The 66,342-nt window shown below is 38.5% G+C and overlaps 1 protein-coding gene across 4 annotated transcripts; it reads left to right on the forward strand.

Moving 5' to 3' along the window:
* The first annotated feature begins 20,990 nt into the window (after positions 1–20,990).
* On the forward strand, positions 20,991–55,933 carry TFPI (tissue factor pathway inhibitor). Of its 4 annotated transcripts, none has more exons than XM_067471024.1 (10): positions 20,991–21,393; positions 36,168–36,287; positions 43,668–43,868; positions 45,284–45,328; positions 46,479–46,655; positions 47,289–47,372; positions 48,545–48,619; positions 49,311–49,403; positions 54,365–54,556; positions 54,815–55,933. In XM_067471024.1, the coding sequence occupies exons 2-10, from the start codon at positions 36,173–36,175 to the stop codon at positions 54,916–54,918; spliced, it is 1,086 nt and encodes a 361-aa protein (XP_067327125.1). In that variant the 5' UTR covers positions 20,991–21,393; positions 36,168–36,172; the 3' UTR covers positions 54,919–55,933. The 4 variants fall into 4 exon arrangements, with proteins under 4 accessions (XP_067327125.1, XP_067327123.1, XP_060636295.2 ...); XM_067471022.1 differs by having other exon boundaries at positions 20,993–21,393; positions 48,536–48,619; XM_060780296.2 differs by having other exon boundaries at positions 20,995–21,393; positions 48,536–48,619; positions 54,365–54,547.
* The last annotated feature ends 10,409 nt before the right edge of the window (positions 55,934–66,342 follow it).

Raw genomic sequence — 66,342 nt, forward strand, 5'->3', positions numbered from 1 at the left:
TGCTAACTAGCTCGCTCCATTTTCTATCTCAGTGCTGTTGCTGCTTAGGATCACTTGCTTTTGGATCCAATTCCAATATTTCCCTTTGGCAATTTAATTATTTATTTTTAGTTTAATATCTTTTGGTTCTTCTCATTTTTACTATTTCATTAGGGAAGTGAGGGTGAGCATTCATTTGAGGGAAAAGGATGTTAAAAGGCATTCTTGTTTAAATTTTTGTTTAAACATCCCCCCACCAAATGAATGCCCTTGAGTGTCCATGGGGAGAATTCAATTCCTCACCAGCCCTATCTATTTTCTTGATTCTGTACTCTGTCCTGAACCTTCCTTCCCCCTATTTTTTTTACAAAAAAAGCCTTACATCTTATTAACCTATTTGACTAACGCATTTATTCCCCTCCCCTGCCTTACCTTCTGGCTTGTGTGTACTCCTGCCCCAGTTTGCCTGGTGTGTGTGTGTGCGCGCGCCCTCTGGCTTGTGTGTACTTCCTCCCTCTCCAAACATTTTTTTAAATTATAAATTAATTTTAAACCCCCGTGTAAGTTGTTTATTCACCTCTTTGAGTCTCTTTATTATTTTTCTTGTGACTTCTGTGTGTGTGCTTTTTTCTTTCACACAACAAACCCGAGCCTATTCCCCACCCTCAAATATAAACACGTGTGTGTGTTTAGCCATGGTGTGGGTGCTGCTGGGTCAAGTGGCCAGGCTTTCAGGGGAATGAAATCCAAAGGGAGAGGGAGAAGCACTGAATCTCAATCAGGTCCTATCACGAAATACTTTTTAGGGGGGATTTTTAAAAGTAGCCATCGGGATGAACTAATTAAAGTACTTAAGCTAGAAACTAAGTTACATTTTTTTCCTGAAAAGAGTGGTTTTATTAAATTTCTGTCTAACTTAATTGAATTAAGCTGGAATTTCTGCATTAATTGCCTAATCTTGAAATTCATTAATTAATTCTGATTTTACCTTATTACTATTAATTAAATGAGCGGCCAATAAATGTTATGTCTTCCAGCTGGTTGTTTAATTAATGCAAATGGCTTTAGGAATCTTTGTTGATTTTTGTTCAAGATTAAGGCAAAGCTTGTAGTGCAGTCTGTTAAGCCTTAAAAAATCAGAATCAATTTAGTAGTTGTTTTTCCCTTCTAATTTAAATGTATTCATTTTTTTAAAAAAAGAAATAGCTATTAAATACTCATTTTCAATTCACGTTCCTGTCTCTGACCTGCAGCCATTTCAATGATCTCTGCCATCCAGAGTTTCCAAAGTCTCCCATCACAACACAGTTTCTGCAATGCCATGGGAGCAGTAACATTTCATTAAGAAACTCTGATCAAATATTAACAAGTTTTGATACATACATTTCCTCTAGAGTTCCAAATAGAAATCTCTATTTACTCATTCCATGAACATCACAGTTTCCTAATGCTAACGAAATGAAATTCTGCCAGGTCATTTCTTCCCCACATCAAACTGTAATTGACTTCTGATTAACATTTTACCTGCCCTTTCAAGATCTCAAGAATGCAATCAGTCTTGTGAAATTTAATTGAGAAAATGGAGTTGTTATTGTTGTTTTTCCTTTATTTTCCTAGAACAATTTATGTGATAGGAAAGGAGGAATATGTTTTAGAAAAAAAGACAATCGTGTGGAGGATGATGACAATGATAATGTTGATGACCATGTTGTTGGTGGTGTGGATTTTTATGCTATCCCTTAGTTCTATCAGCAACCATCTTTGCAAGGTGACTTTGTAAAGTCAAGGCATTTCATATGAATGAAAATTCTTAGGCGTAATTACCTTTGTGTATATTAGCAAACTTGTCATTAAAAGGTAGGAAGAGTTTTGGCTGCAACTCAACTGTGTTCACCTTGACAGCAGTCTCTGCATCGTCTTCTTAGCAAAGAAGGACACAGTCCAGATAAAACAGACAAGAGCAGCTGATTCGATTGCAGACATGAAAAGCTTCCCTACCAAACTGAGATTTGAAAGATATGACTGCTTAGCCAAGAGAGGAGATGAATAAGAGATAACCTGACAGCACTATATGAAATAACTAATAATAGAAGGTTATTTGGGAGTGCTTATCCCTTTCCTCAGCATGAGAGAAATGAAGCAAAGTGAAAACAGGGAATAAAAGTGCTGTTTTAATGACTTTGAAGACAACTGAAATGGCAGTCTTCCACAGGCCAACAACAAAAACCTGTTTCTTTATTCTCTTGGGTGTTTTTTAATGGCAGATGTTGTCTTTCAAGAATTAGCAGTCTTAAAATCTGGGAAAAGGTGAAGACATCAGATAACTGTGATAGGGGCCAGAAAGAAGCCTGGCTCTATCATTCAGCAGCATGAAACATCAATCACCGCTAACATACTTGTTTTGCTGTGAAATGGTAGAAAATTGATGGTTACTTAATTTGTTTGTGTTGTGTTTTTATCTGACTACTCTAAATGAATTCAAGCCTCCAGGGCCAGATGAACTACATCCAAGAGTATTGAAGAAACTAGCAAAAGTCATTTCAGAACCACGGGCAATAATCTTTGAGAATTATTGAAGAACAGGAGAAGTCCCAGCAGACTGGAGGAGGGCAAATGTCCCTATCTCCAAGAAGGGGGAAAAGGTCCCCAACAATTACCATTAAGTCAGCCTGACTGCAATTCTGGAGCATTAAGGAGGCGGTCTGTAATCATTTAGAAAATAATGCTGTGATTACTAAAAGTCAACATGGATTTCTCAAAAACAAGTCATATCAGACTAATCTTATCTCTTTTTTTTTCAATAGAGTTAGATGCAAGGAATGCTGTGGATGTAGCATATCTTGATTTCAATAAGGCCTTTGAGAAAGTTCCCCATGACCTTCTTACAAGCAAATAGTCAAATGTGTGCTAAACAATGCTATTATTAGGTGGATCTGTAAATGGTTAAGTGACCGAACCCAAAGTGGTGCTCACCAATGGTTCATCTTCATCCTGGAAAGAAGTGACAGGTGGAGTGCCATAAAGAGGGTTCTGTCCTGGGCCCAGCACTATTCAACATATTCATTAATGACTTACCTAAAGGTTTTGAAGGTGTGCTTATCAAGTTTGCAGATGAAACCAAATTGGAAAGGATAGCTAATACTCCAGAAGGCAGAATCAGAATTCAAAATGATCTTAACAGATTAGAGAGCTGGGCCAAAACTAACCAAGAGCCAATGAGCGTAGTTAGAAAGGGCACCTATTAGTTTATTTTATTATGTATGCCCATATGTCATTGAATTGCTGCCTATACATGTAAGCTACCTTGTGTCACCTACAGGGTGAGAAGGGTAGGGTATAAATATGTTAATAAATAAATAGAACAATTCTAGGTTTCTTATGTGTTCTAACAATTGGAGATGCTAAATAACGGACACATCCTTTAAAGGGGGGGGGGAATCAATCATTGGAGAGGGGCATGGGGGTGCTGGGAGGGTGGGAAAAAAGGCCCATGCCCAGCCCTGCCAATCTGGCTTTGGTATATTCACACAACCCCTAGATTCAGGTCCCCAGGGATCTGGAAATTGCATTTTTCCATTCAGGATGCAAAAAGGCATTATTTCTCTCTTGCCACGAATAGGCTCACCATCATATAATTGCTTCTTCCCTGGATTAAACTTTGGTTTGTTGACTCTTATCCATGACTCTTATCTGTGCTCAGACATTTATTTACTGACTAAACTGATGCACCTCAAATTGATGAAAATAAAGAAAGAGCTATTTTTCTTCATTGTATCGATTTGGCCTGCAAATTGTCCTGTTTAGGATTTTTAAAGCTTGGTGAGTGTAAAAATTGAACATTTATCTTAATTGTGTTGCTATTATTCATCTACTATTATCCACCAGTGAAAAATCCAGACCGATTAATCTTTGTATGCAATCAAATAATGGCACATCCATTTTTATTTGCTCTGTCTATTGTTAAGGTAATATTTTTCAAACTTTGTTTGTGCATACGTTTTCTAAATATATTGAAAAAATAGGATACCCTGGCATGTTCACTGATCTTATTGCATCCGCCCACCAGAGGTGATGTGCTCATGATGTAATGGGCCATGCTAAATTGCCAGCAATTCTGATTGTAATACAATATCAAAATTACTAATAGACTATTGAATGAACTCATAATTATAGCAGTTTTGTGACATTATCTCCGTCTTTTGTACAATTAAATACATGTGAACGTGACAACAGAGGCTAGATTGTTAGCTTCTCTCCTACAGGCATATTCATGTCATTATTACTGTCATTCACAATGGTCCACAAGGGACAACTTCAAAGGTTCTAAATTGCATAGCTTGGAGACTCAGCATAATGGAGTGGTTTGAATGTTGAACTAAGGGTGCAGCTGCACCATAAAATGAATGCAATTTGACACCACTTTAACTGCCATGGCACACTGCACTTTTTGGCAGAGAAGGCTCCCAAGATTCCAAAACACTGAGCCATGTTAAATTAGTTAAATGACACCAAGTGGTGTCAAACTGAATTAATTCTACAGGGTAGTTGCACCCCAGAATTTGGAGAATCCAGAAGTCAAGTCCTCACTGAACCAAGAAAATTACTAGCTGATCTTGAAACAGCCATGTTCTTCTTCTTTCAGCCTAATCTCTCATAGGAGAGAGGAGTGTCATGAACTGATTGGATCAAATGTGCGAAATATAACAAAGAAAAAAGGAAAGGAAAGAAAGTTCCTTGTTACTGTGTACTTAATCCTTCAATACATGGAGGGTTGCAAGGATAGCTGGAGAAGTGGTGACTGACTTCCTCAGATGATGATGATGATGATGATGATGATGATGATTATTATTATTATTATTATTATTATTTACAGCTTTTATATTCCACCCTTCTCACCCCGCAGGGGACTCAGGGCGGATTACAGTGTACACATATATGGCAAACATTCAATGCCAATTTTAACATACAACATATACAGACATACACAGAGGCTATTTAACTTTTTCTGGCCGCCAGGAAAGCTCTCGCTTTAATCGTCCATCTGCGACACTGATGAAGCACTTCCACATTCCCGCATGCTTCCCCGCTGGAATGCTTTGCTGGAGTCTTCTTTATGGCCTCATAAATCAGTTAATTTAGCCTCCCCACCCTTTAAGGTGGTACCTTATTTTCCTACTTGACAGATGAAACTGTCTTTCGGGTTGCAAGGGTTGACAACAGGCTACACTCAATTGGTTGGAAACCCACTCCAACCCGGGCTGGCTTCGAACTCATGACCTTTTGGTCAGAGTGATCTTAATGCAGCTGACACTCAGCCAGCTGCGCCACAATCCCAGTGTTTCATCCTCTTTCAATTATAATCTTCAATGGGACCTCTTTATGCTGACCAAAACTATACATTCCTGAAACAATGGAATATATATCTCCTATTCATTAGAATTTCAGCTCAGGGGGCCTATTAGCAATTCTAAATCTGTCCCATGCCCTCTGCTCCTTGTGATGCTATCTCTTTGTCTCAACTTCAGAACCATCAAAGAAGCTGTGCTATATGAAAACAAAAACTGAATAACCTTCTGGTTCAATGAGCTCAGGAGTGTGCTTAATTTTGAGTGTAGCTTCTCATGCATGCATTTGATATTTCAGAAAGTATGCATGGGTAGCATAGCAGTCATAAAGAAACCAGATTGCCTGTTTCCCTTGTGCTTTCATTTTCCTGCAGCAGCCAGTGGGAGCAGTTAGAAAGTGCATCTATTAGGACAAATCTATGTCTCCTTGGTTGAATTAATAATTGGGGGGTGTTAAGTCACTTTTTTCAAAAGACAGAAATGTTTGCTCTATGATCCAGCAGGTGAAAATAAGTGACTGCTCAACTGAAAGTCATCCGACATATAGATCTGTTCCCTAGATTAAAAAAAAAGATATCTGATTTTAAAAAATAATAATCAAATATTGTACACAGATCAGATTCCAAAGCATTAAAATCATTGTTGATTTATATGTGTGGCAAATTATAACAAATTTGAAAAAATAATAGAAATTAATGGTTCAAAAATTAGCAGAATGAATTGCTATAATTTAAAATTAATGTGAAATATATTGATATTCATATAGAAATCCACTCAGGGTCGGCCCTGATGAAATGAGCCCCAGGGCGGTAGACTAAGGAGTGTAAGATTATGACTTCCTCTTCTTTCTTTTTCTTTTACAAAAGAAAGTGTGCCAGACAACTGCTTTTAGCTTCACATAATTTCCTTTATGACCTTAGTATCTTTACCATCAGTTAGTAACAATGCCACATATATTCCACACCATCCTCCCTAAATACGCTTATACCTTTAAAAAGGAAGTATGATCAAAGGCCCTCTGCCTTTAATATTAATAGGTTCAGATTGGTTGATATACTCCAGAGACATTACCATTGGTATCATTTTCATATGTGTAGACATCCTTTTCCTTACCTTTCTTTGATCACCTTCCCATATTTTATATATAAAATAACAATACTTCCCAAAGTTTCACTTACTTCCTCTGGGATTTGGTCCCACGAATCTGTAAGGCATTAACAGTAGGCTCACCTATTATGTGAGCTCATTGAGTGTGGTTTCAGTTATACACAGTGAGCTTTGAATACTATTGAATTATACAGGAGGACCTAGCAATTCCTCAGCGCTCTCTCTCTAGGCCTCTATCATTATTCTATAGTCAACTTTGGCTGGAGGTTCTCTCAGATGTTGAGAATAAGATCTCACTGGGGCCTGTCATGGATAGCTTGGTAAGCGTGGATATGGAGATGCTAGAGGAAGGCTCAGCAGTAGAGCTGGAGTCCAACAGCACCTAGCAGCTCCGTCAGCCAAGCTATGAAGTTAAACCCATGGAAGGAGTTACTACTTCTCAGTCTGCAGAACTAATGGAAGCGTGTTCCTCTGAGCAGGCTGAGGAAGAGTTAACTGTTCCAGCTTTTGTGGATATGCGAAGAGAGTTCTCAGCCCTGTAGGTCCTTGAGATTAGCTTAGATGAGAGTTAGCAACAGGTAAAACCTGTGAATTTAGGATTTAAGGAGCTCAGAGCTTGTGCCTTGTTGCTAGCTGCAATGTCAGTTCTAAAAGTTATGGCCTTGGACTCCTGCTACCTTGCACCTCTGAACACTGGACTAAACATTACTTAGACTTTGGCTTACCAATTCTGATTTCAACCTTGTACTCCGGACCCTCTGGTATTTGGCTTATGATCCTGGAACAGACATTTGGCTTCTCTATTGTGTCATCCTGTTAATAATATTTGCACCTATTTTGGACTATTGGCTTGGCAATGGACTGTTGATAAATGATATTCTATTATTTGGGATTGAGGCTCCTGTCAGGGTCCTAAGCAAGAATACTTCCCTAGGCATTGCTAGGTACTCCCACATGATATTCTCCTAAAAGCCCTGTTGATGATGTCAAAGCTGTACATTCAGCTATAGAAAGATAACTGGGTACTTGTATGTGACAACCTCCACCCTTCCATCCTTCACCTCCAGCAAATGTTGTACCATTTACAGTTTTTAGTCAAAGAGAGTTAAGAATTAGTTGTGCACCATTCCTCAAATAGTCAATCTAATTTAACCTTCCTATTCAAACTTCATATTCATTCTACTTCTTTAAGTGAAGGAGAAAGAGAAGTCATTGTGACCTATATCTAGTGCTGACTAACTGATGGAAAGACACAAGTTATTGCAAACATAGTGTGATGCTGCCTACCTGCAAGGGAATGACTGTGTATTCTGACCTCTAACTAATGTGGACTTCCTGAAGGATAGAAAAGAGCCCTTGTTACCTCTGATTGATTCTGTCAACCTGGAGGAAACATACAGCACATAATAAGTGCAGCTGATGGTGCTGAACTGAAGGAGAGAAGCTAGCCATTGCTCTATTGCAGTTATGTTGTCAATCTAAAGGATAAGGAAAAACCATTGTAACTTCTGCTGATGCTTCCTACCTAAAAGAGATAGGGAATTGCAACCTCTTGCTGATGCTGCCAACCTCAAGGTATGGCATTGTGCGGCCTACCTAAAGGATGCTAGCATAACAACAACAACAACAACAACAACAACAACAACAACAACAACTTTATTCTTATACCCCACCACCATCTCCCCAAAGAGTGCCAGGGAGGCTTACATATAGGACAAAATGCCCACAAGACATAAATGCAAAAGAATCCATTAAAGCAAAATCAATTAAAATAAGAGCATTGTAAAATATAACAATCCAGATAAAAGCACAATTAAATAAAACAGAAGAATATAAAACAGCAGCATTGAAACTCAATCAAAACAATGCTCAACAAAACCAATAACCAACAATACAATAGGCATGACCAGGCTATAAAAAGATTCAAGCATGTGATACTTACTTATTTAGCACGAGGACAATGGTCCTCCCAAGTCTGGTGTCTTGGCGGTGGGTTTGTAGGTTGCTGTGGAGCCCTATTCTTGATCTGCATGTTCTCCCGCAGTGAGGACATCAGTTTCCAGGTGGAAAGTGGTCCTGGTCAGGATTGGCTTGACACACCTTCCTCTTGGCACGTTTCTACCTTTTCCCCTCCATTCGTGCCTCTTTAAATTCTGCAGCACTACTGGTCACAGCGGACTTCCAGCTAGAGTGCTCAAGTGCCAGGGCTTCCCAGTTCTCTGTGTCTATGCCACAGTTTTTAAGGTTGGCTTTAAGCTCATCTTTAAATCTCTTTTCCTGCACCAACATTATCTTTCCCATTCTTGAGTTGGGAGTATAATAACTGCTTTGGGAGAGGGTGATCGGGCATTTGGATCACCAGACCAGTGGAGTTGATGGCGTAGGAGCATTGCTTCAATGTTGGTGATCTTTGCTTCTTCTAGCATGCTGACATTTGTCTGCCTGTCTTCCCAAAAGATTTGCAAGCAGTATATCATAGGATCAGAGTATTGGATGAAGTGCAGAGAACAAAATATTTTCAAGCAGCCTAAGGACTGGACATTTATAACTAGGGACTAAACATTCTCAAATGTTAGCTGAATATCCAGATTTTTAAATTCCTGCGAAAAGAGGACAGTGTGGGGCTTTGCCTCATCTCTCTTGGGAGGACGTTCCAAAGTCAGGGGGCCACCACTGAGAAGACACGCTCTCTTGTCCTCATCAGCTGTGTTTGTGACTGAGGTGGGAGCGAGAGGAGGGATTCCATTACTGATAGAAAAAGGCGTTGTCAATCCTATCTAGCATAACTACATACTAAGGAAACAAAGAGAGCAGAAAATTCCAGGGATGTGTTGGAAATCTGTGAAGAGGCAGGATGTCTGATTGTATCAGTCAAGGCACCTCATAGTGGGGGAAGGACAAATAATCAGAAGAAGAAAAGAGGGTAACTGGGTTTCCCTAAACTTCCTTGATCCCAATCTAATATTTTTTTTTCCAATCACGACTAAGAGGGGCTGTTGCTTGTGTAGAGTACTGTTGAATTCCAACAGCTGCATTGCTCACCCAATGGAGAGAAACTTGGCATTGTGTCTGCTGTTTGATCAGCCTTCTTTACAGAAAGAGAGATAGGACACTGTGACTTTAGACACATGCTGCTTACCGGAAGGAGAGAAACAACCCATCATAATCTCAATTTATGATGTCAGCCTGAAGCAGATAAACAGATGCTTCTTACTTATAATATAGTGACCTGTGACTGATGCTGCTGACCTGAAGGAGAAACACAAGCATAATGTGATATCTAACTGATGCTGCCTAATTGAGACTCTTTCCTCTCTCCCCATTTGAAAGCCAGTATGATGTAGTGGTTTCAATGCTGAAATAGGATTCTGGGAGAGCATGGTTTGAATCCCTGAACATCCATAGAAACCAAGTGGGTGATCTTGTCCCATTCTTTCAGTGTTAGATGAAAGCAATGAAAAAAGTCAACTAAATAATAATGATAATGATGATGATGATGATGATGATGATGATGATGATAATAATTTTATTTTTATACCTCTATCTCCCCGAAGAGACTCAGGGAGGCTTACATGGGGTCAAGCCCAACAGAACAGTTAAAAATAACACATTAAAATGCATATCAACAAAATAATAACAAAAGCAATATAACAATATTAAAAACAACAACATTAAACAGTGTACAAAATGAACATCAAAACCGACAATCAATAGCAAAGTTCACTGTCTCGTCATGGGAGGGCAATCTGGTGCCACAGCATTAAAGGATAGAGCTAATGAGTAAAGTGCAAATATCATATAGCAGTGATGAGAGTAAGAACAATTTACCATTAAGAATTTGGATATAACAATCGTGAAGTGCTTGAGGACAAGATTTTTGGGTGCTAACTGGGGCCAGTTGTCAGGGAAATTGCCTCTTTAAAAGCACAATGGAACATCCATGTATTTAAGTCCTTGCGGAAGGTGGACAAGAAGGCTGCTAGCTTGATCTCCTTGGGGAGGGAGTTCCAGAGCCAGGGGGCCACAACTGAGAAGGCCCTTTCTGTTGTCCCCACCAGACGAGCCTGAGAAAGAGGTGGAAGTGAGAGAAGAACCTCCCTAGAGTATGTTAAAGTGGGTTTGTAGGGGAAGATGGCAAGAAATAAATCTTGCCAGGAAAACACCATGATAAGGTTTCCATAAGTCAATTTATTTGAAGGCACAAAGCAAAAATAGCCCCTTCCCCTTTTTCTTTTTCTCCGTATTTCTCTTCAAATGTGTTTAGTACAGGCAAGGTCTTCTTTTAAAAAGGAACTGAAGCTTTGTCTTTTATTTTTCTGGGTGAAATTATGTGTGCTAAGAATCTTTTATAATGTAAAAGAAACTAAGGATCAAGGGTTGCAAGATTTCCGATTTGGATACAATGAAAGGACATGCTGTTCTTATATTGTGTGCATACAACATGTGATATGATCAAAATCGAGGAAATTGCTTCTGAGCAAATGCAGAATATACTTTTTTCCCTTACCCGGGTCATCTCACCCCCTCAGTATTAAAAGTTCAGAAGGCTGATGCCCTAGGATTATCTTGGTCTGACATTTGTGCTTCAAAAATGATGAACAGTGGAACAGCCAGAAGCTGGATAGATGTTGTGTTTGATGGTGCCTTTGTGAAACAGGTTTTTAAAATAAAAAAATACATTCTGCAAATTACTTTAAAGTGTTGAAAAATTCCACCTTTCACATTTTGCAAACCTTTTTGGTGCTCATGAGTATTTCTTTTTAAAATGACATAGGGATAAATATGATTCATGTTGCAGCAGCAGATAGAAATCACTATGGATTAGTGATAAATGGTTACTCCTATATCAGTTGGGTGATGAATTTAGTCCAAAATTTAAAGATACTATTCAAAGTGCTGAATCTACTTGAAGGATTTGAATAACTGTTTTAAAGTTTGAGCTAATTTATGATCCTGCTGACATGGGAGAAACCTACCTGTGCAGCTGAGACTTGACTGAGAATTACAACGACCACATACTGGTAACATTGCGGTGGAGAACACAGCATCTTCGGATGACTTTTCTCCAGTGTCCTGCTAGTTCAGAAAAAATGCAGCATTGAAGCAATGCATTTGCTTTCTCTTTTTCCAGTGCATCAACACTGACATCTAGTGACTTGTAAAAAAAACCTACCTGTTTGTGCACAGAGTTTGGAATATAGCTTCAGCTTTAGGATATGCCATTGTTTCAATGCACCTAATATGATGCACCATCCTTTCCAGAAAGCAAGAAAACACAACAGAAAAATATATTGTCGAAGGCTTTCATAGCCGAAATCACTGGGTTGTTGTAGGTTTTTTCGGGCTATATGGCCATGTTCTAGAGGCATTCTCTCCTGATGTTTCGCCTGCATCTATGGCAAGCATCCTCAGAGGTAGTGAAAAATAAATGCTTTTATTAAGTCATTTTGTATTCACACACATCTGTAAAGTTGCAATATAAAGTTTGGTTTATGTATTCATGCTTGGATATCAGCCAGTTTCCATATTGTTTCATTACTGCATAGTTGTTTTATGGCATATGTTAAGTATATTAAGCCATCAATGACTCTATTACTTTACAGAGTAATAAACAAAACAGTTGTCTGCCCAAAAAGTCATTTGTAGAAAGGGCACCAAGCTGATTGCTGTTTAATGTATTATCATTGTATTTTTCGCTGTCAGGATTCAGAAGCGATATGAGCTTTTCCACAGATATCCAAAGAAATTTTAAGGTTAGATGTTCTGTCTTGGAGTGGATGTGTTATAATTTGCAGCTCTGCCTCAGATAGCAGAATGTCCTCCCCACAGTTGGGATCCTTGATTCTATCTGTGGCCTTAAATGTATTATAGAGCAGAAGTGTGATGCTTCAGACACTGAATTGCTTCTGGGGAGATCCATTGTTGCTGTGTGACTTCAAGTAATTTTCTGCTTATGCCAACCATGAGGACAACCTATCTGGCCTGTTCTTGCCAGAGTTTGTTCAGAGAGGTCTTGTCTTTGCCTTTTTCTAAGGCTTCAAGAGTTACCTGCTCAAGGTTACCCAGTGGGTTTCCATGGCCAAGCAGGGATTTGAACCTTCATTTCCAGGTGGAATCTGTGGAACCTAATACAAAGTAAGGATAAAGCAATATCTAATATTCTAGAGGCTATTGGAAGTTATTTCCTTATTTTCTTATCTAAATCTACACAATTCTTTTCCTCCTCCTGGGCATCCTTATCTACTGGCCATATGTATAGTAGCAGCAGAGATAATTTCAAATACAATATATCTTCACCCAGGATGCTATATTTACTGAAACAGAGATAGTTTGCATAAAAGTAAAACACCATGAATATTTGATCTTTAAATGATCTGTTTAATTGCTTCCATACTGTGCCAGCACTTGGAACATTCTTTGAAGTAAAAGGAATGGTTTTAAGGAGCCATTAAGGAAATATAACTCTTTTAAAAAGCTATTCCATCAAATGAGGCTATTTAGATAAAGCCCTATGGAGAGTCAAGATAAATAAATATAATTGTCTTCCCTGTACATATTTTTAATCTGATACTTCTGTAACAAGATACACGGCCCATTCATTCCATTTTTAAGGATCTCTAAAATTTAAACTAGGGGCACCAGGAATTCATCCTGGATTAATAAGACCCCCTCCCCACACCCAAACGCCCACAGGTATCCAAAGTGGCCCAACACCCTGTATGACTGAATGTGCACTCCATTAATTGTCACAATATAATTTAGAAAAGAATTCACACAAGCATACACACACACTAATGTAAAAAGACCCATCCTCATTCAGGCCAACTATCTATCTCATTCAGCGTTCTATTTACAGAGTGGTTCTCAACCTGTGGGTCCCCAGATGTTTTGGCCTTCAATTCCCAGAAATCCTAACAGCTGATAAACTGGCTGAGATTTCTGGGAGTTGTAGGCCAAAACACCTGGGGACCCACAGGTTGAGAATCCCTGATTTACGGTGTGGCCACAAACACAGTGGACCTTACAAAGCAGTAAGATACACATACCTCCACACATCTTCAACAAATGTCACACACAACTAGGAAAATCAATGCCTGTAGTCTGATTGAGAATCCAAGACTTGATTTCTAGATTACTCAAATATTGCAATCCAAGAACAAAATAAAAAATAATCTCACTCTGTGTTTCCTTTGTTTCCTTTGTTTAGGGGTTTCAAGGGTTCAGAACCTGGAGAACAATTTTTAAATTATGCAGCCTTAGGTAGTATAGCCTTAGCTAGTATAGCCAGTTGTAATCTAAAATAGGAATCATATAACTTCCTTGTATGGCTTATTCTCAAGAGCATTTCTGTAAGACATTTTAAAAAGGTGTTTTAAAATGTTAGAATAATGGAAATAATTAGTCAAACTTGATATTCAGCATGCCACACACTCCCAACAGTTATATCTGAATTGAACTTCAGAAATTTCTGCATTACTACTTGGTCATCTGTAAAAATTTGGAAAAATGTGGAAATTTTTCAGGGAAAACAAAAATATTCAAATTAATCTGGCCAGTTTTTGTGTAGAACTTATTCACTCAATATGAATAATTAAATGTGTACTACTCTATGTGAATATAAAAACGGTTTTCTCCTTTCTGCCTCATGCCTTTTGGAAACCTGAAATTCTTTCGAGTTCTGGATTATCATACGTGCAGCAAACTGTGACTCTGGTATGTTTAGGAAAAAACCAAACTTGCATGCTGTGTTTGGACAGCACAGTAAACAAGACATGAACAGAAAGTTTGTTATTTGTTTAGTTACTCAATCTTCTAATAGGAAGAATTAGGCAACGCAATCCAGACTTATTCGTCATTTGCTTCCTTTTAACAAATGCTGTCTTTCTACTGCATTCAAACTCAGTCAATCAATGGAACCCACTAGCGTTTTTATTGAAAACCCAGTCAAAGAAACCTGGATCAGGATCTGTATAGATGACCTGGAGAGGTCTTCTGCTTGTTGCTAGAAAATCCAAGAAAATATAGCAGGACTATTCTTCCTAGGTCCTACCTCACCCTTTTTACACAATATACACAAGCACCACTATCTCTGCTTAGTTGCATGCCCCACAATAACCAGAGATGGGACACCAGTCAATTTCCCAATGTCACAGAAGACCCAAGTCCAGCAGCACTTAAATTCATCAAGCCACCCATCATTGGAACCCACCAGGGATCTTGATGCCCATTGTCAAATCAAATATCACTGTGGGACTCATATACTTAGGGATAAACCCATCAAATGCCCATTGTCCCAATGACCCAACCACATTCCTTCCCAACCCATCCACCCTCAGAATGGGCAGGCACACCAGATGGCAAACAGCTTCTAGTTTAACCAATAACAGTTTATTAAATTTCCTGAAAGACTTCTCTACCAATCAGCAGTTGAGGCAAACAAACCTCTAACTTTTCATCTAATCAGAAGCCAGAAATGGATGGTCCCTTTAACCAATAAGATTTCTCACTACTTCTAATGTGTGTGAATTGTCTATAAACTATCTGTCCTTGTGACTGTGAGACATGTCAGATCTGGGATCACCTTATCCCCTGTCATCCTTTTCAGCCATTAGCAAATAAAGATATCTGTTCCTACCTTCATCCTTGTATGTCTTCATTGGATCAATCAGAATTCAGAACTTGGAATGCTGGAGGTATCTGAGATTTCAGACAACAGTGTTATAGTGGCAGCATTTTAAATGTGTAAACAACATGGTTAAAAGTACTGCAAACTGTTATTTCCTTCAGTTACCTTGATTTAACAGTTAATCTGACTATACTGGTTATAATTCTTTGAATATGAGTATGTACTAACTAACTTTGACTGTGAAGCCCAAATGTTTTCATATCTTCTTTACAGGTCATGTAGCAGCAACTATTTCACCCACATGAAAGCACTTAGAGAGGTGGAAAAAATATCCATTCTTTTGTATGCTTCAGGCCCCAAACTATTTTACTTTCAAACTACTTCATTAAAGAACTTTAGGAACAGGTACCTATCCTATACACTCATGTATAAGTCTAGAAATTTGAGGGAAGAAAACAGTCCAAATACCTGAGTTAACTTATCAATGTGAAAGCTGTTCCTTAACTCTTATCAGAAAAGAAACTATCCACTTCTCCAAAAGTCAAGAGCTCAGTCCATTCTGTGAGAACATAAAAGGAACACCAACCTCCCTCTACTCTTTCAATTGCGGCACTGATTCCTGTCTTTTCAAATACTGCTGGGTGGCAGTGGCAAAGGGTGGCTGGCCTCTTGTGGCAGCATTGGTGCTTTCCCATCTCTATGAAATGACCTTCAACTTATTGATGGGTCATATCCAAATCCAAGTAGGCCTCCAAACCTACCCCCAACTCACAAGTGTTGAATATCCATGTAGTTTTGTATAGTTTTGTTCTTTAAATGAACTAAAAATGTGACGTTAAAAGCTGTCAGCAGAGGGCCACAAAAGCTAACAAATGGTTTTATTAAGAGACAGAAAACAACTCTAGAAGCAAACTGTACTTGACACAGACACAGAAAGTAAGCACTCTGCAACATCATATAAAATAATTCCTTATGCACACCTGCATGGAATGGCTGATTTGGCACAAAGAAGGATTACTTACAATCATAAATAAAAAAGCAGACCTTTGTAGTATCTAGGCATGCAAAACATATACATTCCTCCACGTAAATGACTGTGTGACCTTTATGATTGACCAATATGTGTGACTTTTGATATGCTAGGATTTTGTGTGGGTTTTTTCAAAATTAATCTTGAATTACTGTAGAGCCCAACTGCAAGCCTTTCATCCATGCTGAGCAGCTTGCCCTCGCCTATGGAGATCTAAAATGATTCCTTAGCCTCTGTCTTTTATTCTACACTTGAGGTCTCATGAAAGGAATTTCTTCTTTGTTTTTCTTTTATTTCTCTTCACAATGTCTTGCTCCATTTGACACCTTCCATCAAATATCTGTATATTATCAAAATAAATAAGTCATTCGATGCTGTGTTCCTGTGGAGAGTTTTATTTCATCTCCAAATGCCTGCTTGAAATCATATAAGCTATAAAATGTTTCAGGCTCCCAGGGTTTCTGCTTATTCAGATTCATATATATATATATATATATATATATATATATATATATATTCTTTTTTCTGTTTCAGTTTTATTTTGTATGAACATTATCTTTTTTTTTTATTCTGCAGGGCAGTTGCGGTGGAAAAAAAACAATTAACATATCCACAAATGTTCTAAAATAAAATAAGATATCTTGGAATCATAGGGAGAGACCTCTTGGGCCATCCAGTCCAACCCCTTGCCAAGAAGCAGGAAAATCTCATTTAAAGCACCCCCGACAGATGGCCATCCAGACTCTGTTTAAAAGCCTCTAAAGAAGGAGGTTTTTTGACTCTTACGGAATGGTACCATCATTTTATCCTTTCCTTCTGCCTCAGGATGTGAGATTGTGGAAGATCATGTTGCAGCTTAAAATTTAAACTCCTATTGGATATTATTTGACTTTCATCACAGTACTAATCTGTTTTAAAGAGTAATGGGGTTTGCTCACACGTACCTCTTGTTATATCTCCTCTATTTTTCCACTGTGTATTTTAGCACCTGAGAGTAATGCTTTTTATGCAAGGCCATCACTTATAATATGTTAAGTATGTGGAGGGAATAATTGTCTTCTCTTTGGCTCACTATGGCATTTATGGTTTAAATCTCATTGTTAACCTCAACTACTATCTGGGGTGAGAAAGGAGAGGTAGAAATGTTATAAATAACTAATAAATAAGTAAACTAGAGTGGATCCACAAAATTTATGGAATTGACGTAAGCGTTGATTTACCAACTTCCCATTCATTCAACAACTGGTGTTGTGAAGTGCGATCCAGTTGCTCTTGACCCATGGTGACCCCATGAATGAGAGTCCACAAAGCCCCCTTCCACACAGCTGAATAAAATCCCACATTTTCTGCTTTAAACTGAGAAATATGGCAGTGTACACTTAGGGCCCTCCCATACAGCCCTATATCCCGGAATATCAAGGCAGAAAATCCTACATTATCTGAGTGTGGACTCGGATAACCCAGTTAAAAGCAGATATTGTGGGATTTTCTGCCTTGATATTCTGGGATATAGAGCTGCGTGGAAGAGCCCCAAGTCACCCTTTCCTCAACCAACTTTGGTTTCCTTAATTGAGTCTATCCATCAAGAATGTGGCCTTCTTTTACTACTGCCTTCTAAGTGCAGCTTTCTTCTTTGTCCAGCTTTCACAACCATACATAAAATTTTGAAAACAATGTTATACCATTGCACTTCTGCAGCTTGTCTTATTCCTCCCTTACTGTTCTTCCAAGTCCTAGTCCTTTTCTGAATTCTTGACTGCAGTCTTGGATGCCTGCATTGTAGAATTAATGTAGTTTGACACCATTTGAACTGTCATGTCTCCATGCTATGAAATCATGGGAGCTATAGTTTTACTATTTACCTTTCTCTGCCAAAGAATGCTGGTGCCTCCCTAAACTACAATCCCATTGTTCTATAGCATTAAGCCATGACAGTTAAATTATTCATTTAAGCATTTTGGTTGTTTGCTTGCTTTTAAAATGCAATCTTTGATGAACCAATGCCCCAAAGAAAATGATCAACCAGGCATGTAGCTGGAGGGGGGGGGGGTTGAGGGGCTTCAGCCCCCCCCCCCCCCAAATTCTCATGGTGGTTCGCGAAAAGGCCTTACTGGTGCTTTATTTAAACTGTTATGTGTATTCATATCATGATCTGATCACCATACTCAATATATCCCATATGCATGGGGGTATTGGGGTAACGATACAAAAGGTTTGCTAGTCTAGACCCTCTTTCACTCAGACTCAGCCCCCCCCCCCCCCCGAATTGAAATCCTGTGATCAACAAACTCTCTTTGTATACTGTGGCCCCAAACTGGAATCCCTTCTCCTTGTGAATAATCCCCCACCCCTAGCCTCGGGTATTAAGAAATATATATGTGTGCCTTCAAGTTACTTGTTGATTTATGATGACACTATGAATATTTGGAAGGGGGTTGAAGCAAGGAATACTCAAAAGTAGTTTTACCAGTTCCTTCCTCTGAAAAAGTAGAGAAATATGTTTAAAATCAATATGCATTTAATGGAACATGTAGACTGGTCCTCACCCAGATATAAAATAGTGGAAGAAGAACTTATCTTCCTCTTGGTTCCTCCCCTACATATTAATCCAAAGAGTAAAAACCATAGAATGCATTTAGCAGCAAGACATCTATTAATCCAGTCAGAGCTTTTTAAAAGAAACGTCAGTATGAATATGGAATTTAGCGTGGAATTTCCTAACACATTTGTTTCAGAAAGAGCGTGAACAGAACAAACTATTGCACTGAATACAAGAGTAGGAGGGAGAGAGATAAGATGATAGAAGTACTTAATAGCTGTAAACAAAAGTCACATGCCTTTTCTTTTTGTAAAAAAATGTGAAAAATTGGAAATGATATGAGATTTTATATCTCTGTTTACCTTAAAGTAGAGGAATGAAGAATATTTGGCCTATTCCAGTGATCAGAGATAACACATTGTTGTTTCTCACTACTCTTTTAAAACAACGGGGGCATTTTGCGGGAAGCGGGTACTCACTGGTGGAGGAAAAAGGCTAATTCTCTTCTGCCATATGAGTAATACCTAGACAAGTGATCCCTTCCTTTTCTTTCACAATTAGTTTTTCACACAAGCCTTGACTGGATGAAAGTCATAGAGATCACAGTTGTCTCCTGGGGATAAAGGTTCACTGATGCTGTGATGTGATATACCTTTGCTCTGGTTCTCAGAAGATAAAGATCAATGTCTTACTATCAGCTCCTGCACCATAGTTAATGAAAGCAGGGAGTTTCCTTATCACGGTCCTATGATAGCCATGCTCCAGAAAGCTATTAGAAGGATATCTTTTGGATTAAGACTCATTTAGCACTTTTCCCATTGTTTAGGTCTAAATAAATTACACTACGTAACACAATTTTGTTCCTGGATTATGTGCAACAGCCTGGCCCTAGGCAGACATCCACCCTCACTACATTTAGGAAGGACTTGAAAACCTGGATATTTAAAAAGACTTTTGATAATGATTAGTCAATCTCTAGGATATGGATTGACCTCGATGGGGTAGTAAGCCCTTTTAGCTCATAGGAATGACTGTGTTTTTAATGTAAGGTTCATAATTTTATTGTTAATTTTGTTACTTGGTTGTGCTGTATTTTGTGTTTTATATCAATTGTATGTGTTATTAATAGTTTATTCCATTTTATGTATTTTATTGTATTATACTTATTGTATTATATATGTTGTAAGCTGTCCCGAGTCCCCTGGGGAGAGGAGGCAGGATATAAAGAAACATTATTATTATTACTATTATTTGAAACACAAAAAGATTAGTACACAGCAAAGAAGATCACTCTGCAGGCTGTTGTATTGGATCACACGTTGGACACTTCACACGTGTCTAGGACTGTGTGATGTATTGGCAAATAATGCGTGCATATCCCAGGAGGGTGACCTTTTGCAGCGGACAGGTGGTAATTTTGTCAGCGCCGATTGTGTTTAAGTGCAGGCCAAGGTCTTTAGGCACTGCACCCAATGTTACTATTATTATTACTAAAATAAATAAATAAATAAATAGGCGTAATATCATCCTCTTCAGGTACATGCATGCATGTAGGAGAGAGTGAGTGTTTCCTTCAGCTTGACTTTTATTGAGTTTACCAAGCTTTAATAATTCTTTGTATTTCAAACAAAATGAGATTGAGTGCAGAGTGAGACTGTTTGCAGCCATCCAGGTTTTGTGTTTAGCTATTAAAAGAAGAGGGTTACAACCATTCTCTGGTCAAGCATATTTGTGTTGCTGAATCAGACAGCATTTGAATTTATTTATTTTTTAAAAAAAGAATCAAGCACTCAAAACTTGAGCAGATGAAATTAGTCATTTTCACTTTTTCCTACATTCATATCTGCCTTATGTTGTTCTAAAGATTACCTTTTTGTTTCAAAGAGGCTCCTTATTTTTAACACCTTCATAGCAGAATGTTTTTCCTTATACTAGGAACAACAGTAACAATAGACTGCAAGTGTCAGTTCAAATGAAACAGAATTTAATTTCAGTTTAGTTTTGGAGACTATACTCATACTTGCATATCCCATATTTGGGGCAAAAAGAACATGAAGTTTAAACATTTTGCAAGTGGAAGAAACTGCCAGCTTTCACATTCCCAGTATATGCTCTGCATTGTGTCTGTTTCAAGAGACATCACCACATCCTCTTGAAAACAAAACAGGAACAGTGTTTTCCTATGGGCAGAAAATACAAGCTGTCCCCGATAAACCAGAGATGGTGGGAATTAACAGAATCTAACAGCACACAATTCAGGTCTGAACATGCTTCTATGAGGTGTTTACTTTAGTATGAGATAAAAGAGCTGTTTTACATTCACCCTTTGAGGCACCCAATGGGAGGGGGGTAGGCAACATCTGTGAATGTAGCTGAAACTGGTTGGGTGTCCTTTGTTCATCCTGCTTCCCATACATTAGAGAGATGTTGGAGAAAGTTGGTGGGGTAATTCTAAACACAGCCAGGGTCACTGTGCTCTCAACAGGAAGTGCCGCTTTGTAGCTGATCCTTTGGAATCCCAGAGTCACTCTGGAGCAAGACCGGGAGAACCTCCGAGCTGTGTGACCACATCGGGCTTTTGCAGCTGTATTAACTGCTTGGGCAGGATCAGATTACACCTCTCTCTCTCTCTCTCTCTCTGCCTCTTTCTTTCTGGCCCCAAGGTCCTAACTTCTGAAACTGGAAGAGGAAGAAGTAAACATAACACTCCTTCAGGAATTATCTCATTCCTTTTGGAAAGTAACTTAGCACTGCAAACTGGTTGGCGGTAAGTATCTGGCAACATTCTTTCCATGTTAAATTACTTATTTGGCTAGAAATGCTTCTTTTTTCCCTGGGTGGAGTACAGAGATTTGGTTGTTGTTTTTGTCACTGCTGTTGTTGTCTGCTCACTTCATGTTCGGCACAGAATTTAAGAGTATAACTCAATATTTCTAAACTTAAGTTGAACTCTGGCACTTCCTAGAAAATCAGTGTCAGGTTGTGTTTATAAGTACCTGAACATAAAGGAAGAAGTTGTGAAAAGACAAGCATAGAGTCCTCTAGAGGAAGAAGAAACTATTTTGTGGTTTATATGTAGCATTTTTATTGTAGGGCTCTGTATGCGCGGTGCAATCCTAAAATGTAATTTCTCTAAATTATATCAAAGTGGGGGCACTCCTGTGCAAAAGGAATTATTTCAAATCTGACGAAAGTTGTAACACTCTGTGATCAGCTCCTGAAAAGAAAAGACTGCTTTGATGTATGTATGAACACAATGTTAATTAGAGAAGGCTTGATTCAACTTCTACTCAACGTTATCACATGAAGCAGGCAAACTGGCATTGAAGCAGAACCATCACCAAAGGTATATATCACACAATGACAGGCACATTCCATTGTCACTCTCCCTACTCCCTATGATAAACCTGTCTTCTGCAATTGATGGGAAACCTGGTGCAATGGGACCGTTCCACTTCTATTCTAGTCTGCTGGCACTGAAGTGACATCAGAGGGCGGGATTCTCCTCTCTCACTCCCCTTCGCTATTTCAAATGCACTATTTTTTTGGAATTAAAGTTTTATTTTTATATGTTTTCTTAAGCATAACTGGGATCGCAAAAATCCTTATAAAACATATTAAAATTATGGAGTAGTGGAAGTATAAGAGGATAGTATTACTAGGCAGAAGTAGGAGTGGAGGACAATGGTTTGCAACAGGTGTACAAATGGAGAAATGTGAGATAACAAGGGTGCTCAAGCTGGTATGTTGTGGCTATCAGTGATCAGACTGTTGTTATTGAAAAGCAGTTTCATGCAATGTAGTCCAAAGTTTGGTAATTTGAGGAAAAGTGGTATGTTTTCCACTGTAAACCACACATAGGAATACATTCTGCTAGATGCAGTGATGATTACAGGAGCCCCAGGTGGTGCAGTGGGTTAAACCCTTGTGCCGACAGGACTGAAGACCAACAGGTCTAAGGTTCGAATTCGGGGAGAGCGCGAATGAGCTCTCTCTGTCAACTTCAGCTCCCCATGTGGGGACATGAGAGAAGCCTCCCACAAGGATGGTAAAACATCAAAACATCTGGGCATCCCCTGGGCAGTGTCCTTGCAGATGACCAATTCTCTCACACCAGAAACGACTTGCAGTTTCTCCATTCGCTCCTGACACACTCGCACACAAAGTGATGATTATGTGTGTTGGATCACATTTACATTTTTATTACCTTTATTTTTAAATGATGTTTTCAATCTATTGTTTTAATGAAATTATTTCAATTGCAATTTCAAATGCCATTGGTTGGTTCCAGGAGTTCCCATAGATCAGTGGTTCTCAACCTTCCTAATACTGTGACCCCTTATACAGCTCCTCATGTTGAGGTGACCCCCAACCATAAAATTATTTTCATTGCTACTTCATAAGAGTATTTTTGCTACTGTTATGTATTGTAATGTAAATATCTGATATGCACGATGTATTTTCATTTGCTGGACCAAATTTGGCACCAATACCCGATAAGCTCAAATTTGAATATTGGTGGGGTTGGGGAGGGGGGAGATTGATTTTGTAATTTGGGAGTTGCAGTTGCTGGGATTTATAGTCAACCTACAATCAAAGCCCATTCTGAACTCCACCAACAATGGAATTGGACCAAATTTGGCACACTGAACTCCCATGACCAAACTGGAAGGGTTTGGTGGGCACTGACCTAGAGTTTTGGAGTTGTAGATCACCTATATCCAGAGAGCAGAGTAGATGAATCCCCCCCCCTTCCTTTCCCCGGCTTCTGTCTTAAACCAGAGAAGCATTTTGCTTCTTTCACCTCCAGCAAATTCTTTGTTGTGATTTATCTATTTTACCAATGTTTCTGGGGTGATATAGCATCTATAAAACGTTTTATACAGACTATCCCTAATTGATTCCGATAATGTAAATTTGAATCCTTTGTTCTGTGTGCAATATTCATTGCAATGGTCAGAAGCAGATCCCTTTTGCATTCCCCACTGGTGCCAGAGATAACTCATGTGAACTGCTTCCCAATCAGCAGGGAAACAAATGTCCATTGATCACAGTGGCTACTTTCTAGTAAATGGAGATTGAGGAACTTTCATGGTCCTTAAATAGTCCCTCATCCAGAATTTCTCAAACTGTGCTCCTCCAGATTTTTGGACTTCAGCTCCCACAATTCCTAACAGCTGATAAGCTGGCTGGAATTTCTGGGAGATGAAGTCCAAAACATCTGGGGTATCACAGTTTGAGAAACACTGCACTAATCCATAGCTATCCAAATAGCTCACTCAGTTGTTATACTGGTTGAGAGTTATGGGAATTACAATCCAAAAAGTATCTTTTTCAAGCTTTGATATATATTATAGAGCCTGACATTTCTGTCATGACTCCAGTGTCTTCCTACCTTCTATTTATTTTATTTTATTTTATTTTATTTTATTTTATTTTATTTTATTTTATTTTATTTTATTTTATTTTATTTTATTTTATTTTATTTTATTTACAGTATTTATATTCCTCCCTTCTCACCCCACAGGGGACTCAGGGTGGATTACAATGTACATATACATGGCAAACATTCAATGCCATAGACACACAACATATATAGACAGACACGCAGAGGCTATTTAACTTCGCAGCTTTCATGAGGGTAGTCTGGCCACCAGGGGAACTGTCACTTCACCATCCATTTGTGACACTGATGGAGTACTTCCTCATTCTTTTGCTTGCTTACGGGAGATTTTATGGCATTGTAAATTAGTTAAATAAGTCTCCCCGCATAAGCAGTACCTAAATTTCCTACTTGACAGATGCAACTGTCTTTCAGGCTGCAAAGGTTGACAGCAAGCTACACAAAGGTCAGAAGCTCACTCTGACCCAGGCTGGCTTTGAACTCATGACCTTTCAGTCAGTAGTGATGTTAATGCAGCTGACTCTCAGCCAACTGCGCCACAGTCCCGGTGCTGTTGCTTTGTGCCTTCAAGTTCTTTCTTACCTAGAGAGACCCTAAAGCAAATCTATTACAGATTTTTCTTGGCAAGATTTCATTGAGAAGTTTACCATTGCCTTCCTCTGAAGCTGAGAGTGTGTTACTCGCCCAAGGTGGGTTTCATGGCCAAGCATGGATTCAAATCCTGGTCTCCTGAGTCATAGTCCAGTGCTCAATCCACTATACCATGCTGGTTCTTATGTACTATTATCACCTTACCTTAAAAATTGAACCATAGACCTGGCTCAGCAGGAGGTGTTCCCCATGGAAATGACTAACTGCTGTTGGCCTTGGCATAGCAAAAGTGCTTGGCATTAATAATATATGTAAACATGACTTACTAGAGCTGAGATAACAAAAAGGAAGTCAAGCATAGAAGGGAGCTGCGGAATATGATTCAGTGCTCCGGAAATGGGTCATTACCTCACAGTGAAGCAATATAAAGATAACAAGTGTCCCCTTAGTATCTTATGGCCAGAGGTTAATGGAGAGAGGTTCAGCTGTCATGAAGAAAAGCGGATGGGCTACCTGATGCCAATAACTGCACTTAAAAAAATGGCCCCAAGCTATAATGCAGACATCCCTAGTGATATGCAAATCTTTATGAAGGAGACACTTATAGAACCCAGCAAATCAATCCTTTCTTATGATAACTTCCTTTGATTCAGATAAAGGTCTTTGTGGCGGGGGGGGGGGGGGGTGTTCAACTCTTCCACCAGTGCAAACAGAAGACTGGGGGGGGGGGGTGTCTATATGGTTGAGTCTGGAATGAGGAGCATTAATCCACATCAGATCAGGAGCCCTGTGGTCATGAACAACTTTTAAAATGTCACCCATGTAATTGCTAATTGAAGGAATGGATACATGACAGTCTAATTTGACTCTTGCCTGTGGCTCGTTTTATTTCAGTGGCACAAGGGGAAGACATTGATACTTTCGATGGAGGGGACTTTGCTTGGGTTCATCTCCCTATTGTATTGTCCATGTTAGCTTCCTATTTATATACATGTGTGTGTGTATACACACACACACACACACCCTACACTTTTATTACCTTCAGGTCATTTCTGACTTATAGCAACTCTAGCACAGGGTTGTTCTTGATAGGATTTGTTCAAAGTGGATTGATCATTACCTTTCTTTTACACTGAGAGTATATATCTTGTATTGTCAAAGGCTTTCATGGCTGGAATCACTCAGTTCTTGTGGGTTTTTTCGGGCTAAATGCCTCTAGAACATGACCATATAGCCCGAAAAAACCCCACAAGAACTGAGTATATATCTTGCCCATCATCTCCAGTGAGCCTCCATGTCCCAGCAGAAATGTGAACCCAGTTCCTCAGAGTCAACTTCTCAAACCAATACACTTTGTTGTCTCTGAATTATTGCACTCAGATAATTCTCCTAATTTCATGAGATTAACCTTATTTCAGAAAGAAAGAAAGAAAGAAAGAAAGAAAGAAAGAAAGAAAGAAGCTCTAGAGATAAAAACTGGCACAAATATTTGTCTTCAGAAAATGGAAAGCCCCCTAAAGGATGTGGCTAATTTTTTAAAGACAATCTAAGTTCAGTCTAATGTTTAACCATTGTGAGGCAGTGATTAATTACTAACTAGAACTAGAGCGTTAAGATGAAAGACTTCTTTTCTTCTGATTTGTTTCCTTGCATTTGTTTCGCACTGCAAAATGATGTGGCACTGATGCTATTTCTGTGTGCCTGGGTTGTACTAGATGGATTCTCAGATTTTTAAAAAATGCCTTTTCCACATCACTTTAGACAAAATCTTTTCTTGTAAGCATGTTAATTCATTCAGCTATATAGGGCTATTTCCTACCATTAAGCAGAATGAGGCACTTGGTGTTAACAGGAAAATCATAGAATCATAGAATCAAAGAGTTGGAAGAGACCTTATGGGCCATCCAGTCCAACCCCCTGCCAAGAAGCAGGAATATTGCATTCAAATCACCCCTGACAGATGGCCATCCAGCCTCTGTTTAAAAGCTTCCAAAGAAGGAGCCTCCACCACACTCCGGGGCAGAGAGTTCCACTGCTGAACGGCTCTCACAGTCAGGAAGTTCTTCCTAATGTTCAGATGGAATCTCCTCTCTTGTAGTTTGAAGCTATTGTTCCGCGTCCTAGTCTCCAGGGAAGCAGAAAACAAGCTTGCTCCCTCCTCCCTGTGGCTTCCTCTCACATATTTATACATGGCTATCATATCCCCTCTCAGCCTTCTCTTCTTCAGGCTAAACATGCCCAGCTCCTTAAGCCGCTCCTCATAGGGCTTGTTCTCCAGACCCTTTATCATTTTAGTCGCTCTCCTCTGGACACATTCCAGCTTGACAATATCTCTCTTGAATCATGGAGAAAAGAGTTTGTTCCTTTGAGCAAGACCCTCTTTACTGCTGATATATTGAGGATGCTTTCCCATGACTCATGATGAAAGTTTCAGTTATTAGTTCAGTCAACAATTATACTAAGGATGTAAAGAATAATCTCAATTGTCTTTAAAAAAATGTTTCAGCTGATCACCTTGATTTGCATTCAATGGTTTGGAATTACAACAGCAAAACAACAGAGGGGAAACAACCAGGCACATAAAATCACTCTCAACAAAAGATTCCCCCCAGGCGCTTCCAAGCCATTGAATGCTAATCAAGGTGATCAGCTGAAACATTCTCAGCTAGCCCCAGAAGAGAAAAGTCCTTTGTCCCACCCTGGTCATTCCACAGATATATAAACCCATTTTTCCTACATCCAACAGAGCTCACTACCTCTGAGGATGCTTGCCATAGATGCAGGCGAAACGTCAGGAGAAAAATTGCCTCCAGAACATGGCCATACAGCCCGGAAAAACCTACAACAACCCATTAACTTAAGAATGTTTTGTGCCTTTTGATCTTTGTGTGTCTTTATGTTAGCTTTGTGTACTGCTTCAAAAAAGACAATCTGACAGTCTTCTCTTTGAAGGCACCTAGTCACTGAAGGAGTGCTCGTTTGAAATGTCACTTTTTAAATATGATTGCCCAGACAGCAGATCGCCTAGTCACCAGGCCTCTGTTCTTGCTGTTGTGAGATATATCCTTTGTTGAACTTATCACAACTGCTTTCATACTTTCATGCATCTGTGCATTACTTATTAAAACACTAGTCAAAATTATTTAGGGACATCTATAGATGGTATGTTCAACTGCATCCTGACTATGCAGTTTGCATGTTGCATGTTATGTGTTATGGTTCCGCATCTTCTACGTTGCATTGTGGTTGTGTGTTGTGCATTGAACAATGACATCTAGTTATTGAGATTGTCACACAACATTGCTATTTTCCATATGGGTTACATAACACTGAGATAACTTACTTTTGCACTCAGATAGTCACACTACGCTGAGGGGATGTTGGGTCACAGCCATTGGGTGCATACATGTCCTTTGGTGATCACTATTCGGTGACTTTTCTACATTACATGTACTTACTGTGCATTCGGTACTGACTATCTAATGCCCCAAATTAAGAAAAGTTGAGGAATGCTCCAAATGTGCCTGAAACACTGGGACAATCCCATGGCTGTGATACATTGTGGACTGTGAGACAGGGGAAGGGGGATATATCAGGCCCTTGTTTTCCTCATCACTACTCTCCGGTGGCTGCAGAACTCCATGAGAGATCCTGATAATTATGGGCACCCTGTGCTGACATCAGCAGAGGCACACACATGGCCTGAAAGAAGGAGGAGCCTAAATGCTGAAGTCACCATGGGATGCCCATAATTATCAGGATCTCTCACAGAGCTTGGTGACCATCTAAGAGAAGTGATGGCCATACAGAGGATATGATTATGGTCCACCAGGGTCATTGAAGTCTTGGCTCAGTTTGACCATCTGGACTTCAACCTGCCACTATCATTGCAGATATGAAATGGTATGTACAGCCAGACTATTCAGAACTGTCCCTGAATTAACCACACAGATTGATGAGGGTACAGACATCTTACTATTTCCTACAAATCAACAGATTCTAGCAACACAAACTGTACTATGAATTACAACACATCAGGATCTTGTTCATTTTATAGAAATTATAGAAGCAACAAGTGATCAAAATGTTTAATGTACTGAAACACAGAAAAAGAGAGAATGTGAGCATTTGTGTTTGTGTGAAAGAGAGAAAATGAGAAAGAGCAGGAACACAAACTATTATTTAAGGCAGAATCGAGTAAAGTGTGAACTAAGCATCATATACACTCCTCAGATCCTGGTGAATTGCCTAGATCAACAAACTTGGATTTTTTTCTCACACTCTTGGAGGTCTTTGGTAGCATAAGTATTAGTAACTGAGAAAATTGTAGAGTTCTTCTAAAACCAAGCCTGACCACTTCAAGTTCAGAGTTTTCTGAATTTAGTTTTTGTTTTGGTTAGTTTTGAAGTTTTGGGACACTTTCTGCAATTTGGGCTCTAAGCTCATCAAAAATCACCCATTTATATTTTGAGAGATTATAGCAAATGATAGCATAACGTTGCTTGGTATTGTGCCTGATGAAGTGACATTTCCCACTGTGCCTAGTGACCGCCTGGTGAATTCCCTCTGCACAACTATCTGATCTATAATTAGTTTCCAGTGACTTGGACAAAAATAGACTAAAAGTGGAGGCAGAGGGAAACCAATTGTTTAGCTGTCCTGTGAAAGACTGGTAAGCCTCAAAGAGTTTGTTTCCTGAGGGAAGAAACAAGACAATGTTCTTTCTGGAGTTAGAAGTGACTGAACTGGCAGGCACAATTCATTGCACAGGTCCCATATTGAATTCACGTTTGTTTGTCTTTCTTGCATTGTGTGGCTTTTCAGAAATTATTACTACTAAGGTCTCCCCCCTCAGAATTGTCAACATGAAAAGTTTTGAATTTACCCTTTATTTGTAGCAAAGTGGACACTGGTCATGCAATTATTTTTATTATCTTTTTAAAAAATGTCCTTTTATTATATCATTTTCTTTGTGCTGAAGCCACAGATGTGACTCATTTGAAGTGACAGCACAGGAAATGAAAGGGAAAAGGCAATAAAAACAACCACACAATGCAGTATCATACAGTGACATTTGTTAAGACTGCCACTTGTTGACTCATGATCAACATAAAGTCTTTTCTTTTGCTTTCCTTTCTATCCAGCAAGGGAAAAGAACATATACACATACACACACCCTAACGGAAAAAAAGTTTTAAAGTCTAGCTACTATGGAAATGAAACCTGGACAAAATAGCACAAACAAAAAAGACATTCCAAGATGATAAAAGAAGTCTCTTTATACAGGTTGCTAAGCATGCATTCAAATGTTTGTGTAATTCCCCTGAAAATTTCTGAACATACACATATTTCTAAGTAATACAGACATGGAATTAACAAAATATGAATATAGTAAGTGTTACTGGAAGTCATATTCCCAGACAGGCTGAAGTTATCTAAAACCACAGATATGACTGGATGCTATTACATTACCTCTGACCCCTGCACACCATAGAGTTGTCCTGGAGAACCATCAAATTAATAGAGGTATCTTCTCTAGGAATTTGCTGAGTCTTCTAGGGCAAATCTGTGGTACCTTCTGGGAGAAACATATCATAGGCTCACCTGGAAGGCCTAGCAATAGCAAACCCTTAGAAAGACCATTTTCCCTAGTGCCTGTAAGTAAAAGTGTGGCTATGGGACCCTGGTGTCTTGCTGTAATCTCTTTGATTGAACAAAGCTTTCTCAGTGTTTATCTGAGAGGGGATGATCAGATGGGAATCACATTAGCCATGTGCAAAAATTCAGCCTTCCCATGGCAAAGTTGAAACTGTCTTAGGAAGCAGAGGACATACAGACTTATCCCCAATGTACATATGTGCTCAGGTCATCTTTATATCTTTCCACATTTCACACAAAGGTCTGAAGGGTACATATAAGTGTTTTGGCTTAATCTGATCATAAGACAGTTCTGAAATCCCAATGAGACAAAGCACTCAATCACACGAATCTTGGAAAATTATTTGAGCTAAACCAGACACAAAACGAAAGTCAGATGCTATGACACTTCAGAAGTTGTTGAACTTTGATTACCTCAAGACACTGCGTAGATAGCTAGTGGCCAGCATCCTGTGAGACGTAGACCAGGGATATGTGTAATCTTGGCTTTTTAAACAGGCCTTTGACAATGGCAAAATATAAGAATTCTTAATAACCACCAAATGGATTATATGACTTATCTTTATTAGTGCAATGGTTTAAACCCTAAACGTTGCTCCAGTTGTTTTATACAGTAATTGCCTATTGATGTCTCAGTTTCATTGTGTTAATTTTGTGTTTGTTTTATATTTGATATGTTACCTATTTTGTTTTATGTTATCTACTATGTTTTTATAACTGTAAGCCACTCCAAGTCCCTTGTAGAGAGATGGGGAGAGTATAAATAAATAAATAAATAATAATAATAATAATAATAATTATTATTATTATTATTATCATTATCCCAAGAACTGTTTGGATAAACTGGTGCTGCCTCTAGCTAGCAAATCATGAATATGTATACATGCAACTGGATTGAGGCATTTAAGTGCACAGAAAATAATCTTAATATTTTTAGATTCAACTTTGCTGAATTGAGTTATTTTCTTCATGTTTTTGCAGCTATGTCACTCCATGTTTCAGTCTAAAGTTTCAGAATATTACATAAAATGAGAGAAAAGTTCAGAGCAATTAATCCCCAGTTCCCATACCTCTATGTTCTTCCCCTTTTCCCCAAGTGATGCAACAGTTTGGGAATCTGAGACTGGGAAAGGGAAAGAGAATGATAAAAAAATGGTTCTGTATTACTTTGTGTTCACTTATAACCTAGCCCCTCCCATGCACATCCCTTTCCCAAACAAGATGATGCATTTTCAGTTGAAAGAAGATATTGTGACATTTTTCTTGGAGAAAATTGTTTCCCCCTTTTTTAAAAAAACCAGTGCATTCATGCAATCCAAGTACTTGTCATTGCTATTGGATCTATAATTCAGATTAATCTTTGTAGCATGTAAATGCATTTTCATTAAGTGCCATTACTATCCTCCAATGTGATTGTACAGTCAGCTTCCAACAGGAATTCACCATAGAGTTGTTTTGAGTCACCCAAAAATTCTTAATGAGGTGTTCTCTCAAGTTAAAACAATAGCAATATCTTTGTTCATTTTTTTTTACTTTCATGAGGGTCCTATTCCCCTAACCCCAGCAAATGTTAATGCCTGACTATATAGTAAGTAAGTAAACTTTATTACGGTCAATGACCAGATCATAAGCCTGATTATATATGATGAAGAATTAGTCACTAAAATGAAAATTCTATAGAAGTAGCTAGCTAGATGTAATTCAGCTCCTAATCAGAATCATTGGGATATGTCTAATATTTTTTAAATCCATGTCAAAAGCATTGCATAAATAAGTAGAAAACTGATAAAAAAATAGAGAGAACACAAGGGGTTAAATGATTTTTGACCAAAAATGGACAACAGCGACCACACTGTCTGTAGCTTTAAACAATTTTTCCTCTGTGCATAAGGTAGGGCATTGTGGGCAAGCATACAGATGAGTTGTTTGTTCTGCTCCACAGTCTCACAAGATGGAATATGTCTTACCCTAACATATATATTTTGATGTCACTGCTGATTCAGTAAATTCTTGAAACCATATCTTGGATCTTGATAAAATGGAAGGTCATCTTACATAGTAATAATTCAGTATAATGGTGGTGTCAAGCTGTTTAGCAATGTGGTCTAGACATTGGAACAAATCATTTACTTTGTGACTCATCTTTCGTCAAGAGTTGCACAAATAAAAGGACTTTCAGTAAAACAGTGAGGAGATGAACATAAGCAAAACCCCTGACGTAGAGTGTTTTTCAATGGGTGCATTACACAGAGAGACTAATGATCACTTATCAACTCAAATTATTATTCTATTTCCAGAGGGTTGAAAGATGGCACGTACAAGACTCTGCATGTTACTTGAGGTGTGTACATGGGCAATGTCATTCCTAAACCCATAAATCATGATATTTTATTGTAAACATCTGAAGTAGTGATTCCCTGAAGGTAAAGATTTTGGCATATATTCAATATGCAATTCCATGTATGTTCATCATGTCTCTGCCTGGAATGAGAGGGTATGAGTGTTTCTCAAATTGTGCTCCTCCAGGTGTTTTGGACTTCAGCTCCCAGAAATCCCAGCCAGTATACCAGCTCTTAGGAATTGTGGGACTGAAGTCCAAAACATCTGAAGGAGCGCCGTTTGAGAAATTATGGTGTAAATGATGATGCCAAAAGACTGAAGAATCAGATGGGTGCTCAAGTCCTAGGAATAAATAAGAGCAAACAATTGGTTAGGAACCATCTGATGACTGAATGCTTTGCTGCCTCATCTTCCTATCTCCTTACCAGATATTGTTTGTTCCCTCCAGCCTATACATCTATCAAAAGTGCACTTCTGTGTAGGCAACCGTCTCAGACTGAAACATCAGCATCAGCCATTGACCATTACTTTGGTGGGTCTAGGGACCTCATCAGATAGGGAAATTCTAACATTCCAGGATGCTTCCACCCTGTCTTGGGGATGGAGCCCCAGGCTGGCCAATCAGACGAGGTCATGTGACTTTTGGCAGAGGCTCTGGGGTGGAAGCATCCTTTGATGCTTCTTGCCCAACACAGGAGCCTGCTTGTGTTGTGCTGGGTCCAGTTGTCCTTGCCAGGAGGGCAACACTTCCCAAGTGTGATGGGGAAAGCATTGCCACAAGGGAGCAGTGCACGAGGTGACAGATTTACCCACTCCCCCCCCCCTCTGTCCCGCAGTGAAACGAGGTGAAGCAGGATGCTTGGCCTAGCCTTTGTAATGAGGGCATAAAACATTTGGGACTTACAGAAAAAGGATCTAGCTCTGATTGCAGTAGAAATAACAAATGAACACATTTCTTAAGGTGTATGTACACTGTACAATTAAAGCAGTTTGAGTCCATTTTAACTGTTGCAGCTTAATGCCACAGAATCATGAGAGACTGGTGAGGCACCAACTGTTTGGTCGAAGAGGCTAAATACCTTACTAAACTACACCTGCCATGATTCCATAGCATTGAGCCATGGCAGATAAAGTGGTATCGAACTGCATTAATTCTACAGTGCAGACACATCTTTGGTTTTTTTTCTTGTGCCTAAAACTTTAGTTATGATTCCCATGAAGGATAGAAAGAATATGTTTGAATCCCAGATGAAAACAAGTGTTAGGAATCCTTGATGAGAAAAATCCCTACTGGACAAGAATATTGGCAGTTTATGACTTATTGTGTGCAAAAACAATAAGTCATAAATTGTCATTTGCATAGAGAACATTATTTTATGCACAGGGTTCTTTTTCCGCCCACAACAAAAGTTTCCTGTTTAGAAAATGTGATTTCTTTATAGAAAACATCTTTGTACACAAAATGCTGCTTTCTATGCTATTGCATCCATCCCCCTAAACACGCAAGAATATTGCCTAAACACGCAGTGAATATTACTCAAAAAACTTGTGCAGTTTTCCAGAATGTTTCAGGATAAAGCATCAGTGAAAATGTACTTATCCTCTCTGAGCAGCCTTGGATATCTCTTCTGCACCTGTTAGTTTTGTTTCTCCAGGTTCGAACAAATGAGCTGAGTTTAGACCAGTGATCCTCAAACTAAGGCCCGGGGGCTGAATACGGCCCTCCAAGGTCATTTACCCGGCCCTCACTCAGGGTCAACCTAAGTCTGAAATGACTTGAAAGCTCACAACCACAACAACAACAATCCTATCTCATTAACCAAAAGCAGGCCCACACTTCCCATTGAAATACTAATAAGTTTATATTTGTTAAAATTGTTCTTCATTTTAATTATTGTATTGTTTTTAAGTGGGTTTTTTTTTTTGCACTACAAATACGATATGTGCAGTGTGCATAGGAATTCATTTTTTTCAAATTATAATCCAGCCCTCCAACAGTTTGAGGGATTGTGGCCTGGCCCTCTGTTTAAAAAGTTTGAGGACCCCTGGTCTAGACTATTGGACCAAACAACTTTCCATTTCCCTAAGTGAACAGGGAACTCATGGAAACAACACTAGGTAGTCAGTGATTTTTGTAGGCAATTTTACAAGGCAGATGTGTTTGTTGATAACAACTCCCCTCATTTCTTGAAAATCTGGAACCTCAACAACAATACCTGGAAAGGAGGGAAATTTTACAAAATAAAAAAACCCAACAAAACTCTTTGTCCTATTTTTCATACTTCCTCTGAGAAAGATGAGGAAGTGACATTCTGAATGCTTTGCCTTGCCATCATTCCTGTCAAGAGCTCGCTATTCATAGATTTCAAGGCTTGAGCTGGAAATGGTGCAGGCAGCGGATACAAGAAACAAGCCTTAACTACTTCTAAAACTAATTTTAGAAACAAGGCAATAAACCCAGACAATCCACGTGGTGGGAATAGTTGAATACAGGTCAGTGCTGGAAATTGCAACACCAGATGTATCAAGATTATATGGCTGTCACTATTACATCATTGTATTTAAAGCAGGGGTAGGCAAAGTGCTGTCCCGATCATCAAGCAATTTCAAGGCTGTTTCTATAGCCCTTCACCCTTCCAGACACCTGGGACCTGTTTTGGTTAAAATTGTTAGCAGAGGCATCTGTAATTTTTTGACATTTTATGAGTTACAGTTTCTCAGACCCAGAATTGGACTTTTACCCAACTCTGGGTTATTTTGTTGGTTGGTTGGTTTGACTCCTGGGCCTACTACACTTCCTCAGTATTTTGTTGCACATTTTTACAACAATATCGACAATGTTGTGATATTTTAATTCTTATGGAGCCATACATTTGCTTGCCCCTGAGATTTTAAACCTTATTGAACCATCCTTGTTCAAGAGAAATGTTCTGAGCCAAGATTGTCTTAATGCTTTCATATTTGCTTTCCTGCAGGATAAAGACCTCTGTGTTATTGTTGTTTAATGCTCTTGCCACTTTTTGGCTTTTTTAAAACCACTATAATCAGCATGTCTGTCACTTTGCAATCTGCTGTCCATTTCTTGTATTCAGCTTGATCTATTTTGGATAATTATACAGTAGGGCACTCAAAACTCAAACAATAGAAAGAGATATAGTGTTGTGATTTATGAAAAAAAGAATAAAGTACCAGTTTATAATGTAGCGGGTGTGTGTGTACTTTTTTAAGTGAAGTAAACTTCAACTCAAATTTCCATAGTAGAAATACTGGTAGCGTTGTTCTGGAATATTACCATATGACCTTCAGACTGCAAAACATTCTCTCTATAATATTTATGTAAAATTACTGCTGCTGAAACAATCCAACAAGGAAGCAGATCCTGCCAGTACAGAAATATAGATCAACTATGTAACAAATTATAGAGCATTGCATTTTGGTGAGATCATTTAGACTAAATATAGAGCAAACGACTTGTTCAAGGCCATAAGACCAGACCACAAATGTGTTTTAAATGTCTCTGATACATATATTTTATTTTGTCTGCTTAGGAAAAATGGGAAGAATGAGAATAAGTATGTTTCTGGCCACCATTTTACATCTTCTGGTCAGCGTTGTTCCTTATACAATTGAAGTAACAGAAGATGGGGAAGAACATGAAGGTGATGGAGGTAAGGAGTCTGACTTTTCATTATCATAAATGATAATACATACCAGATCTGTAAAACACCACTTAAAGCAAAGAAAAACATTTGTGTGTTTCTTTTGCATTGGTCAATCTAGGTTTAGAGTTTTATATGTGTGTTCGTAGGTTATTCTATTCTGTTTCCATATTTAATTTATAAATCTTCACAAAATTATGCTTTCATATGTCATAAATGTGTAATTACTCACAGAATATATATGCATTGTCATTCAATTCAGCTGTCAACTTGTGGAAACACCATGAATTTCTCAGAGGTGTTAGTTGATGTCCAGACTTGTTCGGTTGACAGTGCCAGGTTGAGAAATCCAGGCCATTGCTCAAACCACTGCTCTGCACTTGAACTCGTCCAAGGAATGTAGGAGAAACAACTTTATTTACCAGAGTGGTGTTGGTGTTGTCAAGCATAGAGTGAATCAGAAAAAAAATTAATAAACATTAAAAGACATGATGAAAAGATATAAGTAACAAATGTATTGACTGGAAATATGGGCACATCTACACTGACACTATAATGTAGATTGAATCCAGTTTGGGAGAAATAAATTTCGCTGTGCGGGTGATTAGATTTACAGGACAGGAACTGATTAGAGACAGATGGGCTTTGAATTGTATTATAATACTCAGTGTGGAAGGGTCCTGACAGAAAGTTACATAGGAAGTCCTATGTTCTTAGAGGCTTCTCCCACCTTTCGACACCTCACCTTCTTATGGCTAATTCTTTCAACACTTTCAGATTGCAGACAGATTCCATTAATTTTATGTGGGATCTGCTCTTTCTTAATTTCATTTTGCTTACAGGGCTTGCTTGAGATTGCTTGCTTGCATCTGCAATGTCCTAAAGTTGGACTATGGACAAAGCAGACCCCTCCTTGAATTGCTTTTGAATGCGTGCTAAATACCTTGTAGCTTTTTCACACATTTAAAAATGATTCATAATGTATTATTTATGCTTTTTGGCAGCCAAAATGCATTTGCAAGCTAAAAAAACACATACATACACATTATGCTTCTGAAGTATGTTTCTTACAGCCTGGAAAACTCATAGCAACCCAACACACACATTATTTTGTTTAGAGTGGAAAGAACCTTAACATACTTGATACGTCCAACAACTTTTATCTCCTGGCCACATTTCTCAAAGTGAATGCGTCACAATTGAAGTCCCACTTTCTTGTAAGCATGAAAGTCCATGAAGTATTAGCATCACAGCCTGATGATTGAGCTTGTCTTGCAGGAAAAGCTTTTTGAACAATGTGTGGGCGGTGAAGTGACCGGGTGGCACGTTGTCAAATCAAACTGAGAAAGACGACAAAGAAGAAACCCCTTTTCTCTCAATGTGACAAGCTGTTTTTCCTTGATAATGTTCATCAACAAAAATGTATTTCAAAAGAACTCCATAGTTCTAGCAGTACAGTATCTGTAAAAAAAAGAAAGAAAGAAAGAAAAAGGAGACAACAGAAGAATGGTCCACAGAAAGGAATAATGACTTTGTTATTTCAAGCCAATATTTGACAGCTGGAGGTGCAATTAATTTTAAATCACACTGCTTTCATATTCTAGAAAGAGTTTGCTTTTTCTCAGGTAGATACATTTGAAACAACAATACATATATAGTTTGGCTTATTACACATTATCTGAAGAAAGATAAGGTCAGATGCAAGTATTTTTATCATGCCAATAGCCTAATTCCACACTTCTATGTTAAATGCATGCACCTTTTATACTATATTTTTTAAATGAGCCAAGTTTTGGTTTAGTGAATTGATTTTAAATTTTATATTAATTTCTGTGTTTTAATACATATATACATTTAATTTCATTTTATTATTAATCTTTTCTCCATGACATCATGTCTAACACACCTGGGCTTCAAGGCCTTCCCACAGACCTTCTCACGGAGTCACTAATTAATTTATCTTTCACTCCCTCCATCCAGAGACTTAATCTGGCATCGCTGGAAAACTCCCTATCAACCAAAGGTTGTTTCACATGGGAACTGCAATCTTCACTGTCTGTTGCTTGGGAATGAGCATTGGAATACCAAGCAGGGGCCTCTCCGACCTGCAATTCCCTTGGGTCACTAACAGACTCTGTACTTTGAAACCCATCAATTCCCTGAAAAAGTGTCAGAAAATTCCCCAGAAACTTGCTGAGCCACAACAGCATAATTGAACACAATCTGTTCTGTATACTGCTGACAATACGGGTACACAAAGATAGAATCCATAAATATGTATACATTTTTGTGTGGTAGAACACAACTTGTCTAAATGGAAACAGATGAACAAAATGAACTTGGTTGTGAAAAACCTGAGAAAACCTATTGTTTTATCTAGGTGTGTAAAGTCATGCTTGGAGTGAGTCATATATTTTAAGGAAGCAAATAAGAGTTGTCTAGGCTTGAGTTAAATAGTATAACACACCTGCCTCACTAAACTACCCATTCTTGGCTTTAAAAAATACACACATTCTAAGAAAGCTCAGGTGCCTTCCTGCAGGGTATGCATTTCAGCATTGTATGTATACTAAATAAAAGAAGGATATGTTCTATACATCCTACAGAGCCAAAACAAGAATATCCTGTATTTTTAAACACCTAATGCCTTCATAGTTTCCAAAAACAATTGTGGAAAGTGATGTGATGATATCAGAATCACATTGGGATGGGCACAGACTGCAGTCCTAGGCCATTTTCTAATCAATGGAACTAGCAGGAATACAGATTGGAGATAACTAGTTACATTTAACTAACTATGAATTAATCTATGGTATTTCTCCTACTTCCCCCAGCAAGGCTTAAGGTGTGCAACTGGCAGTTTCCACATGTGTTGCAGTGCAAATCCCACCATATCTAACCATTTATAGACTGCAGAATATTTAGTTTAACAAATCCAAAAAGTACCAAGATAGCTAAATCAATTTCAAATTTACAATAGCAATTGTTTTGAAGGAATTATCATAATCATCATCACCATCATCATCACCCAGAAGAACTGTGGAGCAGAACAAACAACACAGCATCTGTATTCTTGCCCAAAATGCCCTGCCTCATGAACAGAGGAGGAACTGTTTAAAGCTACAGACAATGCAGTCACTGTTGCCTGTTGTGGTCTAGAATTATCTAGCTGCTTGTGCTCCCTGTATTTAACAGTTTTACACTTATTTATGCAATGCTTTTGACACAAAATAAATAAAACTCTCACCATCATCTAATGGCAATGAATATTCTTTGTCTAAGAAAACAGTATGAAATTTTGTCATCATAAGCTCACAGAGACCTGAAGGAACACACGCACGCACAGTAGAGAACTATGTTAATTTCACTGGCAGACCAGGAAATGAAAAGTTAGAACAATCCCAGAAAGTATCGCTTGATTGAGTCTGAGTTGATGTTTTTATATGTGTATGAGTTTTATTTTATTTTATATTGTGTTCACTTTTATGTTTGTTTTTTGGCACTTTGTGCCGTCTGTAAGCCACCCGAGTCCTTTCAGGGGGATGGTGGCGGGATATGAGAATAAAGTTAGTATTGTTATCAGTTTACAGTTCCAGGTTAGTTAGGAATGGTTAGGTTAGGATGAGTAATGAAGTGATTTAACAATTTCTCTGCTGGATTGCTCTCTCTAAATTATCTGTTTGAGTGTTAATCATTGCTCTATTTCCACCAGTTACTTTGGCAGAAGAGGCAAATTCCCATCTGTATATACTCATATATAAGTCGACCTCATGTATAAGTTGAGGGAAGATTTTGTGGCCACAATTATGTATTTTGATATGATGAGTGGATCAATGCTGTTTCAGGGAGGCATCTTCACCTGACTGACATCACTGCTTTGTTGCTGCTCGGCATTAAAAAGGCCTTTTGCCTCTGTACTCATAGAAAATATTGTACTAAAGCCTTGTAATAAAGACTTTATTTAGTATAGTATGGTATTAACAATTATTGTGAAAATAGCTGTCTATTACAATGAGTAGAGCGGTGAAATTCTGTTTTAGAATCTCAGTAAAGTGTTATTCTGTACTGAGGGTCCTTAAAATTCCCTGCTCCTTTTTATTTCCTAGAGAATATCTGGACATATATTGTAATTAATGCTCACAATTCTATTTCTTTGGAAGCAGCTGCATACATGTATGCTGTGGGGTTTGGAAAATCTCTCATGGAACCTAAATTCAAAAAGCTTTGAAGATCTCAGGTTCTCCCATGCTTTCCCATATATTTATGTATTTATGCTTATGTAAAGCAGAATCCTGAGGTGAAGGGGAATTCTTGTTCTATAGCTTACTTCATGGATTACTTCTTCGTTTTAAGTCAATACACTAAGAGTGCCAAATTCAATCTCCTTCATCTTTGCTTCTTTGCATGGAGGATCCTGTTATATGGAGGGTCTCTATGCAAACAAAGACAATGGATAATCAGAATTCTTTGCCACACCTTTTTGCAAACAGAAACTACTTTTCTTCACACTTAGCACTTTGCTCTTGAGGAAAGGAATGACGGATTTGGTGTTGTTAGGTGCCTTCTTGTGCTCAATCCAAAAGAGTAAGGAATGTCTGAATAGGACTTAGTCATTTGACATGTCCTTTGTGGAGACGTGTTTTTAAAAAGGAAATTGGACCCAGAGCACAAAATAAGAAAATCCTGATTGAAGTTTGCACATTTGTGTGGGTATAAACAGATTTTGAAAACCAGCATGTGAATAGTTCATTCATAAGAGCTCAACCAACCCTTTTATCCCTAAATTGCTTTCCATTTGGGACCATATTTCTTATGCAAAACGCATCTGCTAAATCATTTGGTTAAGTATTTTTGGCTATAGCCACAGCCAATGTGAATGACCAAGGGGCAACAAAGATATAAAATAGTTGCCTTGAGAAAACTTAACATGGCTGGCTGCCATGACTCCCAACTTCTTGGTATCCATACAACTTTTCTCATGCCAGGATAGGACGACTTCAATCAGTTCAATGAATTCACTGCAAGTACAAGTCACCCAAGCTACTGTGTGAGACAAATCCATGCAGCTAGCTGCGGTAAACCACTCAAGGCTGACTCACAATAAGACTTACTGGCCCACGTCCTTTAGCACTACTTGGAATACTGGGAAGACCAGGAGCAGAGTGTGGGAAGAATGTTCTATTATAAAAATTAAACCAACCATTTAATAAACTATCAAATCACACACAGAGATACACAAGATTACGGTCTAGATTGAAAGCAGAACTGAATGTGGGGTTACTGCCAGTAGTTGTTTCTGTGATTTTATATTTATAGAATTTCCTACGAGGGAAAATTACAAGGGTTTTCTTGCCATTTTCTATTATTTTTCATGGAGAGGGAGACTGATTTTTTTTTTTCATTTTTAAAAAAATCCAAAATGCTAAAAAAAATCCCAAATTGTCCATCTGGGTGACTAAGACAGTGATACTTTTGCTTTCTGATGGTTCAATGTGTTTCATCTAACATTTTTTTAAAAAGTGTGTAAAATCATCTCTCGCTATGTTTATCAGCTATATAGGAAACCCACGACTTGTGTGTTTAGACTTGTATTCTGTTATCTCATTAGGTGCATATACACAAAGATACCTCTGTGGCAAAATCAGGGGAAAAAACCCTGAAATTCAAAATTCTCCTGGTTCTGAGCATTTAGGATGAGGGATAGTCAAACTGTATAAATCAATGGGTATTGCATAAAAACGAAGTAGGAATGTTTATAATTCTATGACAACCCACTCATGTCTGTGGTCCAGTCAAGGGGAAATGCTACCCAACCCAGCTGGAGGAGGACTTGGCCAGGAAACAGATTTCCTGCCACCCAACCATCTGGATGCCCCCTTATCAGCCTGCCCCTCTTCTTCTCTCCATGGCAGTCATGCTCCCCTTTTGCACTGCCATCTGAGTTGTAATGCCTCCTGAGAAGGTGCCAGGACTCCCAAGGCCATAATAAATGCCCAGGCCCATCCAGGTGCCCCCGCCCCACCTATAGTTTTTAGAATTGACACATTCTGAATTCCACATTAAGAGTTTGAGGTGATACACCATCCTTTTTCCTAACATCTAGAAAATAATAATTTAAACTTGGTATAATAGAAGCACAGTGCCACCTTTGGGCCAAATGGAGAATATTTCTTTATGTGCACAATGGTGTGTGTGTGTATATATATATATATATATATATATATAATTTACTATACTTGTATACCGCCTTTCTCAGCCTTATCGACGACTCAAGGCGGTTTACAACAAGTCAGTACACATAATAACAAAATACAAATTAAACATTAAAACAGTATAAAACCACAATAAAAGCAATAAAAAACCAACATCACTATCATCAGCATCTCCTAATTAAAAACGTTGTCCACATTCCATTTCCTATGTCAGTTGCTCAACATTTGTAAATGCTTGCTCATATAACCATGACTTAACTTGTCTCCGAAATGTTAAGAGTAAGGGAGCCTTAGGGAGGGCATTCCATAGCCGAGGAAACCCCATGGAGAAGGCCCAGTCTCTCGTCCCCGCCAAATGTACTTGTGATGAAGGCGGGATCGAGAGCAGGGCCTCCCCGGATGATCTTAAAGTCCTAAATGGTTCATGAGGGGAGATGCGTTCAGACAAGTAAATTGGGCCTCATAAGGGACTTTTTATTTCCATAATAGATTATCTCATTCTTTCCCTACTGTATTCAGATTGTGTTTCAGATGGCTAGGTATCTGCACAAATTACCTATTACCTGAGAAAGCTTGTATGTACTTTGCAAGGTGTGTGTGTCGGGGGGAGGGGGGGAGGCTTTCTTCCTTTGAAAATCAGGAGTTTCTCAGCTCCATCTCAACTTGTGTCACTTTCCCAATATAGGCCCCATCTACACTGGCACTATAATGTGGATTCAAGACATACATTTAGGGGTATACAGTCCATTAAAGAAAGTCAAAGGAAAGTTCAGTTTGGCCATATAATGTCCTGCAGCAAATTCTGATGTATCCTAGATCAAGGGAAAAATTTGCTCTGCAAAATATGTGCATTGTAGACCATCGTCTCTGCTGAAATGCCTTATATACTCCAGAATAGAGGCTGCCAGAAACACCCCATGAGCATTGCTGAGCAACCAGGGGCTAATTACCCTCATGGGAAATCAAATTGATTATCTCTCCTCCTACCTAACACTTTCCCTTTTTCTGTTTTGATGTCACAACAGAAAAAGAGGGATGACAAGCTAGCTACGCAACTTGCTCTAGGAGTTGGTATATCTTCTGGAGCCATGTCTGGCCATTACTGTTTTCATAAATGCTGCAGTGTATTATTTTCCAGAGATCATTATACACAGTGTTTTAATTTATTTTTCTCTAGATGCTGTTTTGTCCCCACTGAAACATGTAACATCGATCTGTGCAATGAAAGCTGATTCTGGCTCATGCAAAGCATTAAATGACCGGTATCATTTCAACATTAAGACTCAGAAGTGTGAAATCTTTAACTATGGTGGATGTCAAGGCAATGAGAACAACTTCCTAACTCTTGAAGAGTGCCAAGAAAAGTGTATAAAACCATGTTAGTACATTCCTTTTTCCATTTCAAATTTTCCTTTTAAAAGATATGTCTAGTATGACTCTATCTAACAGAAATGACACCTTAACAAATTGTATGATTATCTACTTTTGCTTTTTGTCTGTGTAACTCCAAATACATACATCTTGGTATTTCTGCAATGTCATTTGTCTGTGTTAAAAGCTGAAAATTCTCTCTGTGTTCCTGGGAGATGTCTACACCTATCCCAGAAAGCACGCGCTTTCTGGGGTGTGTGTCCCAGATATTCAGCCGGGACTAGCCATTCTCCCGGCATGTAGATATGATGTGCCAGGAGAGTGGGGGGGGGGGATCGCTCCTTCCCCCCTCCCCCACCCTGCTCTCCTGGCATGTCATTCTATGTGCTGGGAGAGTGGCTGCAACAGTGTACTGGAGGCCAGGTAAGTTTTATTTATTTTTAAAGGGGTTTGGGGGCTTTGTGGAAGGAGGTGGGTATTCCCACAGTTTTCCCACGCCTTCCAAGAAGGCATGGAATAAATCCACTATCTAATTAATTTGCTACAAACCAGGGTTTTCCTAGATTGTAGTGAATTAATTCCGGATTGTTCAGGACATCATTTGGACAGTCCCTTCTTTATTGTGGGAGTTACTGCAATAAATGGGTTGTCTGGATGTGCCCATAGAGAGGTTTGAGGCTATAACTGAAGACTAAAACTGAAGAGTTTTCTTTTCCAGGGACTTGAAGTAAGTTGCACTTCATGTCTAAAGTCTAATTATTAGATCCAAAATACCTTTACTCAAAATGCACAGATTTAAGGAACATACTAAGGGCTTGGAGAGTGGAAATGTGAGGTGTCTTTTTTTGCCCAACTTTGTATTAGACCATTCATTCATAAATCCTATTGTTTGGAAAGTCTGAAATTTTTCATATTTAGAATTTGAAGTGTAGGAATATTTCTATAATCATTCTCAGCAAAAGAGAAAAGAGCTGTTGTTGCTAATTGCCATCATTTTGGCTTCGGTTTATAACAATCATATAAATACTTTCTTTCATGCTCTTAAGAAGTTAAACTACTTTGGACAAAAAGTCCATCAGGCTCAGTATCCAAATAAACATTTGGTGCTATTCCTCAGAGTAGGATAGTTCAATACTTTTCTGCAATGAAGGGTGAACAGGATCCAATCTATACACATTAATGAGGTTGTTGAACATGTACCAGCATTGTTTGGCAAAGAATGCTAAAGACCTTGTAAAACTACAACTCCCCCAATTCCATAAAATTGAACCATGGCAGGGAAAGTGGCATCAGTCTACTTACTGACCTATATCTGTAGTGTATTTGTGCATAATTTTGAAATTAAAAATGGTCACTTTCCATTATATGACACTTTACTGTAAGATTTTCATTTTCTATTCTCATTTATTTCATTTGTTTCAGTTGAAGATTTGCCAGAGAAGAGAAAAAGAACAAGGTTTAAGAAAGGTAACTTACTTTTCTATTTCCATGTGATTTGCTATCAATCAGAATTGTTAGCTGGGTTTCCAAGATCAACATAGCTGGATTAAGTTGTGGTGAACAACAAATCTTATGTGTTCACAATAGAACTGCAATCAGCAGAAAGAAACTTATTTTTCCAGAAATTGTCTTAAAATGAAATCATCGACGGAAAGACTAAACTGAAGCAAACTGTTAGTTCCAATTAGAGTCAGGCTAGATTTGATAGATCAATCCGGGGGATGTAAATCCTTGCTTATTTCAACTAAGACATGACTTATATTACAAAAGACACTTATTTTGGACTTTCTTAGAGTAAATGCATGAAAAAATGGTATACATGCAGTGGTCCCCAACCTTTGGGCCTCCAGGTGTTTTGGACTTCAACTTCCAGGAATCCCAAACATCTTACCAGCTGTTAGGATTTCTGGGAGTTGACGTCCAAAACACCCAGAGACCCAAAGGTTGGGAACCACTTGGCAGGAATAATATATTGTGGATATAAATAATTTTGTACAGAAATGTGTTATATACAAAACAACTATAAAGGGTGTGTGCACATGTGGGTGAAGGAAACAGGACAAAAGTCATTCTCACTCAAGAATGCAAAATCTTATAACAGACATGTTTTTCCCATGCCAACACCTGTTCTCATCAAGAAGAGCAAAATATAATATTTTTGTGTTCCTAGACAATATCTAATTCACAGAATAGTCTGTTATCAAATTTCTTTCCCATGCTTCTTCCTTGTTTTTTGCAATTAAAACTCTAAGCATGGCCAGCAAAACCTCTGAACCCTCCCCCCATCAGTCATATATGCCAGTTTCCCAAGAACTTGATTCATCAACACAATTTTGTGTGGAGCTCAGCAGAAGATTTATTATTTGCCAAAGATTAGCAGCCTGCATTCAAATTAATGTAATACATTCCGGTTACATGGAGGGAGTTTTCCCATTGAAACTGGAGTGCTGAACAACTGCAATCCGTGCCCCTTAAATCAATGTGACTGAAAGTCATTGGCTCAAATCCACTTTGGGCAAACAAGGTGATTCCATCAGCCAATTAATGAGTAACAGTAAAAGCAACTGTGGGGAATTTTGATGCACTTTGTTTCTCTCTGAAACAATCCTATTCCCAGAAAAACCTTCTTACTGCCTTCTGGAAAATGACCCAGGAATTTGCCGCGGACTGATTACCCGGTATTTCTACAATAAAGAGTCACAGAAATGTGAGAAGTTCATGTATGGTGGTTGTTTGGGAAACCAAAACAACTTTTGGTCTGTGGAAGAATGTCAAGATACCTGCCAGGAGACAAGTAAGTAACCTTTGTTTTTTAGTGCTAACTGCCCTCTTTGTTCCTGCAGTATGAGCCAAGAGATATTGCTGTACAGCAGTACCCATCAATCCTGACCATTGGATCTTGAATTCAGTAACATCTCACAGATCCAACCTCATAAAAGAATATTATGATCCCCTTGGATTAGTGATATACATCTGATTGCCTTTTTTGCCAGAAGACTGGTTATTATTGTATATAATTACTGTATGAAAAACCTCAGGGAAGAACATAGTTATGGGGTAGTTATGGGGGGGGGGGGTATTGAGGGTAAATAATGAAATATTCATTCAGCTGCTGCATTGCTAGCATTGTAGAAAGTGAAACATTAATCACTGTTTCCATCTAGCTGTCATTGCAATTCTAAAAATTTAGAGACTGAAGGATAATTTCACTGTGAGGGATAGTGGCTGGGTAGGAATAAGGACCCCAAGAACTAGGGAGAAGCAGCGCAGGGTTATTCTGGGGATGTATGTAATCCATAGTCTTTTTGTTTCCCACCCATTGTGTAAAAGAATGCATGTCTATTGCATTACATATGTCAACCATTCTTTTCTTGATCTGCTTACACAATATTTACGAACTCTTTATTCATTTTCCCTTTCTTTCTAGACCCTTTAGTCAATTCATTGCAAGTAAATGATGATAGCATACTGGTTACCACTACAGACAACAGCACACGAGTTGATCAGTTTGGTATGTACTAGAAGCTTATTGGTTTAAAAATTAGGAAACTCTGATATTCTTATAATTCTTCCTAGAGTACAGATTTATAAGCATTTTTAGGAAGAATCATACCAGTACACATGTGAGATGGTAAGATTTGTGTGTGATCCTCCCTAACTAAATTCCAAGCACACCAAGAAAGCGAGCATTTTCATATATTTGATGGTAGAAATGCAAGATTAAATCAATTTATATGGTACAGAAAACAAAAAAATAGAATCACCCAACAAAATTTCAGCTCAAAGTTCTTAAATGACTTGCTATGAATCCATATGGATGTAAACAAGTCATGCTATTGAATTAGTTGTCACGCATTTTTTTCTCAGATATTCCTCAGCTTTGTGTTTCAATGCAACACAATCCTTAGTAAGCTGTGAGTAGCAGAACCTATTCAGTTTGTCAAAGCTATACTTATTCAACCATTACAAACAACGAGCATTTTTTATTTCCTTTATTTTGAGAACAACTTCCTCAAAATGCTCCAAAAAGGCCAGCTTAATATGCGCACCTAGGGGGAAATTATATCTAGGCATTTTCTAGTTCCTCCAGTGCAGGCATGGAGCCGGGGGGGGGGGGGGAGGCTCGAGAGGCTTCACCCCTTCCCCGAAATTCTCATGGTGGTCCACGAGAAGGCCTTACTGGTGCATTATTTAAACTCAATATATCCCATATGCATAGGGGTATTGGGGTAACGATACACTCAGCCCCCCCCCCCAATCAAACTCAGCCCACCCCTCCCCCCCTGAATCAAAATCCTGGCTACAGGCCTGCTCCAGTGGGTTCCATGGTATGCTCCCCTGGAAGCTATCATGAAGTTGTGTTGGATTTTCTCAATCCATGCCCAGAATGCCACAGAGCTGTATTAGAGACATTCTCTCTAGTTATCTTTAGGCCCTCCATTATAACTCTCTGGTATGCTGGGCCTTGAAGTAGGGGGATTTAGTCATGTTCCATTGATGTGCACAATCATGCAACTATGGTCTAGTTGATAACATACCCGCATAGATATGCAAGCTTTATTGTATAATCCATAGCTCTAAAATTGTTGCAAATAATTAAAGGTATGTCAGTCATTCTTACTCAACCTACCATACACAATCTTTCCAATTAATACATTATTCCTTTACTTTCAGTCCTTCCAGTCAATTCACTGCAAACAGAGGATGGTGTTTTGCCCTTTCATGCAGTGGAAAACAGCACTCCAACTCTCCAACAAGGTATTACAAATATACTGTTTATTAGGCAAATATCCATAATTTTCCTCATTTTCTCAGGTCTGGTTCCCAGTAGTTCAAAGGCAGAACCATACTACTTCATGTTTCAAGTAAGGAGCTATATGTTTTCTCTTACAGATTTCTGGGAATATGAAAAGCCAAAGTTTTTATGTTTTGCTTTTCAGGAAACTTGTTTTTTATGAGTGCAAAACCAAATAAAAGCTGAAAATGCCACATACATAAAAAGTATGTTTTTGCCACAAAATAAATCATGAACTGCAAGGATTCTCATTCATCCTTGATACTCATTAGGGGTTCCCAACATTTGGGAGCTCCACTTTTGTCTGAGATTTTAATATTTACCAATATGCTTTCTATCTTGTCCAGTTGTGTGGTAAATGGCAACCTCCAGTGACTGACTGGAGAGCCATTCCAGTGCTTCAAGACTACCTTCTGTTGCAAGTGAAGATTTTGCAGAAGATGGTATTAAATACATCCTTCTGCAACATCCAAAAAAGATACACAATTGTATACTATCACTTAAAGAATGTATGCCACCAGTAGGTTCCTGGCCTTTGCACTTACATACTTTAGCAATAGGAGGTTGAAAATAATGATATGCTTCTATATATTATTAATTAGATGTCAGTCACTACTTCCACTCATGATTTTTACTCTTTTATTGATTTTTCAGTGCCTTTTATGCCTTCAGCAGATTTCTTGCAAGCACATGATGACAATGTGAACCTTAGCATAATGAACAATAGTGCTCCGGTTGTTAAGCAAGGTATGTATTAAACTTTACAGTTCACTAAAGGTTAGCGATGCATCATTAATGTTCCCCATCTGTATTTCAGGCTAGAATTCCATTTTCATCTGTATTATTTCTGAAAAAGTATAGTACATTTCATTTTTCATTTCTGAATTTTGTAAAAAGATTGTGAACCCAGTGGTTCTTCAAATTACTGTCCTTAATATGTTTCTATCCTACAATATAACTGAGAATAGATTGAGCTTACCCCTCTATTTATAGTGATATCGAGAGTCTTCTATCTTGCATTTTACCAGAGTTCAAGACCATTTATGCATCACGGTAAAACATCAGATATAAACATCAGTTATACATACAATCACATTCACAGTACTTTGGAGATCAAAGTTAAGGTTGCTTTGGATTTTTACAGGAAACGAGGAGGGCAATAAGTATACATGGGTGGAAAAAAAGTTCATAGCTTTAGGGTCAACTGATAGAATTTTTTTAAACAGGAAAAGAAACCTACACTGTAAATAATCAGCTCAGCCTTTTTGTAAAAAAAGTTTTTTATATCTGGGTTGTTGTAGGTTTTTTCAGGCTATATGGCCATGGTCTAGAGGCATTCTCTCCTGACGTTTCACCTGCATCTATGGTAAGCATCCTCAGAGGTAGTGAGGTCTGTTGGAACTAGAAAAAAGGGTTTATATATCTGTGGAATGACCAGGGTGGGACAAAGGACTCTTGTCTGCTGGAGCTAGGTGTGAATGTTTCAACTGGCCACCTTGATTAGCATATAAAGCATCTAATTACCTCTCAACAAAGGTTTACTCCAGGCACTGTCAGGCCATTATATGCTAATCAAGGTGGTCCATTGAAACATTCACACCTAGCTCCAGAAGACAAGAGTCCTTTGTCCCATTCTGGTCATTCCACAGATATATAAACCCTTTTTCCTAGTTCCAACAGATCTCACTACCTCTGAGGATGCTTGCCATAGATGCAGGTGAAACGTCAGGAGAGAATGCCTCTAGACCATGGCCATATAGTCCGAAAAAACCTACAACAACCCAGTGATTCCAGCCATGAAAGCCTTCGACAATACAGTTTTTTTTATATCCTCCATGATCATAATTGTGGGTATTATTATTATTATTATTATTATTATTATTATTCCCCACTTTTTCTCTCCACAAGGAGACTCAAAGCAATGGTGTCAAACTTGTGATAAGTTTCAACCCTGAATATGAAAGTTATAATTTGATTGTTATTTGGTGCTTATCCCCATGGGTTGAATAGCTCACACTCACCGTGAAGTTGCTTCTGGCTGTCTTTGTGACAGCCAGGAACTTCTGGTTCTTATCATCAAGTAAATTGGGTTAATCTGGTTTAGTCCTGCATTAAAGAAGTCTGGCCAGAACTCCAAAGCAACATAGAGTTTGGATACCGTAGACCAGTGGTTCTCAACCTGGGGTCCCCAGATGTTTTTGGCCTACAACTCCCAGAAATCCCAGCCAGCTTACCAGCTGTTAGGATTTCTGGGAGTTGAAGACCAAAAACATCTGGGGACCCCAGGTTGAGAACTACTGCCGTAGACAGTATGACCTGATTCAATGAGGACTGGTCCATTTTCCACCCAGGCTGAAACCACCATCCCTTTTCCCCTGTTCTCATCAGCACAGGGAAAGGGGGACAAATTGAGCTTGTGTCACCGATGTTACTGCTGCCAGTGCCAGATGCCTGCAGAGCTGTGTGAAAGATCCAGGCCATTGCAGGCATCCCTTGCTGATATCATCAGAGGTGCCCTCATGACTAGGAAGAATGAGGGAGGATCATCCACCTCCTTCTCTTTAGTTATGCAGATGCCTCTGTTCATATCAGTACAAGATGCCTACAATAGTCAGGCGATGTCACAGAACTCCATAACCATCTAGCAACAGATACTAATTTGTATCTTCAAAATCATATTTAATGAATTTGTTGCAAATATTTCTCTGTGGGTCTTTTCCATTCTATTGGAAATTGAAGTTTGTCATTTTTTTGTGATTCACAGTTATATGGGAGGGAGAAAGGAACAGCTGGAAAAAGACCGATGAGATTCAACACATTTTTCTTCTGCCATTCTTCATTTGCACTCACGTGTGTTTCTGAGGACTAGCAGATAGTGTGTGGATTGAGCACACTGGCTAGAAAACATGGAATGTGTGCACAAGATTTCTTTAATGAAGTTTATTCACCAGAAAGTGATCTGCAGCAACTCACTATTGGAATAGATCTATCTGCATTGAAAATAAGAAATCTAAGCAGGATGTTGGGAATTATCACAGTGTTTGAAATGAATTAATTTAAGTAATGGAATAAAAGTTTTGAAAACAATTGAGTGGCTTTGTGACAAATCAATACTTATTTTTCATGTTCAGTTTAAAAAAGTTTTTATGGGTTGGGGAAATGGATCACAGCTGCATGAACCCCTTTTTGAGGCTCCTGAAACCCATAAATCTCTCTGTCTCTACAGTTTTTAAATGAGTAAATTTCAACAAAAATTGTCTCCACAATGCCCAGATCACATCAAAACATGTAGATTTGCTCTCCAGAATTATGACTTTTAAATCTGGCAAACGCAAGAAAGTCTGGAAAGTAGTTGAAAATAAGTGATATCATGTCACATATTGCTTTGTTTTGGAAAAGCTGTGTGACTCACTGACTGTCTGATGTGAAATAGAGAGTTAGTGTGGTGTAGTGGTTTGAGCATTGCACTTCAACTCTGGAGACCAGAGTTTGTGTCCCTGCTTAGCCATGAAAACCCACTGGGTGGACCTTGACAAGTTATGCTTCCTCAGCCTCAGAGGAAGGCAAAGGCAAATCTGAATGAATGAATCTTGCTGGGAAAACCCCATCATGAGCTGATTTTAGGGTCATCAAAAGTCAGAAATGACTTGAAGCCACGCAATAGTAATGAACAGTCCTGAATCAGCAGTGCATTTATTTACAGATAAACATGAATCTGCAAGAAAATATGAGTGCATATAAATACATGAATATTCTAATATAGTAAACAGGCAGCTGAGATGCCATAACTAACAGATGAGCTGAACTTGGTTACAGAAGCAGGTGGGTGATCCGATCACTCCTCTTTCACATTCCCCCAGTTTTCATGTGGAGTCATCTTCCTGTACCACTTATTAAGGGATGTTTTGAGACTTTGAGTGGGTGGACCATGTTGATCTAATGGTATTATTTCCCTAAATCCCAAGGATATATTGCCCATAACTAGCAAGCCAGGAAACTCACAACCTCTGAGGATGCTTGCCGTAGATGTGGGTGAAATGTCAGGAGAGAATGCTTCTGGAACATGGCCATACAGCCCAGAAAACTCCCAGCAACCCAGTGATTCCGGCCATGAAAGCCTTCAACAAGCCACAGAATCTTCATAAGGGAATCTCAGGGTGCCCACCAATCCTATTAGAAGCTGCATTATTTGAATGCATGCACCTATCATCCAAATACGTTGAGATTATTTTAACAGATGTATCTAACAAACTTTTGTTGTTTTTTGACAGAATGCAATGTTTTATGCAAAATAGATTTTAAAACACAAAACCAATGTAGAAATGGTTTTTCCATCATAATACAGAGGCAAAACAAACAAACATGAAGTGCCTTTTTGTTGAAGATGAAAACATGAAGCTATCCTTCACACCCACAGTGTCCATGGATAGGCTCTTTTGCCATTTTGTGGGAGGGAGTCCTTTGTAGTTGAGTATGCAGTTATGCCTGATCTTCTTAGTGTGAGCCCCTACTCAAAGAAAGGGGTTGCTTATTCCACTGCTATTTATAGGCTACACTACTCCAGATCAGGTAGACTGATTCATTTTTAATTTATCTGCATAAGAACTTCACAACTTTATCAAATCATCTGCTTGTTCGTGGGTATGATGTTCCTCATCATTCAGACCATTTATTTTTGTTTTTAATGTATGGTTGTGAAAGTTGAACAATGAAGACAGGAGACAGAAAGAAAATTGTATCATTTGATATGCATTTCTGGAGGAGAGTTCTATGAATACAATGTGCAACCAAAAAGACAAATCAATGGGTCCCAGAGATAAATAAACCTGAACTCCTCCTAGAAGCCAAAATAACTAAACTGAAACCATCATGTTTTGAATATATCATGAGACACTATGATTCATTGGAAAACATGGTAATACTTGGTAAAGTTGAAGGTAATCAGGGGAAAAAAGGAGCCTGTACTATGGATGGGTTTGTTCAATCAAGTAATCGACAACTCTGAGCTGTAAGACCTTCTGAAGCTCTCAGAGGTCTCACATACATAGGATTATTATAAGTCAAAGTTGACTTGGTAACAAATAACCACAACAAAACTGCATTGAATACACATTATTTTTCTTGATTTTGGAATCTAAGCAGGGTCAATTAATACTTGGATGGGGGACAATCTAGAGATGTCTTCCTTAGGCCTATACTATGTAATACTTGTAGCATTAAATACCATATACTGTGTAAAATTCAAGATTATTTTTAAAAATCAACCCCTCCAACCTCCAACCCCTGGGTCAGCTTGTACATGGGTCAATGCAGTATCTCTGAGTGACACAATGCCACTTCTGGACTTTTGTAATGCCTGTTAAAAAATGGCAGTAGCTGTTTTCAGCACCTCTCTCCACCACTGCAGAGAGAACAAAGGGTGACAGTGGTGCTATTAGGCTCTTCCTGGTCAAAGCCCTTTTGACTTAGTCTGTCCTAGGGGAACCAGAAGGCAGAATTGATTCCATCTATTATCAATGTCACATTGATGGTTCTGCAGACCTTCTCCAAAAAAATTGTTCCAGAACATCTCCACTGTATGGACAGTCCACTGAGGTATCATACTGTGTGTTCCAATGCAGGAACATTAAACTGTAGAAAATTCAGGGTGAAAAAGAACAGCATATAACATTTAGCTGTTTCTATTCATATTTTCTCCATCTCTCTAGGCCAAGATCTCCTTCCTTCTCTCTGTGTCATGCGTGTGGACAGAGGCATTTGCAGAGCCCAAGAAAAAAGATTCTTCTACAATTACACTATCGGGAAGTGCCGCCCATTCAGCTACAGTGGATGTGGTGGGAATGAAAATAATTTTACCACTAGAAAGTCATGCCTTCAAATGTGTAAGAAAGGTAAGAAAGGTACTGTGCCAGAGACCAGCTCCATTTGATTATGACTGTTTCTTTTCTGCATCAGCACCAAGGACTGGAAGCTAATGGTTCAGTGATCAGTAATGGTCCACAGACCATGATTTTGAGTAGCATGGTGCTATCTGAACATGATGTTTTAGAAAGAATGGGAAGCAAGGTTTCTGCCTTCAAATGTTTCCAATGTACAATTAGAATACAGACCTCCAGGGAAAGTGAGAATAATATGGTCACTGTACTGTTTCCTTCTAGGTTTCATTCAAAAGCAAGGACAAAAAGGCATAATGAAAATCCGTCGAAAAAGAAAGAAACGGGTGAAGCTGATTGCTGGAGAAATTGTCATTGAAAGGATATAGCTTTATTTTCTGTACTAAAACACTCTGGAAATTTACCACTTTGTAACATTGATTATATATTTGTTTGCCTTATTGACTATACTTGCCTTATTTAACAGTTCCCATCCACATTATTCATTCATATTTTTTTACTGCTTTTTGTGTTCCTTTTTCAACTGTAAATTTTATAGGAATCACATCCAGAACTATTTACTTTCAAACTAATATTCTGATCCTGCACAGAAGTACCGTATGATTTTGGATTAGAAAACTAGGAATTTTGGGGTCCCTGGTATTTCTACTGAATTGCTTTTCTTATTCAAAATATCTGCAGCAGCGTTATTTTAAACTGTGAGAATTAGAAGATGGACTTCATCATTGACGTGGAATTAAGAATATAGGTTTCCATATTATCTAATTGATTGTGTACAATATAATATAATCAATGTTTAAACATGAAATCCCCATGTTGGAATTCTTTCTTCTTCCAGGAAATTTTTGAAGGGTTCCCACTCTTTCCTGAATATTGAAGAGTCTTTTATCTGAAGATATCTTGTCAAAATGTCAATTTCTGCTATTACAGCTACTTTTATTATCAATTATTTCATTCTGGTGTTTCTTCTAGTTTCCATATCCACACATGCACAATTCTTGCTACAGCTGTCATCAGAATGAAAAGTCTGTCATATGTCTTCAGAGTGATCTATCTGTTGTGCCTACTAAGAATGCCTCTTGATTAGTTTTAATATTTTTTCTATAATTTTATGTATCAAAAATCCATTTTTGTTCCTTGAGTAACATGGACCAGGCATTTTATAATGCTCCTTTATACTACATTGTTCTAACACAGGTCTTCCATTCTTTGCCCTGCCATTTAATTTTAAGGAATTCCTTATCTGGAATCCCGCAATCTGAAGTATTCCAAAATGTAAAATTTTTCACATGGGTGACTTAGACATATTTGCTTTCTAATATTTAGTTGTAAATAAACTTTGTTTCATGAACAAAAATATTAAAAATATTATGCATAAAACTACCTTTAGCCTATGTGTATAAGGTGTATGTGATGAAGTGTGAATTTTAACCTACAGTTATGTATAATTATAGATAGGTGTTAAAACATAATTGGGGGGATGGTAGCCAACTCAGCTCCCTCTGAGCTCGGTTGCCATGGAAAAAGGGGAGGAGCCAACTGCCACTTGGCAGGCATTTTAAAACGGTCAGTCTGTAGTCTGAGAACTACAGGGAAAGGCTGGTTCTACTGTGTTGAGAACCAGGAAGGTTTAGGCTTTTAGCCTGTGTGGTTTAGATAGGTCAAGTTGACTTATTTAGATTAGTAGTTAATGTATGAGCAAAAAGGGGGAGAGAACCCCAGTAAGCATCTTTACTGCAACAGAAATAACATAGGGAAAGAATAAGCTGGTACCTGAAGTGAACTGTTAAGGAAAGAAACTCGGTTTGAAGAAAAATAAAGTGAAAACCTGATTAATGGAAGGAACAGTCCTCTCAAGAGTTGCTTTATGAAATGTTATAAATGTAACCTCTAAAGAAATGTGCCTCTAGGAGTTAAGAAACATTGAAACCATTAAGCTTCTTCTATACTTCAATAAACTTGTTACAGTTTCTCTTATAGCCAAGTCTCTGTTAGGAATACTTTCAAGTCAAGCCACACTACACATTAAAGAAAGCCCAACAAAATATTATAAGCTATTAGCTGTGTTATCAATTTTATAAATCCATTACAAATAGTAGGAGACCCTGATAAATCAGTGACGGCCCTACTGCTTCTGGTCTCATCTTTACAAAGTGGTAGCATCGTTACAAATTGGTGGCATCTTTGCAGTGTATCTAAAACATACATGGATTTTGTGTCTCCAAGTTTATACATTATATATATGCAAGGATTCAAAAATCTGCAGGGAAAAATCCAAAATCTGATCCCAAGCATTTTGAATAAGGGATACTCAACTTTTTTTCCATAGGCTCCTTTACACATTTTTTTGTTAAATAAACAAACTACATGTAATATAATGTGTTTTAGACTTTGACAGCATTTTAAACACTTCCCTCATTTATAATAGCCTTTTCCAATTTTTGCTACATAAGACTTAGATTGATTTTGATATCAGTTCCCTGATCTAGGTGTAATGATTTATACTGCAAGTGAATTAGAGGCTACAGGTTCATAAACTCTTACAAACAATTTGCAGCGTGCCTTAGGTATGAGCACAAATTAACTGCACACACATATTCTGCACCATCTAAAAGTGGCAGTTTCACTTACTGAGGCAATATTGGAACCTCCAAGAGTTTAGGAGTTCAGGCAGGAGGAGAAATTGATTTACTTTGACATATCAGTTCAGTTAACACTAAATGAAATTATATTATTCTCATCAATACAGGCAATGCCTAATTCTAGGAATTTTCTTACCACTGTGAGAAAACAATGCTTTTTTAAAAAGTCTATTCACAAATCAATATTTTGTACAAAATTCAGGTGTGATTGTTTTGAGTAGGAAGCAATATGTTCTGTGCATAAAATATTTCTATGAGGAAAATACACTTTTCTGAACAAAAATGCTGTTTTGTGGACAGATAGAGTTATTTTATGTGCAAAAAATTGTGCAGAATCATTTTTTAACTGTGACATTTTTCGTTAGTCCAATATTCTTCTAAGGATAGTTTCTGGAAAAGCCTTTTCATCGTGTTTTGGTTACACAGAAGTCTGCAACAGGAAAAGAAGAGAGAGGAAAAACTAGTTCTGTTTTCCTTGAACAAAGAAATAATCTGTTGAATTGTACCCAGCATTAAAATGTGAGTCTACAGTTCCATCTGCAAATCCACCTGTTCAGACGTTTCAAGAAAGGATATCAATAATTGTAACACGAAAATTCTATTCTTTTGCTATTGTTAACATCACCTCTCAGGTAGGAGTCACTCTGGAAATATTTCTTCCATTAATAAGTTTCTGCATCATACACCTGATAGATCTACTAGCAAAGGATGCGCAACTGTGCACATTAAACTTCTGATGTGATATTAAACTTCTAACATAGTTCGAGAAAGCATTGGGCCTTCTTGAGGTCTAAGGGCCACTGGCAGCTTCCAAGCACTTTCCAACCTGACAGAACACTGTCTTAGTTTTGTTTTTAAAAATAATATTTTCTTTACAGTATATTGGTTTTTCATGAAGAAACTGTGTTTTTCTACAACAAAATAAATATTACAAAGCAAAGCAATTCACAAAAAGTTAAAAAAAAATGTGAAAAAAATCATTTGAAAACATATCACACTCACAAGGCAATGATATAATCAGCGAAATAACTGTCTGATGCACCCTTCTTGATGCTACTTGGGATTCTCAATAGTCAATGATCAAAACACTCTGTCAAATATTGAAGTGTAATGAATGCTGCCACAATCAGTTATTGCTGGTCCAGACAGACATTCCTTTATGCAATTACAGATATCACAAAAATCCAGTTTGATATCACTTTAACTGCCATGACTCAATGCTATGGGATCATGGAGGTTGTAGTTTTTTAAGGTCTTTAGCCTTCTCTGCTAAAGAGTGTTGGTGCCTCACCAAACTGCACATCCCAGGATTCCACAGCATTGGGCTGCGACAGTTAAAGTGTTGTCAAACTATTAATTCTACCCTGTAGATGAACCCAAAGTTGACTTTCAATTAAGCTTCTTTCATCTTAGGAAACACCAATACCATTCCAAAATGCTCCCATCAATTAGGAATTATAGCTTAGTCTAAATCTGATTCACATCTCCATTCAAGAGTTAATGACAGCTACAGAAGTACAAGCAAACGAGTCATAATAATTGAATAATTTGAATGCTCACTCAGTCTACATTTCTCTGCCACTGTCTAAAAGGGTATGAATAGTGTTGAAAGACATATGCTCAGAAATTATGAATATTTTCTGAGTTCACTAAAAACACCCTGATGAATATTTGCTAGGATGCTGCTGCCCTCTGCAGGACATTTCAGCTTTTGTGTACCTCCATTCCGATAACATGGCTTTTATGAGGCCCCATCTACACTGCCATATAAAATCTAAACTAACCCAGTTAAAAGCAGATAATGTGGATTATCTACTTGGATAATATGGATTATATGACAGTGTAGATTTAGTTACAGGTTATACATATTACTAAAATGAATAAAAATAAATTCAAGGTTCATGCAAGCTCATTTGATTTAAGTCCCACCTAATAAATATACGTTCTTGGTATAAAACAGAATCCATGCCATTTCTAGTCAGGCACATCTTTAATGGAAAGAACAAAATGCTAAAACTTACCCTGCAGTTTCAGTGGCTTTACATACTGAAATGCATTTGAACTTCAGCACCTTTCTTGATTCCCAATGAGCTCTTCTACACTGCCCTATACAATCCATATTATCTGTTTTGAATTGGATTATATAGCAGTATAGACTCATAATTCAGTTCCAATCAGATAATGTGGATTATATGTTTTGATAATCTGTATTATATAGCAGTGTAGATCCAGCCTCAGTGAGACTAACCACTTTGTCATCATACAAAGGATTCATGCATACATGAATGTAATATTCAATTGGTCAATGGTGTAGCAGTTGGTGACTTTAAAGTATGCACATGAGCATATTATCTGATTGCATTAAAGATTGACAACTAATCTGGAATGTCCCTCCTTTTCCTCACCATCTATTACTGTCACTAGTTAGCCCTAGCTAGAGTAGACTTGTTCAATAAATTGCTGAATGTTAAATCTCACTGATTCAGTAGGTCTACTCTAGTCAGTACTGACAACTGAATTTATGCAGTAGTAGCAGTATGAAATCAGTAAACATGGCATTTCATTCAATACAAGAGAAAAAATTTCTATCCAGAATAAAATACTGTCTCAGATATAAAAGGTGGTGATGAGGGAGAGCTAGGGACAAAATGATGAGGGATTTATTGGAGAAGGATCGTATCCAGTTCACTTCCTCTATGGCTGGATCTACACTGTCATATAATTCTGATTATCAAATCAGATAATCCATATTATCTGCTTTGAACTGGATTATATGAGTCTCCACTGCCATATAATCCAGTTCAAAGCAGATAATCTGGATTTTATATGGCAGTACAGATTAGGCCTAAGGCTGGATCTACACCGTCATATAATTCAATTCAAAGCAGATAATCTGGATTCAGAAACTGGATTATATGGCAGTGTAGATGTAGCCTCAGATCCAGCACTGGCCAATCTTCTACAAAGCTGCAGGAGTAGGCCTCACAAAAGATCAATTGGTGCTTAAGGATTGTGGATTCTTTTTAATGAGATCATGCAGATGCTACATATAGGGCAGGTAAAGATAGGGGCAAAAATCAGTCATTCTGTTTTGAGATTAAAATACTCAATTCACAATTTTCAGGAGAACATGGGATTGCAGGGGTGAAACTGTCACATTGGCCAGGTTTAGTTTCAGGAGCTGGAGATATTTTTATCTCCAGAGAAACCTTTTATATGGAAACAGTTATACTGAAAGCAGATAAGCTGCTTTTTAATTGACAATTAATTTGTGTAGAAATGTGCATAAATTGCATATATATTTGGACACGGAAATGCACAATTTTAATGTATATTCAAGATAAAATACAGACTTAAGCTGGAACAAGCACAGCAGTGGAAAAATGGAAAATGAATGAGATGAAACTTGACAGAAGAACACTTTACATCTTATGCATTACAGCAACTTGGAAGTGTATGTTTGTGTGTGATTTATTCCAAGCACTGGAGGTATATGAATGCCAAAACAATATTTATCTATATATATAAATTTGTTAGGGGCATCCAACGAGGAAACAAAACTCAAAAACCCCCCAACGAAACTTAACCAAAATTCCCATGCCCATAACACAACCCACAAGGTACAAACATATCTACTCAAAATGAAAAACAACACAACAACACACTCACAAAACGGCAAAAGAATAAAACTCAAAAATCCCCCAACGAAACTTAACCAAAATTCCCATGCCCATAACACAACCCACAAGGTACAAACATATATACTCAAAATGAAAAACAACACAACAACACACTCACAAAACGGCAAAAGGATAAAACTCTAAAAAAAACCAACGGAACTTAACCAAAATTCCCATGCTCATAACACAACCCACAAGGTACAAACATATCTACTCAAAATGAAAAACAACACAACAACACACTCAAAACGGCAAAAAAACAAAACTCAAACCCCCCCAACGAAACTTAACCAAAATTTCCATGCCCATAACACAACCCACAAGGTACAAACATATCTACTCAAAATGAAAAACAACACAACAACACACTCACAAAACGGCAAAACAACAAAACTCAAAAATCCCCCAACAAAACTTAACCAAAATTCCCATGCCCATAACACAACCCACAAGGTACAAACATATATACTCAAAATGAAAAACAACAGAACAACACACTCACAAAACGGCAAAACAACAAAACTCAAAAATCCCCCATCACTTCCCCCGCTGCCGCACGCACACACGCAACCCCACTCCCCCGCCGCCGCACACACACACGCAACCCCACGCTCCATCACTCCCCCCGCCGCCGCATGCACACACGCAACCCCACTCCCCCCGCCGCCGCACACACACACACAACCCCACGCTCCATCACTCCCCCACCCCAATCTTACCTCCTTTTACTTCACGCCACCTCCAAACCCCACCCCGCCCCTTCCCGCCCTGTCAAAATCTAGGAAAGACAGGAAGGAAGGAAAGAAGGAAGAAAGAGAAAGGGAGGTAAAGAAAAAGGGGGAAGGAAGGAAAGTTAGAAAAAGAAGGAAGAAGAAAAGGAAAGAAAAGGAAAGATGGAAGGAAAGAAAAGAGAGACAGCAGAAAAGAAAGAAAAAGGGGGAAGGAAGGAAATAGATAGAGAAAGAAGAGGAGAAGGAAAGATGGGAGGGAAGGAAGGAAGGAAGGAGGAAAAGAAGGAGAGAAAGAGGGAAGATTGGCCACAGCAACACGTGGCGGGTAAAGGTTGTTATTTCTATTATTATTATTATTATGCTATTGTTCCTATGAGACCCTGGAGGAATGGGAGAGGTGTCGGTCCCAGAGGCAATGCATTGCATTATTGTTATTGTTATGATGGTGGTAAAATAAAAGGAAATAAAAAGTGAAAGAAGGAAGCAAACAGGGAGGGAAGAAAGGCAAAGGAAGAAAGGGGGAGGGAATGAAGGAAAGAGAGAAGGATGAAACCAAGTAGTGAAAGAAAGAAAGAGGTAGAGAAGGAAGAAAAGAGAGAAAGGGGGAGGAAAGGGGGGAAGGAATAGGTAGGTACCTCTCTTTCATATAGTCCAGATATCTACCTCAACTTTGATAAGTTTTACTATAGGCCACAGCAACGCGTGGCAGGGCACAGCTAGTATTATACTAAATACAAGTGCAAGAAGGGAAATATACTCTGTTTTCCCAAAATAAGACCTACCCCCAAAAAATCAACCCTAGCATGATTTTGAGGCTGCTTTAAATATAAGCTTTACTTCAAAAATAAACCCTACAGTTCATTAAAAAAGTCAATTTGGGAAACTAAGACATCCCCTGAAAATAAGCCCTAATGCATCTTTTGGAGAAGAAAAAACAATATGAGACCATGACTTATTTTGGGAAACAAGGTACTTTCTTTATAGTTAATTCACAGCATGCCATTTCCCACTATACTTCAATTCATCTTGGATTTGAGTTTCAGCTGACATATCAGATCCTGTTATTGCTTCTCATTTCACTTTGCTCCAGGACAGTTCAGAGTGCTTGGTTATATTGCAGCTGTTGATAAATCACATGCGTACTCCCCTTTCAGATCAGATGTGATCAGATGTGTACTCTGGAAGAATGAAGAGGAAATGTAGAGGTGAATGGTTACAGAAAAGCAACCACTAGATTTAGTGGGAGTGAAGTTTTGACCAAATTCACTGTGAAATGTAATTATTTAACATACCCAGCTCTCAGGTCAAATGAAGGTGAAAATGTGGATTGAGTAGACCACTTGAAAAACTAACTACATGCTGAAATGACTTAATGAGTTCTTATCTCCAACTCAGTTTCTATTTACTGCTGACAGTGGAGGGCCAGGCATTAATTTTAAGCCGCATGTCAAGGTGGGCATGTCTTGAATCAAATGACTACCTTTTTGTCCCCCTTTATCGTCTCCATTTTATCTGGGGCTATATATTTTTGAAAGAGCAGGTCCCAATAATACCTTCTTCTGACATTGAGAAGAGAGTGAACCAGACCTTTGAATGCTGCTGGCCTCTGTATTCTCCAGAGCTCTAACACAGTGGTTCTCAGGGCCTGTCCACACAGTATCTTCATCCCAGGAGCTTCCTCAGCAAACAGGAGGGTGGCCAGATGCCGTTCCCTGTAAACACGGAAGCAATCGCTACTAAAGGCAAAAGACATGAGATTTCTAAAAGTGGGAATATCATGGTTTGGGGCCGAATATCTGCATCTTTGAATGTCTGTATGTCCCTACAATTGGAAATCATGGGATTTTTTATTTAGGTTTGTTTCCAGGTTTTAGATGTTTGTTCCTGATTGGTTTCTTGCTGTGATTGGCTCAGGCAAGGCTAAGGTGGGGACCCCATGTGGGGGGGGGGCTACTGCAACAGCACAGCTGAAAGCAAACAAAAGCAGGTGTTTTTGGCCACCACATGATGTGTTTTGGACGAGTCAATTTAAGCTGCCTGTTTCATTTCTGGAGATCCGGATTCCAGAACTGCCAGAATTCCTGAATCCCGGTATCATTCTCATCCCTAATATCTAGGCCTCAAATTATTCACATGTTTCCTCTTCTTCTCAAGCTAATTGTGTTTGTTATGCAACATTCCTTCTTCTTTGAATAGATAGATAGATAGATAGATAGATAGATAGATAGTTTGGAATTGTAGGTGTCCAGATATTATCTTCCACGTGTGCTCCACACCTACTCTCCAATGTGAAATGCATGAATAGAAGCCTGAGTACAAATATGGGGAATTGAAACATTACAGTTATTTTATCTTTTAGGATTTAGTGATTTTTTAAAAAAAACAAAAAACAAAAAACAAAACACTCATATGAAGAGAATGGTGTTCTTATTTCCTTGGGCTACTCGTATTAATATAGAAGTGCCTGAGACTTAGTCTTGTGCCACATTTTTTTCAGCCTGACAACTAAACTAGCTTTTCCCAAGCAAAGTCAGAGGCCAAAATGGTGGGGCAGCACTTTAACTGCTATTATTCATATCATAATTCACCCATACACACTGTGATCACTATCTCACACATGTAACTACTCTCTTACAAATGACTTACAGTTAGAAGGGGGGATGAGATAACATGAAGTGACAGAAATCTACACCTCAAAAGAGAAATTCACTCCTGAAAATCACTCTTGGGGAAAAGGTACCTCCATTGAAGCTATATCGCCAATCTTTGTTTCCACAACAAGCCACATTTTTCAACATCCATTTCTCACAGGAACAGAACAGAAAGTGAGATAAAACAGGGGCACAGGCAGCAGAACAAACATCCTTCCCTATGCTATCCTAAGCATATCTATCTATCTATATATCTATATGGCTGGAGCTGCCTGTACCTGTTCTGAATTACATGCAAATTCAACCTAAGAACAAATCTGCAGAACTTATCTTGTTTATTTATTTACTACACTTTTATCCTGTCCTTTTTCAACCCGAAGGAGACTCAGGGCAGTGTACAAGCAGGCAACAATTAGATGCCAAACACATATAAATTTAAAACAGGTTAAATCACATAATAAAATTAATAGTAAAAACTATTTAAAACAATTAAAAAAATCAATGACTTCTGGGTTAAAATCCATGTCCATTTGCATCATTAAGCCATTACATATTCATTCACAATTCTGAGTTGTCTGGTTACAATGAGTTTCCAAACCACTCTTTTCCTAACCATCTGGAGGGAGGGGCCGATCTAATATCCTCAGGAAGGGTGTTCCACAGCCAAGGGGTCACCCTGGGCTCTGTCTCTTCCCCGCGAAACACACCTGTGAAGAAGCTGGGATCAAAAGCAGGGCCTCCCCAGACGATCTTAAATCCCTGGAAGGTTTGTAAGGGGCAGGCCCGTAGCCAGGATTTCGTTTCGGGGGGGGGGGCTAAAAAATTTTCAGGGGGGGTTTCGGGGGGGGCTGAGTTTCGGGGGGGGGCTGAGTCTGAGTGAAAGAGGGTCTAGCCTAGCAAACCTTTTGTATCATTACCCCAATACCCCCATACATATGGGATATATTGAGAATGGTGATCAAATCATGATATTAATAAACATAAGTTTAAATAATGCACCAGTACGGCCTTTTCGCGAACCACCATGAGAATTTCGGGGGGGGGGCTGAAGCCCCCCGAGCCCCCCCCCCCCCCCGGCTACATGCCTGGTAAGGGGAGACAAGTTTGAATAGGTAAGTTGGGCCAGAACAGTTTAGGGCTTAGTAGGCTAAAGCCAGCACTTTGAATTGTGCCCGGTAGCAAATTGGGAGCCAATGGAGCTGGCACAACAGCGGAGTTGTGTGCTCCCTGAGTGCTGCTGCCGGCCGCTGGACCATTTGAAGCTTCCGAACAGTTTTCAAAGGCAACCCCACATAGAACCTTGTTTGTAACTTGGGGACCGCCAGTACTCCTAAAGTAGTACACTCCCCTTTAAGGAGTGAGGAATACATACCTAGACTGCACATTGATACACAAAGTCAGCGATAATAGTAAACCCTATTGCAACAAAGTACTCCAGAACCAAGAATACCATAGAGTCATGTTGTAGGACCTAGAAAATGCCTTAAAAGGACATATTTTATATAAGAATCCAACCAACATACCAATATACAATCCCCCCAATCAATATCCCACAGAAATCTCTTAGAGTAATTTTTTTTTCCTGCAAATGCTGCACCTGTTTGGCACTCTTTCCATGGAGGCCTGACCCTTTGGCTCTTTGGTTTCCACAGTGATAACAACAGTTCCTCCACTGAGCTCAGCTGTCACATTGAATCACCCACAGTCTGCAATGTTTACCCGTTTTATGGAAACAGAGATTTTAATATCAGCAGGAGGCGGTGGCTCAAATGGACAATAGACACACTTGTTCAAAGCCCTAATCTCAAAGGACCTTAGTCATCATAAACCTCCCACAGCAAAGTTACATACTGTTTATATTTCATTACTAAAGGCTCTAGTGTCAACAAATGTGTCTCGTATGTTAAGTTTACTCTAAAGTTGTTATAGTAATTGTTATACAGTATAAATATATTGTAGGAGGAAGAGAAGGAGGGGAAAGAACAGCTGCTTTAAAGATAAATGTCTAGCATTCATATCTATAGGTTTTGCTTCTTTTATTCCTCTATTTCAATATTGCAAAGTTATCTTCTTGGTTCTTCTCACCAG

Source organism: Anolis sagrei, chromosome 1, assembly GCF_037176765.1.
Source record: "Anolis sagrei isolate rAnoSag1 chromosome 1, rAnoSag1.mat, whole genome shotgun sequence".
NCBI classification, from domain to species: Eukaryota; Metazoa; Chordata; class Lepidosauria; order Squamata; family Dactyloidae; genus Anolis; species Anolis sagrei.

Coding starts and splice junctions, on each gene's coding strand:
- TFPI (XM_067471022.1), top strand. CDS start 36,173: ATGGGAAGAATGAGAATAAGTATGTTTCTGGCCACCATTTTACATCTT. Junction 36,288..43,667: donor AGAACATGAAGGTGATGGAG/GTAAGGAGTCTG, acceptor ATTTTTCTCTAG/ATGCTGTTTTGTCCCCACTG. Junction 49,404..54,364: donor TGCTCCGGTTGTTAAGCAAG/GTATGTATTAAA, acceptor CCATCTCTCTAG/GCCAAGATCTCCTTCCTTCT.